This window comes from Centropristis striata, chromosome 9, assembly GCF_030273125.1.
Source record: "Centropristis striata isolate RG_2023a ecotype Rhode Island chromosome 9, C.striata_1.0, whole genome shotgun sequence".
Taxonomy (NCBI): domain Eukaryota; kingdom Metazoa; phylum Chordata; class Actinopteri; order Perciformes; family Serranidae; genus Centropristis; species Centropristis striata.
In genome coordinates, this window is record NC_081525.1 from 18,627,426 (window position 1) to 18,679,523 (window position 52,098).

General features: G+C 39.8%; 2 protein-coding genes across 3 annotated transcripts in view; both read left to right on the forward strand.

Annotated features, from left to right (window-relative positions):
- nek1 (NIMA-related kinase 1) overlaps positions 1–6,833 on the forward strand; it is a 26,105-nt gene extending 19,272 nt beyond the window's left edge. The window contains exons 32-36 of the mRNA XM_059341510.1: positions 1,031–1,188; positions 1,931–2,292; positions 2,595–2,728; positions 3,142–3,274; positions 6,637–6,833. Of these exons, the coding sequence (XP_059197493.1) occupies positions 1,031–1,188; positions 1,931–2,292; positions 2,595–2,728; positions 3,142–3,274; positions 6,637–6,650 (801 nt within the window). The 3' untranslated portion in view covers positions 6,651–6,833. The remainder of the gene's footprint in view (positions 1–1,030; positions 1,189–1,930; positions 2,293–2,594; positions 2,729–3,141; positions 3,275–6,636) is intronic.
- Positions 6,834–14,508: 7,675 nt separating this feature from the next.
- Positions 14,509–51,656, forward strand: sh3rf1 (SH3 domain containing ring finger 1). 2 transcript variants are annotated; one of them, XM_059341364.1, is made up of 12 exons: positions 14,509–14,810; positions 15,774–16,280; positions 34,458–34,733; positions 36,106–36,201; positions 37,438–37,743; positions 40,907–41,017; positions 43,557–43,684; positions 44,428–44,598; positions 46,110–46,390; positions 46,480–46,796; positions 47,277–47,617; positions 49,026–51,656. In XM_059341364.1, the coding sequence occupies exons 2-12, from the start codon at positions 15,900–15,902 to the stop codon at positions 49,192–49,194; spliced, it is 2,577 nt and encodes an 858-aa protein (XP_059197347.1). In that variant the 5' UTR covers positions 14,509–14,810; positions 15,774–15,899; the 3' UTR covers positions 49,195–51,656. The 2 variants fall into 2 exon arrangements, with proteins under 2 accessions (XP_059197347.1, XP_059197348.1); XM_059341365.1 differs by having other exon boundaries at positions 46,483–46,796.
- Positions 51,657–52,098: the final 442 nt, after the last annotated feature.

Below are 52,098 nucleotides of genomic sequence, written 5' to 3' on the forward strand. Positions count from 1 at the left end.
TTTATCCACCTAAAAAAGTCAATAACAGTTAATCATAGATTATATTTCAAATATGTTCACCTTTCTTTCAGACAGCTTTCCGACGGAGAACTGAAGCTGTTATCTATGCCTTGTTCAAAGAAAAAAAAATTCATTATACCTTGCAGAACATGGGAGTTGCTGGTGTGCCATTGCATCAATCAATTAGTTTGTTTGTGTTATTTTGTGACTCTGTTGAATCCACACTTAACTTTTAAAACACCAGAGTCACACAATAACACACACAAACTAACCAATTGATTGTTTTTGTTAAAAGAGAGGTTTTGAAGAAAGCATAGATAGATATAATAGCCTCACTTTCCTGCTGAAAAGGGCTGTCTGATATCAAGGTAAAGTGGTGAAAATATTCTAAATATAGCGTACAGCCACAGTGATATTGATATACTGATGCTGGTGCCCCTGTCCACAGCAGTACTTAGTTTAGCTTTAATGCCAGTGTGCAGGGAAGCGATGAATGAACCTCATACAACAAACAATCTGAACTATCTGTTTAAAAAACACACTTTTGTTTTTCTTTTCTTTTTTCCCTGGAAATTAGGTAAGGTCTCATGTTAAAGTATCAAATGATAGTAAAAGATCTATTTTTGATGTGATCAGGTGATTCGGTGAGCTACTGTTACAGGCGTTTCAGGAAAGTATTGTACTCGGTGTGATGTAGAGACTTGTATGGTATTTTTAGGTAGGAATTCGGTCTTCCTTATTAATGAGGGAGTCTGGAACAGAGCCAGAGCCATTAATCACATAGTCTGAACCTGCAGTGGGTCTGATAGGACAGAGAGAGCATCCATCAACCTATATCTTTCATAACCTTCATCAGGGACACTGGGATCTGCAGTGCCAACCCAACATTTTTTCGACTTAGTGTGGCATAGAATATGAATGTGGTAGGTTTTGTCAGTGTGCTTTTTTTAGGTTGTGGTTGGTGCTTACTATAAATGATGTAATGGTGTATTGTACTGAACATGTTGTTCTGTTTGTATTGTACTATCAGATGCTGCGGACATGCTCACTACCAGACCTCAGCCGTCTCTTCAGCTCTCAGCAGGACTCTGCAGTGACAAATGATGCTAATGTTGCCCGCGACAACAACCTGGAAATTGAGGACCTGGAGGAGGCAGCTAAAGATGACGATCAGTCAGAGACCGAAGAGTAAGACAGGCACAGATTAAATCTCAAAAGCAAAGACATGCTTGGGCCACATTGTATGATTCTGGTAAATCATTAGCTGCTGCAGTCTAAAGATGGCTGGAAATTGAATCGTGAGCCTTGCCCCGATTCTGTCAATCATCAAAAAAAAAATTGTTTGTCTCAGGTCGCAACAGAAACTTTAAACAGCATCTGTTGACCAGTTTCTAAAGCAAAGGATTTTCTTCTGACATTAATGTTTCTGTGATGAGCACCGAGCGGGCTTAATATGCAAAAAAAGGCATTCAAGTACATAAACAGCACACTATTATATACATTTGAACACAATGCAGATACGTATAGAAATCAAGGAGGAAAAACTTTAATTTAAAATATCTTTGTGTATAAAATAAATTGGCTAAACAGATCAACCAGAGAACAGATCAGTTCAAAGCTTGCATTGTTTACTGGCCTCTTTCTCCAAAGTTGAATAGACATTTAATTTTCCCATCAACAGACAATCAGCTATAGTAATGAAGGCTGAGATACAATGTAAATGCTGCTTTTAAACACTCCATGCACACACTGGAGAAATTCAGTCATCTGCTGTTTCAGATGCAGGAGCTCAATAACAGTGATTTTTCTGTCCTACAGACTCGATTTTAATGAATTACATTTGATCTGGACTAATCCTCAAGCCCACATTTTGAGAGAAAACATTAGGAAGTGGTGCATTTGTTTATTTTTAATGTTTGTTGTTCCCTAGTGCATATGAGGATGAAGACCTGAGGGACATCCGGGCCTCTATGGAAAGACTGCTGCAGGAAGAGGCCGACTTAATGAAGAGCCCTCCGGAGGTTGGTGCAGGAGACTTTAATAGGAACCCTCCAGAGGTTGATCAGGACAACAATCAGATGGCTGTAGATGAGGATGACGACGATGATGATGATGAAGAGGAGGAGGAGGATGAGGAGGAAGAAGGCGAGGAGGATGAGGAGGACGAGGAGGAAGAGGAATGCTCTAATGGGAGTCCTGGTGATGAGGAAGCAGGGGAGCTGCTGACTAATGGTGTGGGAGAGGGCAACCACAGTAATAATAACAGCCAGCTCAATGAGGAGTGGCATTCAGGTACGAGGAATGTCAGGAATTTGTAAAAAAGAAAAAGCTTGTTATACAATTTCAGTTGTAAGAACACATTTCTCCAGTTTTGCTGACTGATTTTCAGTCTTGCTCCACAGTATTGTGCTTGCAAACTACTTCAGCTTGTAAAAAAATAATTTTAAATTAATATTTAATATCTGTGATTCATGCCTTTTAATAAGTAAAAAGTGCTTCATTTGCAAAAATAACCTATTTATTACATGGCTAGAGTTATCAGGACCCAAAGTCTAACAGTTTTATTAGAACTAATAAATCTTGCCGTACCATAGATGGCAGTGGAGAGGAGCAGGACGGAGAGGCTGCACATCATGACAGCATCTTCAGCCGGATTGAAGAACTTCGCTTCAATCTGGAGCAGCAGATGGGCTTTGAGAAGTTATTTGAGGCCTGCAATAAGATCAAAGTATGTTGGGTTTTTTTTTATCTATGTACAGTCATGGAAAAATTATTAGACCACCCTTGTTTTCTTCATTTGTATTTGTTCATTTTAATTCCTGGTGCAACTAAAGGTACATTTGTTTGGACAAATATAATACCAACAAAAATACCTCATAAGAGTTTAATTTGAGCTGATATCTACACAAGAAAACCATGGAAAATGGCTAGATATCAGCTCTTAAATTAAAGTTGTTTGAGCTATTTTTGTTGTTATCATTATATTTGTCAAATCAAGTGTACCTTTAGTTGTACCAGGCATTAAAATGAACTAGAAATTGACGAAAACAATGGTCTAATATTTTTTTCCATGACTGTAACTGTTGACACTGTTGGAATATACATTTAATTGAACATTGGTTTTCTTTTTCTTCGTTTTAGGCTATAACTGAAGACGAAGATGACAATATTGTCCTTGGCCCCAGTTTGGTCTTAAGCATTTTGGGAACTGAGCACCAGCATCTGTATCCAAACATCCTTCATCTAGTGATGGCAGATGGCGCATACCAAGAAGGTTAGTGACGGTGGTTAATTCTGAGTTAACCATAGATATTTTTATCTTTTCATTATTTCCACTGAGTGTCTCTCAAAAGCATGCCTCGTTTCTTTTTCATTTGTGTGACACCATAACAACCAGTTGGATTTTTTTTGTCCTATTTTCCTCCTTTCTTTTATTCTATTACTCTCCATTTACACTACTACTGCAATGCCCATAGGAAGTATGTAGTCATATAGAGGGAGATTAAGTAGATTTTTCAATTATGGCCAAATGAGGTTGTGTGTTCGAATATTATTGGAAAATCAAATCTTGTAGCGCACTTTAAAACTCCAAAAGATAGGTAGGCTAAATAGACTTACAGATGAGATGAGTCAGGCGTGGAAATCCAGAGCGAATTGTGTTACTGACCAGGTGTAGGCCTATCACACAATGGGGCGGAGCTCCCCTAAAAGCCGTCCGATCGGAAACAGTGCAATACACGTCCTACGTAAATAATGATATTTTAAAAAATGAATTCAAAAATCTTCAAAATCGAGGATACACACCTTCGTGCCATGCACAAGCCACATACGAAATCTTAGGTCAGTCTGACTAACGGTCAGCGAGATATGCCCTAGACACACACACACGCACACACACCTTCTTGCTTTATAGATAATCTTTTGTAGGGAAGCTCATAAATGCCAGAAAAAGAAAGAAATAAGATGAAAACTTGAAATGTGATGGAAAAAAGTCATTATAATGAGAATCTCTTGAAATAATGACTTAACATTACAAAATAATGAGAAACTTCCTCAAAATAATTACTTGGTATATAAAACAATACAATTTTATAATTAAAAAAATATGACTTTGAAAAAAAATGATGAGTATTTAAAAATAATGACTTTTTCTTTTTCTTTATTTCTCAAAATAATGAGAAGGTTTCTCAAAAGATACTCATTATTTTGATGAAGTTTCCCATTTTCTGATAGTGAGTCATTACTTTGGGAACGTTTCTCATTATAATGACTTACAGGATCTTTTTTTTTTATTTTTTACCATCATTGGTGGAAACGGGCTTCCATGCTTTCCTTCTGAGTTTTTAGGTCACTTGTGTAAACAACAGACATACATGTGTCTCTTTGAATTGTAGTGGTCAGCAGCAGTGTTGAAATGTCCTCAGAGGTTTTTCTACAGCACAGAGCTGTGTCACAGTACATTCTGTGTTTAATCTGATCTCTCTCCTCTTCCCGCACATTGCTACTGAGTCATGAAGGGGCTAAGTAGATGTGAAACACATCTTTAACATTGTCAGTCTGCTTTTTCGTGCTCTGTGCCACGTCAGTTGTCAGACTGGGGCAGATACAGAAAGAGATGAGGTGGGGGGGTCTATTTCTTTTGAGTCTGACAGGTTTCCCTCAGGATGGGAGCAGTATTCAGATAAATTCTCTTGCTGAACATCTCTATTTGACACTGCTTTTGTTTTCTATTTTTACTGTTTTTCAGTAGAAGAAATGGAATATACATGGTGAATGTCAAATATCTCCCTTGAGAAAATCTGAGAAAGATCTGTGGAAAATGTATCTCATGGCTCCCATCCATACAGTTCTGTGATAATGCAGTATAATCTATTGGCTGTAGTCACAAACAAATCATCCATCACATCCAGGCACCAAGATTCAGAAGATTGTGATGTCGGTTTTAGGTCACTTCTGATGCCTGTTCCCATTAAATGTTATCACCAAAGTCATGAGAGTACAATCTCTGTGCAGAATTGTGCGCAAATTTGTGCAATTCATCTCCTTCTCTTCTGTCAGTGCTTATGAAAGGGATCGTTGAGATTTATTGAAGTGGGGTTATATGAGGTATGCAGTATGGATCATACCGCCACAGTACACAAAAGCCTAAAGTGTTGGCGTTAGAAAAGCTGGGAATGAGACTTCACAATCAACTGATGAATCACATGCTGCACCTTTAGGTGTGCACTATATTTAGAATATTTTCACCTCTGTTAGACAGCCCTTTCTGACAGGGAACTGAAGCAGTTATCTATGAGACCTTCAAAGCCACCAGAGTCCTTTGACAAAAATAGTCATTTTTACTCGCAGAACACAGGAGTTGCTGCTCTTCTGCCGTCAGTTTTTGTTGTGTAATTGTGTTACTTTGGTGTTTCAAAGGGTAAGTTTGGAGTCACTAAAGTCACACAAAACCGAAACAAACTAAACAATTGAGGCAGTGGTAGACCAGCAACTGTGTTCTGTGCAGTGGTGGAAAGTAACTAAGTGCATTTACTCAAGTACTGTACTTAAGTACAATTTTGAGGTACTTGTACTTTACTTGAGTATTTCCATTTTATGTAACTTTATACTTCACTACATTTAGAGGCAAATATTGGACTTTTTACTCCACTATATTTAGCTGCCAACTTTAGTACTTTTCAGGCCGAGATTTAACATAAAAATACATTTAAAGTGATTTCACTTGTTTGTTTTTTAATTAAACCTCATAACAGTATATTAAGTAGTTCAAAATGAGCCATATCATGATCAAATTAAGTGCTGCTTACATAAATGCATCATAACATTAATCCAATAATATATTTGGAATATACAGTCATGGAAAAATGATTAGACCACCCTTTTCTTCAATTTCTTGTTCATTTTAATGCCTGGTACAACTAAAGGTACATTTGTTTGGACAAATATAATGATAACAACAAAAATAGCTCATATGAGTTTAATTGAAGAGCTGATATCTAGCCATTTTCCATGGTTTTCTTGATAATAACCAAAATCATTATCAAGAAAACCATCGGAAATTGCTAACAAATATACCTTTAGTTGTACCAGGCATTAAAAGCACCAAAAAATTAGAGAAATCAAGGGTGGTTGAATAATTTTTTCCATGACTGTATATAAAAATCTGAGTGGGTCCAGTCTGCATAACCAGTACTTTTACTTTGATACTTTAAGTACATTTTGATGCTGATACTTTTTGAAGTTTTGAATTCAGGACTTTTACTTGTAGTGGATTCATTTCACAGTGTGGTGTTAGTACTTTTACTTAAGTAAAGGATTTAAATACTTCTTCCACTACTGGTTCTGTGAGGTAAAATTTGTGTTTTTTCAGGGAGTTTGGTGAATTTGAAGAGAGCATAGTTTGATATAATGGCTTCAGTTCACTTTTGGAAAGACCTGTTCTTTAAACATGGGACCCCAAGACCCCATCTACTAGATTATCTCTAGATAATTCACGGACTATGGATAAGCACCTAATTCAACCCCACTTCAAAAAAATCAGAACTATCCCTTCAAGAGACATGATCTAACAAATGACCTCTGCTTGTCTAATTAATGTGTCCCAACGTGATTCTCTTTCTCCTCTTTCTCTTGTAGGTAATGATGAATAATGTTTCATGCAGAGCTGCTGGCAGCTATGACAATCTGCTAGCTATCGGATGTCTTCCCGTGACGCACATCATTGGCAGAAGGATCTATGCATGAAGTATCACAGCTACGCATCTAACGGTGTTTCAGGCACACTTGCATGATGAATAACTAGTAAACTCGAGGCTGTATTTCATACTTTTGACTATCAGCACCTGGCACTGTTTTCTAACCAGTGTTTGTTCAAAAAAGTGCATTATCAACTCCCGTTCTTACTGTACTAACCAAAGTTAACTTCAAGGTTGTGTCAAATGTTGAAAGTCTTTGTCTGTAAATGAATGAAACGCATATTGTCACATTGATTAATAGCATAAACTCTGTTGTGTTTCAGTTTGTTGTTGGTTCAGTTAGGATCCAAAGTGGGATTTAATTTTCGTGGGCAAAGATCTGGTCCTCTCAGGTGCTCTTTCTAATTGTCACATACTAAACCATGGCTTCAAAACATAAACCAGGTCACCCTCAAAGCAAACTACCATAATACTCAGAACCAGTTGAACCTCCTTTTCTTACAACTCTTTTCACAAAACAAGAACAAGAAGCTAGAGATTATCTAAATATGTTTTCCACATTTCTTACTGTTTCACTTAACCCAAATTAAATCTAAAGATTTCTGTGAGACTGCTGTATGTTGCCAATGTTACTGTAGCAAGACTGTGGCATTAGAGTGCTTGGTGTGATGTAGTGGGCCAGCTCAGATTGATGTTCAGAGAGGTGTACTGATGATGTAAGCAATGGTACAGATAATAATAATAATGATAATTCACATTTGATTATAAATTAAATATTGTAAATCTTTATATGAAATAAACACTTCTTTAAAGAACCTGAAGACTTTTATTTTCTTTCTACCTTACTTCCATGTGGATTGTAAGGTATGGCTAAGTGTAGGCATCTCAGTTTCTTAGATTGAAAATGTGGAGGTCTGAAAGAAGATCATTCTGCTCTTCATGTATCATCACAAGTATGGATCCCATTCCAGTGACAATAAAAGACAAAAACAACATAAAAACTTTGAATGACTTACTGATAAAATAATGACATACTATTCCAAAATAATGAGAAACCTCCTCAAAATAATCACCATTATCTCAGAATAATGAGAAAGTTTCTCAGAATAATAAGAAATTGCCAACTAGGATTTAGTATCTCAGAATAATGAGAACGTTTTTCAAAAATAATGAGAACCTTTCTTAAAATGACTAATTTGTCTTGAAATAAGGACTTAGCATCTCAAAATAATGAGAAAGTTTCTCATGATAATGTGAGATTGCCAACTATGCCAAAATAATATTTTTTTTTCTCAAAATAACGACTTGACTGAGATTAGTGAGTCATTATTTTTGAGATGCTAAGTCTTTTTCATTATAAGTTTCTCATAACTTTCATATCTTTTTTTCTTTTTCATCACATTGGCGGAAAGGGGCTCCTATAGATTGTGTTGCCACTGGTTCGTACACAAGACTATTTTCATCTGCAGCCCTACAGACCACTCACCTTTCTGTCAGCTAGTAAGATTTATTTGTGTTTGCAATCCCTGTGGAATAATATAACAAGAGCCTCCAGTGTTCTAACACCATGTCTGATTTAGTGTGACAGGAGAAGAGGGTGTGTTTCCTCTGAGTTGGAGCATAACCAACTAATTGACTGTAGCATCCTCCCAATAAGGATAAACAAACCAATTTGATAACAGAGCTTTGCAGCATTTCATGGCTTGTAGTAATGTGAGGATTTGTAATTGTTTTCCTCTATTCTGCAAAAGTCCAGAACAAGAAAACATCTGTTAGGTTGCAATGACCCTTGCCTACAAGCTTTGATGAATGGCAACATTTCAAATGCTAGCTCTAGCATGAATCTGCCATTATTAAAATTAAACTGAAATTCTGTCATCAATGCAGAAATTATGGCATCGTTCAAATGCAAAGTCCATGTCACATTAGATTTACATGGTATGAGATAATAGATAAACATGTTATGCATTGGATTACACTATAAATGTGTGTTGTATGGATTCTGGCCTTCCATATTATCCATTCTAACTTTATTTATTCAAACGACAGAGAGGAATAGCTACTAAATGTGTTGCATATCTTACACAACAGAACATTTCATTTAATATTTATGCTGCATGGTGCCGTTCGTTCCTTTGTTGTTCCATTTCACATTTGGCATTTCTGTTTTACGTCTTGCAGTGTGGCTTTTATCTCAGTTAATTGCATATTACTTGTTAAGAGGCATACAGAGTACAAGAAGGTAGGCAACTGTCATACCATGATAACAGCATGAGGGCGTCTGACAAAAAGCTTTGAAGTATTTAATCAAGTAAACTACTGCAGTGTCCGTTCGGGGTATGGCAATCTAGAGTGTGTGCCCATTTGGAACAGGAAATTGCTTGGCTTCTGGTATTACTGCTTGCGGCATTGTCAGGGGGCCTGACTGTTTAGAGCATGTGGCCATTCAGAATCTGTGTCGTGTTGGAGAAGACCAATCGCTTAGGACCAAAGAAACTATAAAGCGTTTAAAGGTTCCTTGCTTGGCCAGTGGAGCGTTGCTAACATTGTTCTCAAAAACCGCATCTGATCAACCTAAAACGCAACGCTGCACTCCCTTAGGTCCTCAGTACACCCGCCAAGTGGGAAGTTGATTGAAATAATGACTTTTGAAATATACGAAGGAAGTCATAAATACACACAGACATAGCTGCATTCCAAATCGCATTCCCTTTTATTTTTACTTTTAGTTTGTATTTCAGCTTCTGTAACAAACTATGTGCTGTTGCATTAGATGTGTGAATCAGCAGAGGCCCCACGATATGATTTTGTCCTGTTAGTTGAGTCACGATTTGATATTATTGCGATTTTAAGCATTTTGCGATATGGTGAGTATTGTGATACAATATTTTGTAATTTAACTGTTTAACTGCATTTTATGTCCACAAAATTCAATTCAATCAAGAATTGTTAGAGAAAATTCTCAGTCTATTCATCTCACTTCAGTCTTTTTATTCCTCCACAATGAGAGTCAAACCCACAGACTGACCAACAAAGTATTCAGTCAGACAGAACTGAACTGATATCAAACATGTATGGACAACAACAATTTTCTCAAACTTTTCTAAAATTTAAGCTTCACTACTCTGAAGTTTTTTGATTGAAACATGAAAATAGCCTAACTTTGAAGCGGTAATTCGACAACGTCTCAACACGATATCCTGACACACATGGTGCCTACAGATTCCCTAGATCTTCTAGTTTAGATGAATATTCCTAAAAGTGAGTCTGCTACGGCCTCTGAAAAAAAAAAGCGACAATATTGAATGCTGGAATGCTAAATATCGATACTTGTCGGCCATGATTGAATATAATATTGCCACACAAAATATTGCGATACTATGCTGTATCGATTTCCCCCCCCACCTTTATGTTGCATGCAGTTTGCATAAAACTGGTGCATACTACTCTATTATAACATGACACCTTCAACTTTGACCTCTAGCCCATATATACTCTGTGCAGAGGATTGTGAGTTAGAATAGCTGTAAAATCATGCTGATTTGCATAATAAAAAGTATGTATAAGGACATCCTGGTACTTTTTCTGGCATACTAAATAGTATGGCAGTATGGGTATAGATTCCTTTCTTTATAGTTACAGTATGACGCTACCTATTGGCCAAATGGCACCAATTTAGTCATGGTCACATTTATTGTAATATAAGCCTTACACACACAGCATTTCAGCAAACTTAGAGGGACAGCTATAGCAAAGATCCAAAAAATAAACTTTTGGTCCAGAGATGCTCTCTACCAAATCTGGTGACAATTGCTCTGAAATTGTAGGAGGAGAAGAAAAAAAAGCTATTGGGACACAATTGAAAATGACGGAAAATGTACTACACACAAATGGACGTGACTTGTATGGATAGATGTGTTTGGACCCACAGAATCCAGGAAAAGGAGGGTTCAAAGGTTTCACACCAAAACATAAAGTTTGTTGCTATAGCGCTACTGTCTGGCCATATTGCGCCACATTTGACACTGTACTCCAATGGGTCCCCAGCAAACACCCATCAAGTGTGAAGTACATCAGTTTGGAGTCAGGTTAAAGCACCACTGTTGGTGTTATTCATGCATTTTTTCATTTGCACTTTTTCTACTTTTTTTTTTTTAAAGATTATTTTTTTGGCATTTTGTTGCTTTATTGATAGTGAGAGATAGAAAGGGGGTGATAGAGGGGAAGACATGCGGCAAAGGGAGCTCAGGCCGGATTCGAACCCGGCTCCGCCGCAGCACACGGCATACATGGTTAGCGCTCTACCGGTGTGAGCCACCGGGACGCCCAACACTTTTTCCACTTTGAAGCAAATTGGCTGATGGAGAAATTTGTTTAGGATTTGCTAAAATAGATTGCCTTGTGGTCCTTCGGTGGTTCACAAGCCGAAAGGCAAAAGAAAGACACAACAGTGAGCTTAAGTTTATCTGTATAGACAGAACGCAACAGATCTCTTCAGTTCTTTGTTCGTGATTTCTGTTAGATATGATGATTGCACTAAAATTAGACCAGGCTATGAGGGAAGCAGAAGGACAGATCACAATGTGAATTAGGAAACCATCTCAAACAACCTATTTTCTCTGTTTGACATTATACTTGGAAAGAAATTAATTAAATCTCTGGTTTGAATTTTCTATAAGGCCTGTATTGACTTGATCCCAGCTTCCAAAGGGGGGAAAAAATCACCCCACAGAGAAATTAATGTACTGAACCGTTATCAGGCAGCATTCATTGACATTCAGCGATGGTCCCTGATCTAATTTGAAAAGCAGGTTGCCTCCGGCTGAGTTAGTAAGTTTGAAGGCCTTATCAAAGTATTACAAATGGAGATCACTGGATGTGAGTGTCCTGATCCTAATAGCATATTAAGCCCTAGATATTCTGGTCTGGTTTCAGTTAAGACATCATTGTTTTAAAAAGTGAATCATGTAGTATTGTCAACCTGTGTGCAATGCTATAAATGGTAGCTCTGTGATCCTGCACTTTGCTTTTTAAAAATGGGCTTCTGCTTTGGCATTCGCTGCATTTCAACACTTTGTATCTCGAACATCTATTTACAGTAATGGACTATACGAGAGAGGCAATATTTCTGTCAAGGTTCATCCATTCCTGGAAATTGGGACATATGTCTTGTCATGTCCTCTCCTGCCTCCCTTGTTCCCATTTATAGGCAGTAACACAGCTGTCACCTCTATCATATGAGGGTGGGTGTGTTTCTGAGTGTGCGTCCACACTGTGATCTTGTTTTTGCCTTCAGGTGCAGTCATTATGAAAGATTATTGCCTCTCCAAGTCCACAAATCATTCCTGCTGCCTTTCTGAATCACATTAAGTAATGTCTGCTGAAGCCTTTTCACCAAACAACACTGAATGTGAGCAGAGTGTGAGTGTGGTAATACATAGGGGTCAAGCAGAAAAGGAGGGCAGGGGCCATTGTCTCAGTGGAGGTGGAGGGGCGGATTCGCTGCCTCTTCACAGTGAGGAAATATGACCTGAGGGCTCCTGCCAGCTCCCATGGGATCACATGTGACAGGAGAGAGCCACCTCCATATAAATCTCCTTCTTTATTGCTCTTTTCTCCCTCTCCTTCATCTCTCCCTCTTGCTCAATATGCAGCGTCCTCGAAATGAGATAAAAATAAATCACATGTTTATTGTCTGGCTTGCTCTCATCTCCCACTAGTAGTTTTGCGCTTTTGGCTTTGCTGTCAAGGTTATTAGGAGTCAAAGGTCTATTCTGCGTGTATTTTTTGTAATAAAAGCTGTGCCTTTGGAAAAGTGCTCACCCTCTCTCCTGTGGGCCTTTGTCTATTTTTATATCGGCCAATGATAGGTCCATCACTTTGCTTTTACCTCAAGAAAAGATAAAGGATAGTGGAATCCAAGGCAAGGTGCTTGTTTGTTGCAACTTACATTAGAATAGTCAATTTTTATGATCACATTAAACACAAATAAAAACATGTATTTATAGCTGCCAATCATTTTTATCAAGCATGATTGAAACTACTTTAGCATCATTTGTCACACATACAGGATGTGTGACACTGACATGAGTTTGTTGGCCCAAGACTAAAAAGTAGGCTTATGTTTTGCTTGTTTTCACTAAAAAATTTTTTCAAAAACTAGAAAATTCAACCACCAGATGTCCCTGTTCTCACTCCGCTACTCACGTAGCAAAAGTATGTTTCAGAAACAAGAGGGGAAAAAATATTATCTGAGAAAGTAATCGGACCAGTTTTTTTTATTTATTATTATTTCCACTATACAAGGCAGCGTCATAGGCCTACATCTCTTTACTGTATCAGGGGATTCGATAACGGCAACTAAACAGAAAATGCAACCTAAAAAACATCCATATTGTTGAGATAAATTAATGAGTGGTGGACTTTCAGCTAATAACACAGCATGTCCATAAGAGTGGCCAAACAATGAAATGAAAAACAAGTTATTTTCCACCCTGCCTGGGGAAAGATGCTATTTGACACATCATTACATGACGATTCAGTTCACGCCCGTTTGACAACGCTAGGCGCCGCCTTCCAGTGCGCCTCGGAAATTCCTCTTTTCCACTGTGGTCGCTTCAGTAGGATATGGCTTTAAGTGCTTTTGGGGCGGGATGATGGTATATAAATTTCAATAATTAAATAAAGTAATTGTTTGGAGAAGTGATTGATTTTTATTACGACGAAATGATGGAGAGTAATGTGCAGTCCCGCTTTGTAGCAACACAGAGATCACATCCGTGCCGGTTCGATAGTAAGTTTTATTAATTTGTCAAACTTTTTTTTTTTTGAACATATGTTTATTGCACATTTTGTTAATTTACAAACGCTGAACAACATAGAACAAGAAGGAACATACAAGAAAACAACAACAATAATGATAGCAATAATGATGATGAAAATAAAATGAATAAATAAATAAACTGGGGGATAAACATGGTGGTAGAAAGATAAATAAATGAAAAATAAGTAAATAAATAAATGCCTATATCTATATCTATATCTATATCTATATATCTATATATCTATATATCTATATCTATATATATCTATATCTATATATCTATATCTATATATATATATATATATACACACACACACACACACACACACACACACACAGAGATACATATTCATATCTGTAAAGCTCTAAATGTGTATACTAAACCAAGATAAATGAAAAGAGAAATAAATCTTCAGTTCAGCTCATCATTCCAGCCATCTACTTCAAGATCATTTTTCTCAAGGAAATTACAGAAACCCTTCCAGATTTTCCAAAACTTGTCAAGCTTGTTTTTCGTGGTGTAGCTTATGTTTTCTAAAGCCAAGTAGAAAGACATCCCTGTTAACCATTGCGAAGTAGTACAAGGTTTATCCCTTTTCCACGAGCAGGCTATACATCTTTTAGCTTCCAGAAAACAAATATTGAGTAAGGATTTTTTATTTTTGGAGCTCACAAAGTTGTCCGGGTAAATATTCAGTAAACATAATTTTGGTTTGAGGGGTCCTACTTCTTTTTCAATGATTCGACTGGCCAGGTTCAACACTTTTTCCCAAAAAGAGAGTATACAATTTGTCAAACTTTTAAAAAGTAATCATTACTATATCAATTGCTTACAGTGTGAACCGCCTTTGTATTTCAAAAGTGGTACAGCCCATGTCATTTATTCGCTCATTTTTGTGTACTTACTACTTACCCCCTATAATTGACCTCTTTCCCGACAGCACTTGAAGCCCACACACTCCCTCCCCCTCTCTGCTTGTTTCCAGCAACAGTCCAGCAGAACAGAAGTAGCGTACTAGCATGGCGCTCCTCGCTGCGGTTGGAGCTCCGTTGTCTCGCCTGTGTCCTTTTCATGTTAGCTTTTACTTGAGTGTCTAGCAGAGTTATATTTATACTACACGCTGTACACTTCTAAAGGAAACCTCTCGTGGACCAATAGTGCTTTTTGTCTGACCAACAGTCCAGATAAGTGGCTAGTATATTCCCGGTAGCTTGCTAACTAGAAACGTTAGCAGGAAAGCAAGAATTGTGAGATACGGGGCAACAAGAGGAGGAGTCCTGTTTTGGAAGAGGTAAGCATTTAGTTTGCGAATGATTTTGAAGTATAAGAGATCATTTGCTTTTGTCGGAGAAGTTACTTAAAACATTTCTAACTACTACTACTGTAAAAACAACAACAACAACTTCTTATTGGTAGTTAACTGTTTATGAAAATGCGGCATCATTAAAGTGTTAGCCCCCGCGCTAACGAGTGATGTTTGCCAGAAAACTTAGTTTAATTTGCACATCGGTAGTTTTCGTTTCTAGTGTAACCAAGAAAACACTACTGCGCTGAGTATCATTGTCATAAGAAAGTCTCATAAGTATCCGTACACGTTTTTCATGCTGTTAAGTGTTACGTAATATTGACATTTTTTTACTCTATCGCTGTACAAGCTTGTAAGACTTGTGTTTTTATCATTGAAATGTCTTGTTGTGCTGCCAGCATGTATAACACGGGTTGCGTCAGGCTTATTTGGTAATAGTAGTTTTTATTAATCACAAGACAAACTGAATTGATAGATTCCCCAGTCTTGGGGAATTTCTCTCCATGTTTTTGCTCTTGAGAGACAAATCACAGTCTTTCACTCTGATACCGTTGCTGCAGCTTTCTCTTTTTGTCTCGATGGTGGCGTATTAACCGTACACATGGTCCAATGATTCAAGATCACAGTTTCTAACTGTAATTATCAGCTGTGGAATAAATTAGATTAATTAGATCTGCAATCCCATTTTCATCACTCTAATGACAGACAGCAGGATAGTAGTTTGGTATTTTGCCAGTGTTGTCAGCTCATCACTCAGCTGCAATATTAAATGTGGCCTGAATGTGTCAGTTTGTCAGCATGACAACTGAAATGTAACATTTCTCATGCTCAACAAATGAAGCAACACTACACAGTGTCAGCCATATGTGGTGTCTGTTGTATGCTTACCATGACCTATTTCTTATGTGCTCAGTTGATTAATTTGCACATCTTCACTCTGTTTTATAGCTGATGCAGATGCCATGGCTACAGGCGAGGTATGGGAGTGACGTGACAGTTCTGGTCCTGCTTCCAAACACAAACCTTATCAGCAGCATGCTTTTTCTGCTGAAGTAGTGGCAGAGCACACAGAGAATGGACGAGTCAGTGTTGTTGGATTTGCTTGAGTGCCCTGTTTGTCTGGAGCGGCTAGATGCTTCAGCAAAGGTTCTTCCCTGTCAGCACACCTTCTGCCGCCGATGTCTCCAAGGAATCCTAGGCTCACGTGGAGAGTTGCGCTGCCCTGAGTGCCGGACGTTAGTGGAGTGTGCCGTGGATGAACTCCCCAGCAACATCCTTCTTGTGCGCCTGTTGGATGGCATCAAACAGAGGCCTCGAAGGGCTGGTCCTGGGGCGGGAGTCTGCACAAATGGAACGTCTGGAGCCGTGGCCAGAGCACACAGCAGTGGGACCAGGGACCAGGGCACCCCAGGAGCACAACCCCAGCGAGCTCAAGCAAAGAGCACCCTTGTACGGGTTAGTATACTCACTGTGACTGAACATGGATCAGTGAGCACGAATCTGTGTTTCCCATTGTTAGGGTCAAGCTGAAACAAAACAGAGAAAATCTGTGTGGATTAAAAGCAGCATGTTGCATTACTGGCTCTCTAATCTTTGCTGCGGATTAACTGTTATCATGGTGATCCAAAAGCCAGCCAGTTGACTAGCAGCCCAACATGACTAATGGCAGTGATTGAGAGCAGTTAACAGTTGAGCCAACAAATGATTCTGCTCTCTGTGCCGACTGCAACTGGGCTTTTCCCAAAAGAAGGGCTCTCAGTTCATTCTTAGTTGCTGACAATGCCATATGCCAAAGTCTTTTCTTGCACTTGAGGTCCCTGCTGTAGTGTCGCTTGTGAATGTACGTGCGAAAAGCAGGGTGGGACTACAGGGTGGTTGTTTAATCAGCAGTACTGAGAGGAGTTGTAAAGTGTAGTTAAAGGAGCAGAAGGAAATTGTGGAATGCTGGGCCCCTGTGTTTCAGCAGTTTTATTTAAACAAGTGGCATAGAAACAAATTTAAAAAAAAACTTATATTCCTTTTTTCAAGGAAACGGGTTGAGTTTAATGTGTCAGTGTTATCACCCTTATGGTTATCTGGCTGTTCTCGACCACATAAAATCTTAGTTGCTAGTTGATGGTGGTTGCTTGTACAATTTTTGATGTCTAATCAATTGGTTGATTGAATTGATAGAGCACCAATTTAAATCTTGTGTTCACCAAGGATGTGCACACATGTTTCTTGCAAATGAGTCATTCAGCATTAAAAAAACATTTAAAAATTTGACTAATCTCGGTCAACTAAGACCAAAGCAATTGACTAAGAGGTGGCTTCTTTGTCTTTATTACTTACACTCTGGGAAATTCAATACCCAGTATATTAAATATATACACATATAGTATTGCACATAACAAAAAAGAAACAAGTAAAAAGTATTTTATTTACTATTGATTATCAAAATTCTTAACATATCTTGACATTGTTTTTGAGATGGTGCTGCTTTAAAATGATTTCATGTTGAAAACCTAGCCCAAAAATGTAAGGTAGAGTAAAAATATGTGGAAAACCCGCGGGCCTCTCCGTGAGCACCTCTGCTCTCCACGTAGGTAGGATAAGGTAGATGAAAAGATCTCAAGGTCCTGTGTAGAATCATTGGAATGTCAAAGCGCTGATAATGTGTCTGCCTAGCCATGCAGGTACGAAGATCAGAGACCTTGCTGTAAATCGCTACTGGGGGACCCGCCTCATTTGCCATAGTATCACTTCAGAGGTTTCATGCTCATTTCAAAGCTGTTTGTGCATTGTGGAATTTCCCTCGTTTTTGCAAAGCCTGTTTGTTGAAGATAAAGATGTGGACACTTGAAACTACCTCATTATTTCACCTCTTCTGTTTTTAAGATTGACAGTTGATTATAATCCCACAGTGTAGGCAATCCTCCCCCATGCACACAGACTGTACGAAAGCATTTTGTCTGAGTGTGTATTGAAGTGAAATGTATTCAAAAGCCATTTCCTATTTCCCCTGCATTTCCATCTATTCTGAAGAAATGTTTTTGACTAATAGCATTTCTCAAGTCTATTCCACCATCCGAAGGCATTCTGCTGATGACAGAAAACAAGAAAAGACATGGCTGTGCAGGTGTAACGTTTTCAGAACATAAAAGGCAAAGATCAAAGCCCTTGCTGATTGCCCAGTCTGATCTTTGGCCAGTGCTCCATGGGGACTGAGCGCTTCACTGCCCCTGGGTGACACCCTCAGTCCCACTTCTTTATTGTTCTTCGTCTGTCCCCTCAATTTTTGGGGTAACTCAAAGCTTGAAGCAACTCCTCTGGTGCCGTGCCCCTGTTCAAGCAGAGCTCCACCACCAGTTCTTATATGGCGAGAGAATGGCTGGGAGGGTAGAGTGGTGGGGACCGCCTGACAGATGCACAACAGGGTTTTGTTTCGGGTCCCCTCTGATCTTACAGACTGACCGACATGCGAATAGTGGCCAAGAGAGATTGTGTGTGTGTATGGAGGGCTTCCAGTAACAGAAGCTGATGAGTGTTAAGTGAAGGCGTCAGGACCAAAAGGGACAAATGTTTAGTGAGCAACCTTGCAAAGTCAGCTTTCTGCCCCTCCTCTTACCATCTCTGGGGTTGCAGCAGTTGTTTGACACTCTGTCCGGCATTTCTTTGATGAGGGGGATTGAAAAGGGCCCTACTTGAATGTAGACCTGTGGTTGTCTGGCCCTTCAGTCAGGTTGATGAGTCACCTCCATGGTGCTACGTTACATGGATGTTTTGTCTTCGTCTTGCCCTTGTTGACTCATATAACACAGTATTTTGTTCACACATATTGAGAACAGATAGCTCAGTGGTATTTTTGCGTGAGAGTGAGTAAAGCCATTGGAGCTGTCTGGATGTCAGAGGTCAGGGTTCAGGAGTCACGGCTGTCAGGGGTCGGAGCCAATGAGGAAAAGGGAAGGGAAGAATTAGAGAGAGCTTTCTGTGGATATCTTCAGTTGTCATTATGGTCCTCTGGAGAGTTGTGCCAGTAATCCCTTAGACTCGATATAGTTCTTTTATGATCGTTTCTGTCTTTGTCATAAAAGCGTTCATGTTCATTTTTAATGAATATTGTGCATTAGCCACACTTTAGAGTTAAGGTTAGAGCTCATATATACAGGATGCAACAACACTTAAGACTTTAATTAACAATTATAACTTCACTTATTGGATAAGAGTGTGTTGGTCTTTGTGTGTTTAGTTGATAGGAAATGAGATGCTATTCTTTGCTCAGCTCTTGGGGATGTAATTAGGTCATTGTCTCATCTTTAGTAATGAGAGCTTTATACTAGGATTTTTTTTCTTCCCTTTTCTAGGCCTCTCCCTCCACCTGCCATTATTTGTCATTATCTTCAAATCCACTAAATTGATTCTAAACAGACAGGAAGCAAAACACCGCCTTTTAATTTAGTATTATTTGCTCCTGACTGAAGGAAGATGTCTAATGCTACCCACAAGACATTGCAACGTTTTTTGTTTCCCACTTATTTTTATAATAGAGTTGCGGTGTGTTTTGTCCCATCTCTTTGTAGTTGATTTATTTCTTTGGGGAACAAGAATGTTGTTTATAGGTTCCTTATGTAGAGGTATCTCATTAAAATTCCTGTGCACCTCCCTCGTCTGAGGTCGATGAGTCACGCTGGCCCTCTTTGATGACATCATATTGTTGTCGAAGCCTTTCCTCTTGGCCGACTGGCTGACCTCTGCCTGCGCGACAGAACCCCGTCATTACACCCTCACACTGCCCACATACTGGCAAACACATACTTACTGCTTTCCACTGGGAATTTTTCAAGAGGGCTTTGGTCTATTCATTCCTCCTCTCTCAACACGCTCACACTTTTCTCTTGCCTCCTCTGTATTTCCCACGGAGGTCTACAAGTAGCCGTGACCTTCTGGACAGTGTGTGTCAGGGATTTTGGAGCCACCTGTAATTTTCTCTTATGAGAGACAGACACAAGCTGTATTTTTTCCCCTATATTTCTGTCATGTACCTCCTCCTTCCTTGCTGTCTAAATCCAGGCTGGAGCCTGTTAAAGGTCTAATGAGATTAAAGTTTATTAGACAGTGAGTCGGCACTACTCCCCGTTCTCCTCTTACGGCTGACTGCTGACTCTCATTCTGAGGAGACAAAACACTTGTTATTTAGTGAGGCAACCTGTGTGTCTGCGTCTCTGGTTGCCACTATGTATTTTTATACACTTACCTAATACACTTTAAGTCATTTTTTTCCTTGTTGACAAATTCAGCTTTTCAGTGCCAGATTATAAATTGTTTTTCAATGAATGGTTTCTGACTGTGTTATTACCTCCACCAAGGAGGTTATGTTTTCAGCCCGGTTTGTTTACTCGTCTGTCAGCAAGATTACAGAAAAATTACTGACTTGATTTTCATGAAACTCGGTGGAAGAGTGAATGATGGGCCAAGGGAGAACCCATTTGGAGCAAGATTCATACACAATTTTTTTCCATCTTTCATTAACTTTTTGAGATAGGGTGTTCCGAACTTGGGAAATTCATGTACATGCTTCTTCTCAAGTAAGAACTACAACTCAACAAAAGTTGGCGAGAATCTTGGTATGCATTTGAAGTTAATGAAAGTATCCAGAAAGTGACAACTTCACACGTTCCTTATAACAATGTTTTGGAAAATGTACAATGAATGACCAAGTGGTCAGTTATGCTGTGGGAAATGACTATCCTCTGTGTATGGGTTAAGATAATTCCCAAGGAGAAGTTCAAAAGACCTCATCATGTGATTAAGGTGCAGCCATGGCCTCCTCATTGTAGGGTGACACTGCTCCTCTGACGAAGGGTGTGTGCTTGTCTTTGTCTTTTTGGGCTTTCAAGATTTTCCAGACACATAAAGGAATGAATTGACTTGTTTCTCCTTTAACCTCTTCCCCCCCACACTCTGTGTGTGTGTGTGTGTGTGTGTATGTGTGTGTGTGTGTGTGTGTGTGTGTGTGTGGAATGCTATGAGTAGTTGCAGGTCACTGTTTCTCCTCTAAACATTGGGCTTGTCTAGTCTCGTCCCTCTTCCCAGCTCATGTTCACCTTCTTCAGTAAACCTTCTTTAAATGTCAACACCTATTTATGTGTACTTTTTGACTTACTGACTTTTTTTTGCTGTTAGCTGTACTGCTATTCCTCGACTTACAGCTCAGTGTGGTGAATATGAAGAGATGGTAGAGGCCTGTGTCCGTCATATGCATAAGTCTGTAGTACTGCTGATAGTCATTCATGCAGTGACGAGCCTCTGCACCTGAAAGCCCTGAGGCAGACTCAGCTGTAGCAGTTGTATCTTATTGCAAGACATCTTTTCATTTACATCCAAAGTGCTAGCCACCTGGCCATATTTTTTCAGGCGGGTTTTGACTGTCCAGTGACTTTGTGAACTGATCATGACCGTCATGTAACTGTGTAGGCTTTGTTAACACTAAGGTGTGTTTGTTGTTATTTCTAGCGGATTTAACAATAAATTCTGGGTGGTCCACCAACCAAAAATGCCACATTTGCCACTGGCCCAAGCCCCCCCTCTGCTTCTTCCGTCCGTATCTCATCTCCTGCCAAGTCTGTCAGCATGACAATAGTGAGGGAAGCAGCCGTGACCTTCTCTACCACCGTGCTGTCACACCTGTGGGGGCCAAAGAAAACCTTTCTTAGCATTTGTTTTAAATCTGTAGTCCAGTGGCCAAGGTTGCTGGGGGAAAATGTTTTCTGGACTTGCTCTTACCAATAGTTTGTTTTAGAGACCACTTTGAGCATACTCGCAGTCATATAATAAAGCACTTTAAATACCAGTAGTTCCAGTAATTCTATGTTAACTAGCCTCCTGGCTTGGGTGTTAAGTATTGACCCCAAATTGCTTTACAACCATTTGCAGTGGAATATATTCTTTTTAACTGTTTTGTCAGCTGTTTGGCAACATGTGTCCCATTGTGTCCCTGCCTAACTCCCAAGGTGCCCCTAATACCTGCCTGGCCTTAACAGAGCAGTTTGACCTCTCACCCTGTGTTGTGATTGGTGGGCCAGGATTGGTCATCCATGGGCCGTTTGACTGCTGGCATGTTAAGTGTTCAGTTCCCATCCCTAAGGCAGAATCATGATTTGCTGGCAGTTTTCGTTTTCAGTTGTTTGACCTCTGACCCAAGAGCTATTACTGACGCTTGATACATCTTCAAGCAGTAATGGCTACCTCTGGTTTACCTTGCTGCTGCATGAGAGATGTGTGGTCCCAGACGTCCTTCTAAAAAAGAAAAGGATGAATCTGTCAAATATTTTTAAAGTTTTCCTCAGATATCTGGCCTTTCTTCTGTAATCTGTGGGTGTTTGCTGTTCTGCTATGTGCTGAAAAGCTTCCTGTTTTTCTTTGAGGCCCAGAGTTGCAGTTAATCTGCATTTGTCCCCTGAGTGGCATCTTTGTTCCAGCTGTGAGAACTGGGTATCCGGTATGAGTCCAAAGGGATGAAGTATTGTGTACTTTAATTCAAAGCAATTATGTATCTTTGGTATGTCTGCTGTAATAAGTATCAGTATTGCTGCCCAGCCACATTTCACGCGCTATGGGCTGCCATAACACATTTATTTACTGTCAGAACAGTAGTAATGATCAAAAAAGCCTTGGGAACTATAAATGGCTCCCTAAACCAAGTTTATAATTGAGGTTTGTCACAAGTGATTTAGATGTAAACTAAATTAAGCTTAACTGAATTGCAGGACTCTGTATATTTGCAGAGAGTACATTTATTAAGATCCATAGTCCTGAAATTTGTTTTGTAGTTCCTGCCTTACAACAGATGTGGAGCTGCAACTTAAGAAAATAAACATTTTGATTATTGATTATTCTGCCTATTAATTGATTAGTAACTTCATCCTTAACATTTTGCAATTAAGCCCTATGTTTCACCTTCAGATGTCCCTTTTTATTTGCAAACAGCTCATAATCCAAATAGATTCAGTTTACAGTGATAGAAAAACACAGATTCAAATAGTTGAAATAGCAGAATTTGGCCATCACTTAATCAATACATTTTTAAGATGTTTTTTTCCAATACAGCTTGTAAGAAAATCCATGATCTGTATTTTATTTTGGAAGTAAATTGCATAAATCCAGAAAGTCAGGCTACTGGAAGCCTGTGTTATGGAAGCCTCAGTTATGCCACATGTGTGGGGTCTTTCTTGCTGACAGTGTGTGATTAATTATTGAAGTCACTTGAATAGAGGAGAGCGCTGACAAAGACTTGGGGTTGAGGCTTTTCATCCATAATATGCTGTCTGCACACACATCAAATCACAAGCACTGACTAGAGAACTACATTCACTCTCGTACCCTTTCTGATGAGAGGCTAATGCACTTTGAGCCCAATTGTTTTACATAAGCACAAACCTAGCTGTGAGTTTGGCCTGACTAGGGCGAAGCCGGGGCAATGTTTGTTTTAATGAGTCACAGACTGATTTTAGATTCACGAGGGTCATTATACAGTGCACACCCACGAAAACACAGGTGCGTAGTCTGAACACAAACAGACCTGTGACAACACTATGTTGAAATGTCAGGGCAGGTTTGAGCCAAACAGTCTGTGTATTTTTTTTAAATTTATTTATTTTTTTACTCTCATTGTACAAAGGTGTGATCTTCATGCTGATCATGTCAAGGAGAGGCTCATTAGCTCCCATGTATATGGACATTCTGATTAGTTATAGAGGCACCAGCATCTGTCTCTCCTTTCACCCCAGTGCTTAATGATATTACTGTGGGCTGAGTAACCACAGAAACCTGGGAGTTTTGTAATGGGAGTCTGTACCAGCAGAATTGTCTGCTTGTCAAATGTCTCCAGGCTTATGAGCCCTGCCCCTTCCTCTAATGGCCAGTCAAAACCAAGATAGGCATGAACAGCATGGATTCCTTCCCAACACTTTCAATTATACTCAGAAAACATAATTTGGCCTGTTTTTGGCCCCAATTCATAAAAAGTTGAGATGTTGCCTGACTGCGACAAATGGCTATTTCTTATAGCATATATTCTATTGAAAACAGGACAAAGACAATATATTTTGTGTTCAAACTGAAACCTGTTTTTGCAGATATACACTCTGAATTCTGAATTTGATTCTGTTTTTATTAACACTGCGTCCAAACTTTTACAGAATCCAGGTAGTAGTAAAATTGAGCAACTGCTGTAAAGGCAAAGGAACAAACCAACCAGCTAACAAGATAGCGACTAGAGAGGACCCCAAACTGAAAAAGTTCCTCGGATTTTCTACTCGACACTCTCTCTTCAGAACGTGATGCCTCGCTTAGTATTCAGTGGAGATTAAGGAAAGCTCGGAGCGACATGTTACATCTGGGCTGAGTCGAGGGTGGAATGGACAAACACTCTCACACTTTCTTCAGGAAGTGAAAAATGGACAGTGCCGTGCTGCTCCTTGAGTCGGAGAACAGATGCAGTGTTTGTGTCTCGGCCCTTTGCCAGTACTGTGTCAATATCCTGGCTTTGTTTGTCCACTGTAGAGGCGTACAAACACCAGCCAATTCAAGCAAAATGCTCTTCATTTGCCCACTAGTCTGACATGCAACACTGGACAATTGTAAGATAACTGCGAGACAACACAGCACAGGCATTACCAGGTTTTATTTGAGATTCAGCAACCTACAGAGTCGGCAGTTATCCAGTTCCATGTCAAATTTCCCCTGGACTTGCAACTCCCTGCATAAATCGAAGTCAGCCTAAGCAGAGCAGAGCAGGTGGCTCACCCTGAATGACTAAGAGGAACAAAAGGCCACAGACACTGCACGCTTTCACCAGCACAGTGGAGAGTAATGTGAGGAAATGCTTAGTATTCAGCTCATATTGACTGGTACTCAATACACAGATACTGTGACATTTGTGAACTAATCCCTCTGTAGCTTGGATACAAGTGAACTTCCTATGTGTAACTCCTCTTTTAGTGCTAATCCAGGTTATTAACTACCTGACAAATCAGTGTACCTCTGATCTTAGGATCCTATTGCAGATTGAAATAATGCTTTTTACCCATAATCTATTGATAAGTGAGGAAATTACTCAGCTATTACCACGAGTAGAGAATATAAATATTTTTATTGCACTTAAGGGAGGCAGATCAACCTGTCTTCAGTCCAGCATGTTTAAGTAGTTCTACAATGTGGTCAGATATTGTGTAGTTAAAAGGGAGTTGTGAATAAAATTATCATCAGGTTGAATATTGTTGTCTAGGATGCTCATACATTTTGCATTTCCATGACTGATTTCTTGATCTGGTCTATAAAACGTCTTAAAAATTATTTTAGAAGTTCTCACTCACTGTCATCAGGACCACTGACCCAATGTCTATATGGCCATGTCAAAGAACCATATTATAGGTGCAGGATGGCAAGCCTTGCTTCCTCTCCCAGCCTTATTTTCTTTCCAGCTTTTGATCTCACACTGTTTCTCTTCCCCTCTCTTTGTAGTTCGCATCTAGCTTCCTTGCTCTCTCTGTCTGCTCTGAAATGTGAGTGGGTTCCTGTGAGAATAGTTGTTAAGCCCAGTCAGTGTATGAACTGGCACAGAGTTAAAGAGGTTGTTCTTTCAGATTTTAGTCAGACACGCAGACTGGGTGATCCCAGGGCCACCCAGAACAAGCCTTTACCCCTCATCTGAGGCCAGCCAGGTAAAGAAACCAGCCCATAGGCATAAGGTTACACAAAAAGATGTGTCGGTTCATGTGCAAGTGGTTTCATGCAGTTGCATTTTCACAGTAGAGCCTACACATACACCCAAACACACGAAAGCTTCATGCGAACCGCATGTGTGACAGCTCTACAGTGTGTGCATATGCTTTCCCATTAATCCATACGCCCTTCCTGCTAAAATGCTTTCTTTCTGATGACTAATCTATGGCTTACTAAGTGCACTCAGCTCAGAAATGTCTTGATTGTATGTCCATGTGGTGAATGTTTTTATAGACCCCACCACCTTAAGACAGAAATCTCAATGTAGCCCTGGTTTTGCACATGGCAGCCTTATGTATCCTGCCTGTACCCCAACTCCCAAGGAGAATGGCTTTGATCATTGTCTAGCATCCAGATTCACAAGCCCCCAAACTGCATCTCAGGGTCAGGGGCTGGCATTAAAAGTGTAGATTGCTGGGGTCAGTGAGTGGTTACCCCTGAGATGTGTTTTGTATCTGGCACACAGGGGAGTAGAAGACATTGTCTCTTAATATGTTGGCATTAGGCTAATTGCGAGATGCTTTCTCAGACGTAAGAGCATGGAAGAACATCAGGAGGAACAGTAGGAGAGGTTTGAGGGCTTTTAAAAACTTCCTGTTCTTCTCATATGTGATCCAAGCTTCCATCTGGGCTCCAGACTGCTCAGAGGGTTTTCGTGCTTGTAGACTAATGTGTGGGACCTCATTTGCCATGTAGTTGGGGAAACAAACAAGCGCAGTGAATTGGGTAAAGCCCTTGGAAAGCTTGAATGGTTTATTGCCTCTTTTCCTCCTTACAAAAAGCAGTCATGTAGATAAATGATTCCCACTACACTAGGGCTGAGTGTTGCTTGGATTGTATTGATTTAGATTTCTGCTTCTTGATTCCCTATAATGAATTTTGGTGCTGGCATAGTGAAGAGTGGTCCAGAAAAAATCATGGAAAGTTGTCAGAGGAAAAAAATGACCTTGGCTGAAAATTTGCACAATTGGAAATATCAAATGTTTTGCCACTGAAATCAATACCTGGCAAATTAAGGTGATTTATCACATTGGTTGACAAATCCAACATTGCAATAACACAAATAATTTCATTAATTGTACAAATATTTCCAACAATGCCTTTAATTAGGGGTGTCAATCGATTGAAATGAGCTTTCAAATCTAATTATCGAAATCAAAAGCATTTTGAGTGTGGTACATACCAAAAAATATGGCCGTTACATCACACTTGATACCATGTAGCCCCCTGTCTAAAAAAGTAACTGTCATTTACATTCACCAACAAGATGGTAAAAGTAAATGACAGCCGTCAGGGCAAAAAACAACAACCCCAATAATCTCTTGATCTTCACAAATCAAGACCTGATAGTTAAACAATGGAAAAGCATTCAGTGCTAAACAAAATAGTAGTCTAATTCAAAATTGAATTGAATTGTGTCCTTTTAAAATCATAAATCTAATTGAATCGTGGGTTTGGCAAGTCATGACACCCCTACCTAAAATACAACCAGGTGATTTCAGGGTAAGCTACCTCAGTTGAGCATTTGCTTTCATACTTTAGCATTAGCAGATTCTTGGACTTTATGGCTTTGTCGGGGGGAAATAAAAAAAGGGTATATTCTATACCATGCTGCAGTAAAGGTTTTGTAATGTAAGGAAGACCTTTTCCTTTGTATTTAATATTTATTCAATGCAAAATGCATGAAATGTCAAACTTTTTTTGAGGGGATAGTCCATTAACTTTACCACTGCCCTGGGCCCCATCATTGCACTCTCTCCCAGAACAGGACACTGGCTGGATTCTCAATAACTCCCTTTCAGAAGATTCACGGCACTGTCAAGAGACCCATAAATAGCCAAAAAAGTGCTCCTGTGTGGAGTTTCCATAGAAACCAGAGAATGGAAGTTTTCCTTTTGTCTCAGACTGAGAGGGAGACAACGGCTTGAGAAAAGGAAGCTCCATCAGGAGGTTCAGCTGTGACAAGAGCTGCTCATCCAATGGTCCCTGTGTGAACTATTTGAACGTCAGTGAGTGAAAGTTTTGCCAACCTTTATGCTTTTTGGACATAGTGGATAAGTTTAGCTCTAATGTGACACTTTCAGAATCAGAGAATAAAGAAGAAATCTGATGTTCAGCTCTCAATCACCCACCATTGTTTTGCCCGACAATACCACCTAAATACACCAATTTTCAGAGCAGAAATCAAGAACCATTTGTTTTAATGTGCAGCAAATTATGCCACAAATATGTGGCTGGGGCTCAGGTGGTTGAGTGGTTGTCCACTGATTGCAAAGTCTGGGGTTCCATCCCTGGGCAAGACACTGGACACCAAATAGCTTGAGTTTATTTAGAGAATAGAGCATACAATAGTGTTCAAAATAATAGCAGTCCAATGTGACTAACCAGATTAATCCAGGTTTTTAGTATATTTTTTATTGCTACATGGCAATCAAGGTCCCAGTAGGTGCAGTAGATTCTCAGAAAACCAACAAGACCCAGCATTCGTGATATGCACGCTCTTAAGGCTGTGCAATTGGGCAATTAATCTGGTTAGTCACATTGGACTGCTATTATTTTGAACACTATTGTACATGTACATAAACTGGCCACCAGTGTATGAATGTGTGTTTGTGAATGGGTAAATACTGGCTTGTTGTGTAAAAGCACTTTGAGTGGTCGCTACGAATAGAATGGCTCAATAGTCAGTATAGCAGTCCATTTACAGAAATACAGAAATTTGTAGTATTTGTAATTATAACAAGCCTAATGTCAATACATTGAAGCAACAGATTTATCCTAAATCATTTATGGAATAGACCTTGAAAAAGACAAAGAGTTATCTGACTATATTTGAAAAAAAATGCCAATAGATAAATTGTTTGAAAGAAAGTACATCAAAAATAAATTTCCCCAATACTCTATGGACCTGCACGTAAAATTTTTGGCGGCTCTGCTCTGATTTTGTCTACAGAGTCACTCTTCCAATTGTGTGCTTGGGTAGTTTTGTTGATGACATCTAAACAGTCTCTTTCTGGCTCCTGACTTTCATACGTTTGATACCACTGCCTCTTGTCTGTCTTACTTTGCCTGTTCCTGCATGCTGCACCAAGAAAACCTCAGGTTTTTAGCCCGTAGGGGAGGCAGAGAAAGAAGCCTGCTCTGCAGCAGTCATTAAAAAGGCCATTAGGAATCAATTTAAACTAATGCAGTGCTAATGGAATCAAGATGGCCCATGCCTTCAGAATTCCTCACTCCCATAATGTGTCAATGCTTGTGCCACAGTGTTGGTGGCAAGATCTTCAGTTAACAGCGACTTTGTAATGAACACCAAATGTCCAATGACCACCTGGTCAGTGTGGCAGATGCAGCTTGTGCTCCCTCTGGTAGAATATCTGACATGTCTTGGCCTGGAAATGTTTGTAGAGGGGCAAACCAGACAGACAATCCCCCCCACCTCGTACACACTGTTTTGGCAGTAGTACCCCCTGCTCATTCTCCACCCCCTGCAGAGTTCCTGAAGGTGTCCATATGGGAGTGGGGCCTTGTCTGGCACTTACACATAGGGGGTAAAGGTTTCTGTCTACTGTAGTTACACACAACCCTTGAACTGCTGACAGAGCAGAAGGCACACATAACCTTGACGTATTCACAATAGCAGGATTATAATTATTTGTGATTTTTGTTGTGCTGGTTGATTATCTGAAACATGTTTGAAGTAAAACAATTTACCATTATTGTTGCCTCTGTGACATACCTATAGAACGTCTGGCTTTAAAACGTCTCTTGCTAACATTACGGCGTAAAGGCAAGCTGTTGGTGTAATTATCCCCATTTGACCTAGAGTCTTGCCTCTGTAGCACTGCATACATGCATGCATTGTGTTTTTATGCCTGTCTGCTCACTGGTTGTTGACATTTGGCTGTGCTGTAGAGCAGAACACTTGGGTAATTCAGTTATAATCCAGTGCTGTGGAAGAGAACAGTATAACAGCCAAATCCCTTTAGCACACAGGTCTAATTGCATTATCTGCAGTACAAGAGTAATTGCACTCACCAGCTGATGCTCGGCACATTAGGCCTAATCTCTCACTTTTCCTCTCGCTTTCTCTGTCTTTGTTTATCTGTCCATCTCTCACTCATACACACAGGTAAGGTAACAACATTAGCACTCTCTACTGCAAAAAAAGTAATGATGAAAGTGGAGTGTGTAAAGGTTTGAGTATTGATTTACAACAAAGCATCGTATTGAACACAACCAAGTCATCTAGCCTCGAAAGGAAAATTAGTGCTAACACTTTCCGACTTCTATTTTCAGGGAATCCAAATGTTTTTCTTGGACTTTTCTGCCTGTATGTAAGAGGAGGTACTGTTCTCACACATGCTTGTTGTGGATTAAGACCTGGCTCCATCTCACCTGTCTGCCTGGTTGCACACTGGTGGACAACAGTTTCAGTCTGTTTGCTGTCATATTGAAACCCTGCAATGGAAAGTAAAACAGTAAAGGTGCAGGTCTTCTTTAATACCCAGGTTGTTGTTGTTTTAGTTAGGAGCAAATTTAATTTGGGCTTTTCTTCTGAAAGTTTTCCTCTTTACAACCATTAACAACTCAAAAATGTGGTGTAAGGAGGTTGTGAAAGCAGCTGCCTGGTGTAGCCTGCTTAATTAACTGTTGTGTCTTATTCTCTGTTTAGCCAGCTGATACAAGGTAATGCCACCTCTGCCAAGGAGGTTATGTTTTCAGTTCGGTTTGTTGGTTTGTTTGTCAGCAGGATTAAGGAAAACTACTGGCTCGATTTTCATCAACCTTGGTGAAAAGGTGGAGCATGGGCTGAGAAAAAAACTCAAAATTTTTGAGTGGATACAAATCATGGGTGAATAAGTGTCTTTGAGTGCCCCTCTAATTTTAATTGGTATTATGCTTAACTCATAAGCATATTTTTCATGGCAAGCAGTCTTTGAAACAAAATATTTGTCTCAGCAAATTAGCATCTTACTTAGTTAGTTTGAGACAGTTGGGTTGCTGAATGGTATTGTAATTGAGTGTTATTGTTGGAAATGGATGAGAAGAAGTGCAGTATAGGACACACTTTAAAAATATTTTTTTCTTCATATAATTGTAAAAATTACAACTCCGACCCCGAAAAAAGTTGGGAGGGTGTGTAATACATAAATAAAAAAGGAATGCATCAAATTCAGAATTCAGTGTGTGTATTTACAAACACCTAAAATTAGACGTTGAACATAAAATATAGTGAAAAAGGATTTGCAAATTATCGCCTTCTGTTTTAGACAAAGTCTGAACGTTTTTGGAATTATAATCAGGCTGTTTTGGGGGCCTCAAAATAAAGAACCACAAGTTTCTTGTGGCACAGACTGCCTTTTTGTTACCTATGGTCTAATTGGGGTGTTGCTGCTGCTGTGGGCAATCATCTACTTTAAATATTTAAAGAGGCTAGAAGTCAGAGGCTTTATAAGTCTGATACAGCAACCAACAGTGCTGCTGTATAATTACTTCCATAAACTTTCACCACAGATGTTGAAAACAATCGGAGAGGTGGAGTGAGGAAAACATAAACTAGTTTGCCCTCCTAAGACCAGAAAAACTCTATGATGTTGATGTTTTTTATTGTGGGGTGTTTTTTGGTGTTGGAAAGACATAAGATTTTTTTATAGCTTTTTGTTGTTGAAAATTTGAAGGTCTCATCTGTGCATTCCTGTGAAAAGCACAGTCCCCCCCTGTTCTCCAGAGGGGATATTTGGTCAGGATTGGCGGTGTGCCTTTATGCAGGTACACTGCAGACTACAGCACTGTCTCCATGGATGCCAACCGGATATTAACCCCCACAGTCATCACCCATCCCCAGATATGCTCAGTCTTGCACACCCACACCACCTCTCTCTCTCCCTCACTATGTTAAGCAGAGTGAAACATGGAAATGTACCTCTGCTGACAACTCCTCTCTTATGAGGCCAAGATAGGGTTTTCAAAAACCAGCTGAGAAGAAGGCTGTAAGAGTGTTGGACCAAAACATATTAGCCTGTCAGGAGTTTGTTCTGTGTTGTCCAGTACAGATCCCAAGAAAAACTTACACTGCAGATTCAGTAGAAAATAAGTGGGATATAATGCCACTCTCAGTTGTTTTTATTTTGTAGTTTTTTGTATTTGCAAGACTTTATTTTCTCACATATTTTATGAGTGCAATCACTTTTACCATGTGCAAAAGTAATTACATAACAGCGCTGACTTTGGACACTGTGCTACTACTAAAGCTTTATTAAGTCTTTGCCTCAGTGTAAACAAGTGCTTACAAACTTCACAGTCTCTAAGGGACAAGCATTTCATATTTACCATGTAATTAGATCCTATTGGCTTTGTGTAGCTTGAACCTGTTCTGTGTGTCATTTACAACGAAAATGGCAGAGCTTCCACTTTCCATTTGCATTTTCATCACGAAACTCCCTGCCAGGCCTGGGTGGGCTCAAAAGCCCTGTTTCCCCCTGAAAGGAGGCCCAGTTCCAGTGCAGTGTGCAGGGGGCTGCAGTACCCCTCCTCCCACTTCTCCCTCCCCACAGACTGGACCAGCAGAGCCAGAGACCGATTGGCTCTGTGCTGTAGGCTGTGTGATTCTCTGCAGCAGGGTAATGTCACCCTGGCTCACCATCACGGCTCATTCTGTACTTTTATTCTCCTCTGAGCCTTTAAACGGTTCATTAGCCTTTAACAAGACTGCAGAGCCTGCTCCAAACTTTAACCCCTCTATGTCTGGCTCACTTTCTCACCGCAGCAGTATCTGCATGAGTTGCAGCCATTTTTACTATCTCAGTCTATATTCCTCATTGCCTCATTCTAGATTTGTGATCCGGTCAGTTAACAGTATTTGTGATTTTGATCACTCCAAAAGATGTCCATCAGCTGTGGGGTAAATGGTGGGGGGTTGGTTTGGACTGGAGCCTTCCTCATGGACACCCACCCTGAATGGAGAACATTGATGCTTCTCTATCCTGCTACTCCCCCCTACTCGCTGTCCCTCTTTCCCCGGATTGTCATTCACTGAATGGGCCTTTCAGGACTCCAGGCTAGCAGGCTGAGATACAAAACCTTCCTCTGCAAGATAAAGGGACAGAGCCTAGGGCCTTCTGAAGGCGTTAGTCAGCTAGTCACAACCAGCCAGGCTCATCACACTTAAACTGTGAACACACAACATAGACCTTTTTACTATCAAGGAACAAACAGGACAGTTAACTGTCCCTGTAAAAACACACACTTTCACATTTGTGTCTCCTTTTTGTTTTGTAGTGTCCATAAACACCATTTCATTTCCCATTACGCCTGGTTTCTATTTGGTTCAGGGGCAATACTGACTTTGAATACGTTCTGTTGTTTTTCAAATCTGATGGCTTTTATGGGCTGTTGTCAGGCTTGTTACAGTGCTTCTTTAGGCCTCAGCTTGGATATTTCTATTGCACTGCTCTCTAGTACATTCCCTTAAATATGTGCTTTTCATTGGGTATTCATTTTGTATGAATCCTACAACTAAGCCTGAAATAACTTCACAAAGGGGAAGCTACATCTTTTTCCAAAGTTGTGCTACCTTTTGCAATTTAAAGTTTATTTTTTATTTATTTTTTATTCATTCTAGCATGATTATTATTTTTTATTTTTTTCCCAGAGCAGTCTTTCCACCACTGCGATTTATTCTATTTTTGAAAAGCTTAGAACAACTCATTCATCTCTGTTTCACAAGCCAGTTTAGTGTGCTTAACAGTTAGAGGTGTAATGCTGCACAAAAGTTTGATGTCAAAAGTTCAGTTTGAGTTCGGTACAGCGGAAAAAAACACCATAATATAAGAATATGCTTCTATTCATTTATTTTGAACAGGCAGTAGTGTCAAAAGACACAAAGTGTCAAAGACAGACGCAATACTCTTGCTGAGGACTGAGGTAGACTTTTGCCCACAGGCAACTTTGGTTAAGTATTTTCATCATGAAAAAAAGAATACTTCAAACACTTCTGCAATGTTTGCCCTAGTCTGATTGCTTTGGAGTGACAGGAGAGTTGCGGGTTGATATGACGCCATTTGATCTTGTGACATCTCTACTTTTTACTCTCTTGCTTGAAATGATTGGGGTTTATATGTGCGTCAATCTACATATTGGGGAAAAAAATACAACATAGTTAGTAAGAATAATAAAATCAATTGCTTTTTAAGTTTACTAGATGGAGTTTTTTATGACAGGTTTTTATGAGAGTGTTGGTCACTCTGACGGCTTGACAGTCCATATTGCTGCAATAAAAAGGATTGATGTGAGATATGCAGACTTTATCTTAGTAGATAAAACAAATGTTGACAAAGTATTCCTTTGGGGACAGAACTGCAGTTGAAAAAGTAACAAATCACAATATTTTGTAATATACAGTCATGGAAATTTTTTTCGTAATTTTAATGCCTGGTACAACTAAAGGTATATTTGTTTGGACAAATATAATAACAACAAAAATAGCTCATAAGAGTTTGATTTAAGAGCTGATATCTAGCAATTTTCCATGTTTTTCTTAATAATAGCCAAAATCATTATCAAGAAAACCATGGCAAATAGCTAGATATCAGCTCTTAAATTAAACTCTTATGAGCTATTTCTGTTATCATATTTATACCTACAAACAAGGTACAAGTAACCTTTAGTTGTACCAGGCATTAAAATGAGCAAGAAATTGAAGGAAACAAGTGTGGTAGAATAATTTTTTCCATGACTGTATGTAATTGCAATGATAGCAAAATAAAGAATTACTATGTTGTACAAAAGTGGAATAGTGTGACCTTTTAGCCTTTATTCTTGTCAACTCTCTTACTCAGCCTTCTCCATCTTACTCTCAATCTCTGTTTATAGGGTGTACCCCAGCTCCCCTGTGCCAAGGCTCTCTACAACTACGATGGCAAGGAACCAGGAGACCTCAAGTTCAGCAAGGGTGACATTATCATCCTGCGCCGGCAAGTGGACGAGAACTGGTACCACGGGGAGATGGGCGGAGTCCATGGCTTCTTCCCCACCAACTTTGTCCAGGTCATCAAGCCTTTGCCACAACCACCACCTCAGTGCAAAGCTCTGTACGACTTTGAGCTCAAAGACAAGGAGGCAGACAAGGACTGTCTGCCCTTCTCTAAGGTGAGACACAGAAGCACTGCAACACCTACCATTCTGCCACAAGGTCACTGTAGTAAAACAAAAATACCTCTCATTACAGTGACACTCTGTCTTCTAAGCATTCATTTTCTCAAGTTATGTGTGCGTTAGAATGTAAGGGCTCTGGTAACCGAAATGGTTTAGATTTTGAGGCAGACTTCTTGATGAACAACTGTAATTAGGCTGGATAGAATGAATGCCACAGAGAGCAGGGCACGGCTTAACTACAGTAATTGAGTGGTTATATCTGTCCAGCTGTTTGGGTCATACTTTGATGTTTTTGTATTCTGTCATCAGTTGTTTATGCCACATGAGCAAAAACAGAAACATGCTTACTAAGTAGGACTCTTTCTATTATGAATTTTTGATCCATGGAGGGGTTTTTTTGTAAAAAAATTCCTTGAGCCAAGAAAAGCTTATGGGTGCATAAGTCTGTGCATATTCAGTGGGCTGCATAACACAGAAATAAACCTGGATGCCAGAAAAATTGCGCCAGGCAACAAATTCTCAATAAACGTCATCTTTGGTCTGGTATTCAGTTCTTATAATACATCTATGCTGTATCTTCCATCATTGCAGTTGGCAATCTGTGGCGGAATTTTCTGCAGTGAAAAAAATCACCAATAAAAGCTTCTAAACCAAAACCTACACAATTGAATGTGTTCCAGGAGAAAGAAACGTGAAATCAAATTGAAAGAAAGGAACAACATCAGCAACTAAAATTACAGGTTTCCTTTACTTTAGCATGTAGCTAAATGTATGAAAAAGCAGTACACTAATGTAAACACTGCAGTAGTTCTGGAGATGACAATAGAAATATGTCACAAACTGATGTTAGTTTCAGCCATAGAGTACCAAAAGCGGCTCAAAAAGGTCAGAAACATGATGTTTTTGCTCACATATATACTTTTACATATATTTACCTCATTATTTTACACTTTGACATGTTTATTATTATTATTATTATTATTAATAATAATAATAATAATAATAATGATAATTATGTTTAAGTATCTGAATCTGTAGGGCCAGGCTTAACTACAGTAATTGAGTGGTTATATCTGTCCAGCTGTTTGGGTCATAATTTGATGTTTTTGTATTCTGTCATCAGTTGCTTATATGCCACATGAGCAAAAAACAGAAACATGCTTACTAAGTAGTTTTCCAAACAAAATGGCATACCTTAGACTCTAGTGTTTTTTACTCTTGGGCATGTCCCTTTTAATAAAACATCATCCCTACCTCATTATTTCTGTTCGGTGTTTGTTCCTCCAGGATGAGAAACACTCTTAGCTAGCAGCATCCTTAATTAGCTTCTTCTTCACGCAGCACCCCACTGTGTCTTGAATTTCAGGATGATATCCTCACCGTGATCCGCAGAGTGGATGAAAACTGGGCAGAGGGAATGCTGGGAGATAAAATTGGAATTTTCCCCATCTCATATGTTGAGGTAAGATAATTAACTCGATCCTTTAGTGTCAAAATGTCACCAGTCGTTAGTTGAATAGGTCCCACATGAAGATCAGCAAAGTTTTGCAAAATGGCAATGATACTTCTTCTCCTTTTGAAATACTCATGTTTCATAGAACCACTGAACATGTCTTTGAAGATTTAGACCGTCACCGTCTCTCCCTCTCTGAGCTCCACAGGTCCCACTCAAAAGCTTTAGGAATAATCCAGACAGAATTAAGTAAATCTTTGTCCTTTTAAAGATGATTTCATTCCCAAGCTGTCAATTGCAGCATGCGTTCTATTGTTGTGAATATTATAAACAAGCTAAAAAAAATCTGTCAAATGTCAAACCCTGTTTTGCACAATGAAAGAATCTCAGAATAATATATCAGCCTTATACCTTATACAGATACATATAAGGTACAAGATTGATGCATTGCAGAAATGTGTTGAGGTTAGTCTGTAGAAGAGGATATTTTTTCAAAGCTGTGACAGTTTTCTTTATTTTTTTCTGTTTCCTCTCCTTTTTTATATTCATATCTTTATACACGGAGTAAGGGTTTTGGAGAATTTAAAAGCAGACAATGACTAAATCTATACATTGTTTTGTTTTTACACAGCAGGAGTCACTGTAGCAGAATAGTATATATTTTGTTCTCCTCTGACAAGTAGGCAGGTTCAGAGTTTCATAAACTAATGCAGTCTAGGTCATAGCATTTTAATTTTTTAGGAGCTATTTTGTTTTCTTAAAAGTAATGAGCTTAAGGTTCTCTACCTGGTGTTTTGTTCTTATTCCTTCTTGTCTGACATGTCAGTGATGAACCTGCCCAGGCTCACTCCTGGATAGGAGTGAAATGCTTCGCTTTTATGTCCTAAGTAGAGGGAGCTGCTTGGGGCAACGTGTGACAGCAAGTGAGAGCACCCTCTGATTAACTGAAACCTTTTTAGTGTTTCTCCTTTGATTTTTACCGTACAGTTGTACATTACGGTGCCTGAAAGTGCCACAAAGCCTGCAGTTTGAGAGCTTCCTCAGACCTGATAGATCATTCTGCGGCTCACCGTCTCTACTGACTAGATAAAGATGGAAGTCTTCCATGACAAGTTTATTATAGAGAGTGACAGTTTTCATGATCACTTTAATCCTCCGAGCTCCATCAGGCCTTTCCCCTCTATCTGTTATTTCCACCTTACTACTCTCTCATCACTGCCCCCTGCTTCTCTTCCTCTCTCACAGTTCAACTCGGCAGCTCGTCAGCTTATAGAGTTGGACAAGCCGTCAGACTCCGGTGGAGATTCTGGTGAGGGGGCCTCATCGGGGCCCCAGAGCAACGGTGCCCAGCGTGCAGGGGAGAAGAAGAACAGCAAGAAGCGACATTCCTTCACCTCTCTCACCATGTCCCACAAACCAATGCTAGCTCCTCCCCCCCAGCGCCACTCCATGGAGATCAGCGGGCCCGTCCTCATCAGCTCCAGCAACCCCACAGCAGCTGCTCGCATCGGAGAGATCAGTGGGGGGCTTTCCTGCAGCGCACCTTCACAGGTAAGATAGTCCTCAGAAAGGGAGGGGGTGAAGGAGGGTGATTGCTGCATTGCAGGTCCCTTTTTAGAAGTTTTACCCAATGTGTTGAATAAAAAGATAAGAGTCCAGGATGACAGATTAGCTCCATATAAGAAAAGATAAGATGGAACGTATTTAAGAAACTGTTGTTGCAGCAGTTGCAGATGGAAAGAGTCTAAACAGAGAATATAACATTACAAATGTTAAGCCTTTTTTTGGGATGCCCTCTTTGTTGACAACACACTGTGAACCATAAATAAGTTCAATTAAGGACTCTTTCTATTATGAATTTTTGATCCATGGAGGTTTTATTTTTGTACAACTTTCCTTGAGCCGAAATAAGCAATTTATGTGTGCATATATCTGTGCACATTCAGCGGGCTGCCAGAAAAATTGCGCCAGGCAAAAAATTCTCTGACTGAAAAGGCGCCATCTTAGGGTCTGGTATTCAGTTCTTATAATACATCTATGCTGTATCTTCCGTCATTGCAGTCGGCAATCTGTGGTGGAATTTTCTGCAATGAAAAAAATCACCAATAAAAGCTTCTTGGCCCAAAACCTACACAATTGAACGTGTTCCAGGAGAAATAAATGTGAAATCAAATTGATAAAAAAGAACAACATCTGCAAATAGGATTACAGGTTTCCTTTACTTTAGCATGTAGCTAAATGTATGAAAAACCAGTACACAAGTGTAAACACTGCAGTAGTTCTGGAGCAGATGACCATAGAAATATGTCACAAACTGGTGTTAGATTCAGCCCTAGAGTAGAAAAAGCGGTTCAAAAAAGGTCAGAAACATGAGGTTTGTAACATCAATCTCAACAACAATCTGTAACATCAATTATATGACAGAAAATGAGGAAAAGCATAAACCATTTAAAAATGATCAATTACACTCACTCTGTTGCTTATTGACCATTTTGTGCACACTTTTTGGCATTCTTGAATCCAATGTACTGGATGATGAGATGACTCTCCTAACCAGCTGAATTGTGAACATCCTGTTTAGCGGTACTTAATTGCAAAACTGCAATAAAAAAAGGCACAATCATGCAACTGGAAACCTGACTCCAGCCTCAGCTCTTTTTGTTTTCACAAGATGTTTGTTGCTGTTCAAAGACTCCACTCTCCTTCTGTCAGCAATTAGGCTGACTTCCCTTTTCCCCATCATACCAAACAGGCCATTGCTCCATTCAAGCGTTTGAAATCATGGATGCGTGACTCCACTCGTCCGCAAAAACGACTCCAGCTCAGCCCTCAAGGTTTCCACACCAATCCCGACATGACAGGAACTCGCAGCTGCTTTATGGCTGCCAGCCGCTGGAGATTGGCTTTAACTTGGTGTTAGACTGTCAAAACAACAGACAAGCAGATTTACAAGTGTCCTGCTGATTTATATTCGTCTGAGGCTCTCTGTGACTTCAACTAAAGTGTGCGGCTAATAATAATACTAAGTTCACTGTATATGAAATTCATCAAACAGATGTTACTCATTATACTGTGATTTAGGACTATTAAAACGGTAAAGATTTTATTGTTTAACACTGGTTAAAAGTTCTATAAGTGTTACCACAAGTTTAATCAGGTGAAGGTGAGCTATCTCAGGGTTTTGTGTACTGGCTGTTTCTTTGTTCTCTAAATAATATGAAGACAGTTTTTAAGAGCCAGTGGTTTTGACAGTGTTCGGAGACGGATTTCCTATTGTAAACACCGGCATCCACATTGTTGTCCCACTTCAAGCTTCTGGCAGCTTGGAGCTAACTAACTCTTTCCACTATTGTTTGTTTTTTCTCTAAAATGTGCTTTCTGTGTTGTCTGGATACTGCAGACTTTCTGAAATGCTGTGTTTCCAAAACTCCCCATTAAGCTTCATCGTTAATCTTTCATCTGCAGTGTTTATGTGTTTATGCGCTTCTTTGTGAGAGCGAGGCGAGGAGAGTGCTTGTCTACAGTAAAGTGGATCTTGAGGATCTTGTATCTTTTTTCAAACTAGAAACCTTTCATGTTGATATGATTTATGTATCATCAAAGACTTCTGTTCATGTGGAAGGTGTAATCGTGTTTATAATGACTCCAGACATTTCCACTTATCATCATCAGGATACTTAAGGAATAGAATAAATTATATTTGCGCCTGTGAACTGTACTCCTCTCTGACAGCAGGGCAATACATTTGATTTACACATCACTGTGTTTAATAAAAATACAATAGAGACTCTCCAGGTGCTATATGCACAGCCTCTTTACTCATCTCTTTCCCCCGTCACCTCTACTCATCTTCTTTTCTTCTAAAGCCCAGAAAAAACAACGAGGCAAGACCCAGTTGCAGTGAGAACTGAGTAGCCCATCTTGAAAATGAGTGCTTCTCTTCTCTACCAATATACTAAACAAGAAGAGGAAGAATGGAACAGGCGGCTGTTGACAGCATTATTCCTCAATTCTAAAGGAAATTTAAATTAGAAAATACCTGGCCTGTACTTTTGTGTGATTTATTTGTTTCCGGCAGCCATTTCACTGACGGCGTCACCTCTGAGTTACATTTAGCTTTCCTTTGGCACACCCAGTGTACAATAGATAAGGAAGCAGTGAGGACTGAATCAGAGGTTGGTCTCCTTTCTGAAAGGTTCACCTTTAAGAGGCGGCTCTGTCTGGGGCAGTCATGCATGCAGAGAGACCACAGGCTACAGGGAGATATTGTGTCCAACAGTATGGCCTTGTTACTAGGACACCACCATGACTCACGTGGATGACTGGTTGGAGAAGCCACCTCTCGTAACATGTCCAATGAAGTGTCCTGCTGGGTGGTCACCTGGTTTCTATCGGCCAATCAGATCACCAGGCCACCATTGTGGTTATGGCACCAGGATACAATCCCAGATGTGTGCATCACTGCTCTGTGGGAGTTATTTACATACAATGTGACAGGAGAGTGGGATGGTGTCGTGCTCTAAATTACAGTTCACCATCTTCCTATATGATGATATATGATTCCCATGTGTGCTTTGCTTCCTTCCTGTAATCCGATGAATGACACTGATTACAAGCATGTGGTGTTGCTTCAGCGCATTTTATTCTTCATGTGTGAGCAGCGCTTGTCCTATACATTGGATTCATTACACTATATTTCCCTTCTTGTTGACAGGTACACATTTGCACAACTGGACTAATCGTGACCCCACCCCCAAGTAGTCCTGTTACTACAGCAACGGTCTTCACATTTCCCTCGGAGACGAGCTACACATCCATCACTGTGGTAGGTGGAATCCTCTACAAGTCTCATTAATCTTACAAATTGCAGGCCAGAGAAACAAATAAAGCTAAATGGTTTCACAACGGTGTTAATTATTCAAAGATTAGTATGTGTCTATGGAATACTTAACAATTTAAATAAATATATGGCATGCTAGTATGGCTCGAGTCAAGTTTTTTCTACAAAGGGTGAAAACAGTTTTCACATTTTTTGGGGGGATTAGACAGTTGACTCAACTGAACTTTATTTACATAGCACCTTTCATACAAACATGCAGCCCAAGGTGCTGCATATAGCAAAAATGTGAACAGTTCAGTAAAAAAATAAAAATAAATACAATTTTGAAAAGTTAAAAATTACAAAAGCGTAATAAAATGGTGAAAATAAATGGAAAAATAAATGATTAAAATATGAAGAATAGGACATAACTCAACAATAAAAGTCAGTTTGAAGAGATTAACTATTAACTTCCTTTTGAAATACAGTGAGAGCTGTAGAGAGTTAAGGCGCATAAAAACAGAAGGTACTCTCACTGGTACTGTTATGGGACACATTTTAAAGAAAAGCGATGGAGGACCTTAGTGATCTGGCTGAAACATTAAATGAAAATGATGTCTGACGTATGGAGGAGCAAGATCAGGTAAAGCTTTATAAGCACACAAAATAACTTATAAATCAATTCTAATAGAGGCAGGTAGCCAGGGTGTGAATGTGATTAATCTTTCCTTCATATTCTGTAGTAGTAGCTGTAGTTTTCTTATTGACTTTTTAGGTGGAACAGTAAAAAGAGAATTATAGTAGTCCAAATGTCTAGCATCAATCTGATAAGTTTGACTTTGGTGATATTCCTAACATAAAAAGTTTTAATAACCTTAAATCACTTCAAAGTTTGTGATGTTTGTTTTGATCTGTTTGCTAAAGCAACCGAGCATTCAGTGCAGTTTTTCTCCTGCAGCTATTAAAAAAACCCTCATTTGTATGTGTGCGTGTCATTCTGAGATATTGTTTGTATTCATTTAATACACTTGTTATTTTAATCAAATACGCCACACTTGCATTATAATATGAAGCATGGAGGAAAAATTAGGGTTGAACATGTTTGCATAAAATGGAACAAAAAGTATACAATATAAGTACTGTAAACACTGGCTGGAAATCAATTTGCATAGTAATGTTACCTTCAAAACTTTTGCTTTCCCCTTAGAGTATAAGTTTGTTTAGATGAGAAGATCTGCCTCGTGGCACTTCCAATCAGCTGCTAACAAGCAACATAGTTACTTCAGGCAGTTATTCTGGATTCCATGTAGAATAAGACAGTAACTTTATTATTTAACAATTTGTCAACAAACTAAAGATAGCAACATGGAGGAAACTTAAAAGTAGAAATTAACTTGTTAATATGTTTCAGCAGAGGGGAAAAATCAGTCCAACTAAAAATGTCAAGAAATCCCTTCAGCCCACACAAAACAGCACGTACACTTCCTGTCTGTCTATGTGTATGCTCTGGCATGTGGAGTTTCTGAATGAGCAGGAATGTGTACACAAAAGGTTGAGCTCTCCGCCTCACTTGGGAACCCTACATGATGTTTTTGTACAGATGATTTCTCTAGCCCGCAGGCAACCTAATTATCTCAGCTCAAGCGTCAGCAGCGACACAAAATGCACATCGACACTTACACATAGGCCTATACACATACCACGGGGCTGTCTGAGCGCCTCTCTCCTCCACCATTGTGTCATGGAAGCTATTACTCTGCTGCTCAGTGCTGGCAACGTTGAGCTTTGGGAAGACTCATCTTGCTCCAAGGTGCAGAAGTTGTCCACCATCTTTCTGGCGCACTGTGCACTCATTTAGCTTTTCACAATTTCTAAACATGTTGTACTTTCATGCTTTATGTTTATGTAGAGGGTTGGCGACTTGTTATTAATCCTGTAATCTAGTAGCACACAAAAGATACAAACATTTTTTTAGGGCTTTAATGAATGCATGCTGTCATCATTAGCCTCCAGTCAAAAGCTCTTTTGACATTACAGACGCTGAACAAGGCAAAACAAGTGAGTCAAGACGAATCCACTCATGCTTGGGTTGAGGGTTGCTCTGAAGTGTGTCGACAGACATGTTTTTCATTTCATATGGTCCCAATTAAATACTGCAATGGCTTTAACATCTAGCTGTTTGGTCTCCTAGCAACAAACAAACAAGCAGAATAGGAGATTCTCAGCTGAACGGGGAAGTCGGGGACAAGGCTATAGTGTCTGCCAAACCAGACTCTCCCCGAGTGTCTGCAAACCGGAGGGAATAACCCACATGACAGATGATCTCTCATTCTTTTTCCCCCTTTTGTTAGTCATAAACAAACTGGTTTCTCTACTTACGCAACATGTACACTCTGTTTTTTTGAGGCTCTTGTACTTGTTTTTGTCTCTCTGCGTCATACTGAGAGGAAATAAAATGATGAATTGCTGTGGAATTAAATCTCGATACTATCTAACTACAAATATGATTTTCTGTCTCCCCCCCCCCCTTTTTTTTTTTTTACAGGATGCTCTCCCACCGCCGCCACCTCCCCCCCCACAGTCCTCTGTTGATGGAGCAGCATACTCATTGGCTGCTGGACAGAGACCCTCCCCCAGCATAAGCGACCAAAGTGGGAGACAAAGACCCACAGTGTGAGTTATAAAAACAGTCCCACACAAAAATATGCAGTCTTCTTAAATGTGCAGTGAAATGTCAGAAGCGGTTTGTGCATCAGTGGCCCAGGGCCTTAATGGAAATGCTCAGTTCAGAAGGGGAAAGGCTTTCGCCTGTCTGTGACCCCCACCCCCTCCCCAGCTGTCAGTGTGAGGCTGCAAAGTGTGAGCATGTGCGCAGGTGACGGGGTCAAAACCTGTGGGTGAAAGTCTCCTGGGTCTCATTGGAGAATCCGCTCTGTCACCCCCTGACTCTTAAACCCCTCACCTTTACCCTCATTACTCCTCCAAGACACCATACACCTGATATGAATTAGATCCACCCATGCCTGCTATTGTGCCGTCATCTGTGTCTGCCTGTGCATGCATGTCAGACTCTGAGGCATTTTGTTTTCCCTTCCCCCGACAACATTGAAATCAGACTGAAAACATCCCAGCTGAGACTCCCATCTTCTTGGCTGCCTGACCCGCAAATTGTTTTATCCTCCAGTGCTGATTTTCTCTGGGTCAGAGGGCACGGTCTCTGCTGGAGGGTCTCAGAGGAGATGATGACGGATGCACAGCTAGAACACTGCACTTATCCAGTGCAAATGGCATGCTTTACAAAATGTTTAGCTGCTTTTATTTCCATAATGGAGTAAATCATCCATGTTGGCTTCTTTTTGTGTGTGTATTCATGTTTTTAAATTCATCATGTTTGTTCACTGTTTTTCTGGACGCAGCTATGTGGCCATGTTCCCCTATACTCCCCGTAAGGAGGATGAGCTGGAGCTTAGGAAGGGAGAGATGTTCCTGGTGCTGGAACGCTGTCAGGACGGCTGGTTCAAGGGCACCTCAATGCACACTGGCAAGATCGGAGTCTTCCCTGGGAACTACATGAGCCCAGTCAGCAGGTCAGTTATTTATTACACGCTGTACACTCAGTCGCGCACACATGCCCAGTTTCACATCCATTTGTCTGTTGTGCATTGCCATAGGTTAATAATTCCACCTGTGGTGATTTTTAAGATAACTTATTACCTATCAAGCTCTGTTCCCAGAGCATGAACTACAGCATTTACCTCTAAACTTTTCTACTTTTAAATACTACTATTAAATTAAAACATTTTAATTTATGAAGACTCACTTATAGTCTTTTGCTTTTCTTACCTGTTCCCTTGCTCGAAGTTAATGCCTTTTTGACAGTTTTTTTGTTAGATACCTAAATTAAGTGAATTTTTAAAAAATAAAATAAAATAAACAGATACAAAACGAAAATCTTTGGTTAACACAAGAGATTTTAATGCTTGTTTTATGGCATAAAATACAGTGAATACCCACCTTGTGAATTTTAAAGCTTTAAAGCTTTTGAATTTAGAAAAAAAGGTGGTTGCTTACAAGTGGCTAAATGAGACTGCAAGGTTGTTCTAGACCAGACCTGTCCCCATCCGGCCAGTGTGAGGTTACCTGGAAATTAGAAATCAATACAACAGCAATGCATGCACACCTACACAGAAATACGTTCTACAAAAAACACTGAGTTACTGTACCTTGTGTTGACCAGAATGTAGACTTTTTAACAAGACATTCAAGCCCAAGACAGCCTAGACCTTTCACACTGAATAAGAAATAAATGAGATAAATACATTGCTGTTTTATTGCAAAACAATACATGCTCTGTATTGTTTTTTTGGTTTGAATGTATGTTGTGTTTAAAATAAATTGAAAAGCGAGATAACGATTGGAATGTTTCTGCTATATTTGACTTGCTCCACATTAACAGTCTTATCATAACATGTATTCTTACCAATAGCAGCTCAAAACCATATATTTTACTGAATTTATAAAGCCATGAAATTAATATTGAGGAGAATTGAGCCTTCTCATATCTCATGTGGCCCACCCGTTCTACACATTGATATCTTCGTCTGCTGCTTCATCCCTTTAGCACTGTTGTTGTTTTTGTAGTTGTTCGATATTTAAGTTTTAATTGTGAAGCATTTTATATCGATTGTTTTTTTTAAAAAAATGTTATAAAGTCAAACTTTACTTTGCTTTTTTACTTTATTTTATAAGCTATTTGACCAAAGAAACAGTTTAACTTTCCCTTAGCATAGCTTTGGGTGGTTAAGCAGGTTCCTCACACTATTGTGTATCTATGTCGTTCATTTTCTGGATTTTTAACTCTCAGTGTCTACTTCGTACAAGTGTGTTATGTGTAATATATTTTTTTATAATCACTCACTGTTGTGCAACAGTTTCAAAATAAGCTAATAATTAGAAACTATTGTAATCACACATCCGAAGAATTGCCATTGCCACACATGTGATCATTGATATGAAAACCTAAAAAAACATCCTGTCAGTCTAATGTTCCCCTCTTACCTGCTAAGTCTTACCTGTTTTTCTGCTCTCTCTCCTTCAGGACAGCTTCAGGGAGCACCCAGCCCAAAGTGGCCATGAGTCTGTGCACTCAGGCAGGCAGAGGGGTCACCATCGTCAGCCCCTCTTCTGCAGCCCTTGGGGCCATTGTTCCGGGTCCTGATTTCAACAAACCCCTCACCGTGTGCTCCAGTGCTGTACCTGCCAGCTCCCAACCTGCAGCTGTGGTAACAGCAGCTCAAACAGCTACTGGTCAACAGCCAAAAGTCCCTCTGCACAGCTCCCAGATGACTGTGAATCAGGCTCGCAATGCCGTCAGGACAGGTAGGTTTACTGGGAGAAAAAAAATGGATTCTGGATGTGGCTTGTCGTATGAAAGGCATTTAAAATATTGATTTGTATCCCAATTTCAGCAGCGTGTCACAGTCAGGACCGGCCTACAGCAGCTGTGACCCCGATCCAGTCTGCAACACCTGTGACCTATCTCCCACACCTCACAGTGTGCCCGCAGCCTTCCTCCAATCCTGCCCAATGCTGTACCCGGGCGGGGGTGGCAATGGGATGTGCCGCCGCATCTCTGACCCCTCCCAATGTTAGCGCTGCATCCCTGGAGGGGGACGCTTTAAGACCTGTAGCTGTCCTCACTGTCCCTAGCTCTGGGAACAGCTCTGCCCTCAATCCCATATCTAACAGCACAGCTCTCGCTTGCCGACTGGACAAGGACGTCAAGGTTGGATATGTCTAAATATTTCATGTGCTCAATTAACATTATCTGTATATACTTATCATTGCTGTTGCTATTTGCAGTAGATGTTTGCATATTTCATCATGGTAAAGAATTTGTCTTCAGTTTTAGAATATTTGACTAACTTGCCAGATGATTGAAAAGCCATTTGTGGCTTGTGAGTGTCTGAGATTCCTGATGACATTAGGATGCTAATCATACCGATAGTAATTAACATGGATAGTAATTATTATGCACAGCTTGTTTCTGTCGTTTGTTGTGTCTTTTGCTGCAGACAGTGTTTTTTTTTCTCATTTCCAACCTATAGTTTAAAACCGGTCTGTGCTTAAAATAGGAATTTGTCAGTGGTAAAGAAACAGCCACTTCCAGGCAGTACCTGTCTGCGGTTTGTGGAAATGACTTGTGCCTCCGGAGTTGTTGCAGCTCTCTAACAAACACATTATGCTGTTGCGGTTGTTGCTGCAGAGAGAAAAGAAAAGTCTCCTGAAGCTCTTGTCCAATAAGAAGAAGTCTCGTCCTTCGCCGCCCTCCTCTCCTACCCTTGAGGCGGAACAAGCTGCTGCTGGAGAGGTGCTGCACGGCGCTGTGGGCCCCGACACCTCCCCTCCCTCTGGCTCTGTCGGCTGCCTCGAGCCCGAACCTGCTGCTGCTGTCGCCTCCTCCTTTTCATCCTCCTCGGTCCCAGAGTCCTCCCATCGGAAGAGCAGTCCTCTTGATGGATGTGCACCTATCGCTCCTCCTCCTCGCCAGCCGTGTTCCTCTCTCTTATCTCAACAGCACGACGCACGGCCCATCATCTGTGAGAGGTACATTGACATGGTAGTCCTGCTCTGTCTAGTGCTGTACCGAATGTCTTTTTTTTCTTTTCTTCCTTCTGTTGAGGTTTTCTAATGAAGCTTCAGGTGTTTTTGGTATAACTTTATGACATCATTACCCCCCGCCCCAAAACAGAAAAAAGTGATTAATGGGATTGAATTGGTTAGCTTTTCTTTTTAATTATAGCAACTTGAATTTGAATGATCTTTTTACAGTCATTGGTATGAAAGCAGAGTGCCATGATAGTATGCCAAGTGAGTGCAGATATGTAACAACTTAGTGATTACTATAATTGCTTATGGGGTGTGCCTCCTTTTAGGTTTTTTTTAAGGCTAAACGCCAACAAATACTGACTGATGCATAATATTTATTTAGATAAAAACATATTTTTTTAAATAATATTTTTATTTCATTTTCCAACATAGACACAAACAACAAAACACTGTGGCCACAAAAAAACAAATATCCAACTACTTATTATGCAATACAGACAATACAATGAAAATGCTCTGTCTCATTACAATTGACAGCGATGTAGCAAATGCATATCGGAAAAGAAATAATTAAAAAAGAAATAAAAAATAAAAAATAATAATTAATAATCAATTTCCATTTTGAGGGAAAATGCTGTTTTTTTTAAAGAAAATTTAAGAAATACAAATTTAAGAAATATAAGTAATTAATGTCCTGTCTTATAACCCAAAAACATCAGTTAGCCAGTTTTCCTCATTGCCATCTATCATCCCTTTTTTATACAATGGAGTCTTTTACCAGCATATTTAAAGAAGGGTGCCCAAATCTATAAAAATCATCCATCTTACATTTAAATCTGTGTGTTAGATATTCCATTGGTAGTACCGGTAAGTCAAATATAACTTTGTGCCAGCCCCCAGTTGTTGGTGGTGCATTATCAATCCATCTAAGCAATTTATTCTTTTGAGCAGCAAATGTGAGAATACTGAGCAACCTTCTTTGATAAGTCCCTTTTTTAATATGAGGACTGGATAAACCGAGAAGCAGGATGTTGTTAATTTTGAAAATTGGCTGACAAAATTGGACTTTACAACATTTGAAGTTAATGGAAATGTTTGGAACACCACCACCACTGGTTTCAAGTGCTTCAAATATTATAATGGTAATAATATTATTGTGGCCTAATAAACAAATAGAAATAACAGGTTTATACAGAATGAATAGGCAAAAAAAAAACATTGAATGTTGACATAGAATTCAGTAGTCAATGTTATGAATATAGCTTTTAAGCTTTGAACTCTTGGGTACAGCCCTAGCTCTGTCCATAGAAAGTGTAGCACTGTATTCCAGGTATCATGACTTATCACTTGTCATTGTTGCCGTGTGTATCAGTCACTCACTGTGTCTTTGGCTGTTTCTCCCCAGGTACAGAGTGGTGGTATCATATCCTCCCCAGAGCGAGGCTGAGCTGGAACTTAAGGAGGGCGACATTGTGTTTGTTCACAGAAAGAGGGAAGACGGCTGGTTCAAAGGCACACTGCAGAGGAACGGCAGGACCGGACTGTTCCCCGGCAGCTTTGTAGACAGCATCTAAAGCACACACACACACACATACACACATACACGACAGTGAACCACGATCACCACCATCGTGACCCAGCTGAGCACTGCTAGCCTGCGTCAACGCGGTGGAACAAACGGATCAGCGCTCACAAGGTTGCTGGGACAGAACCATCATACTGACACTTTAACTCCTTAGAGCCCACTGCGGCTCTGGCCACTGACAAAGAGCAGCAGTGGCACATGAGAGAGAGCTGCAGAGAAGAACAGAACACATTGTCATTGAAAGCACAGTGGACAAAGTTAGAGGAGAGCACACTACTCGTGAACTTTTCCTTTTTTTTTGTTGGTTATTTATATCTTTGTAACAATTCAGCTGTTAAATGTGTGCCTTGTACTGTTCCTCACTTTATTGTACATAAGGACACAAAGATGATTAGTCCTAAAACAACCAATATAGGCTGTTGATATAGATATGTTACACATTTTAACTTATTTCATAGATTGGCCTTTTTGTAGTGCAACACGTCAAGGGGTTAAACTGGCACATGCCTCATGCCATATTTTACAACATCAGTTTTATGTTTCTCCCTCTGACTGCTGATTTAGCAGACTGAGGTGGGTAAAGCAAATGCACCATTGGGCAGTGTCATCATCGCTTGAGCTGTATAGAAGGAAAAAGGATACTTTCCCAGCTCTAAAGGCATTACCTGAACCTGAGAAAATCTGCCGTATTGCACATTCGAGCTACAATTCACAGCCATGTGAACATTGCACAACGCAAAATACTTCTGTAGACTTTTCACAGGCCTCCAGTTTCTCCCCCCGGTGTAGCCGAGGCTGAAGCGCTGAGGACTGTTACCTGCAGCATGTGATTAGCAAAGACAAAGTGGTGTTAGATAGTGTTGCAGGACTGTTTGGTGATGCCTTTTTGATATGCGGAAAAACACACTCCAAGATAGACTTTGATTTTGCTCATACTTTCTTTGTATTTACTGACCAGAGTAGCTTCTCTCCTAACCTCTCGGACATGAGCCAAACCCAGACGTAGCTCTACATCACAAGAGCAACATAACATTTCAGTAACGGTGCACAACAGATTCTTTTTTCAGTGTATATTTATGTTTGTTACAAATTCCACAGAGGCTGACACCTGCTGCTCTTAAAGAGTTAAATAACCTGGACATGCAGTAAGGCACACAGGACACACTTCAGCAGGTTTTTGTACACTATTTCTCATTCCTAATGTGACTTGTGGCAATAAAAACACAGCTAGCTAAAGCACAGAATGTTTGCCTAAAGTAACATATCATTGTATCACTCCATAGGAAGAGAAGTGTAGTATAATTCTGTTGAAAGATCAATCACTTTGACCCCCTTGATTTATTTCCTTTTTTTTGTGGTTGGGTTTTGTTGTACATTACGTCTATACAAAGTTTTTAATGTTAAATATTGTATTGACTTGAATACTGTAAGATTTCTATGTGATTGGAGGGGATTTGGTCGTTGTTTAGTGCTGGTTAAACACAAAACAAAGAGAACGGGCAGTTTTAGAATTAATACTTTCTAGTTTCTTTAATCAGATCAAATATCTCAACATGTAACATCCTGACGTAATACATTTGGTAAATTAATAAAAATCTTCAAAGTAAAGCTATTATTAGGTAACATAATAGACTGACGCCTCCTGCCTCGGTGGACCCTCCAACATTTCATGTAATGCGACTTATTCGTCTGATCTTCAAGTCTTATGAGGTATTTAAACACTTTAAAGTTGAGGCAATCACTGAATCGTGCCAAATGTGGCTATGAGAAAAGATTTACTGACTGAATTGGACCCGTAGTTCTAAGTGTGTTTATTTTTTTTGTCTTTTGTTAATTGAGGGGACCACTGTGTAACTGACTGCTGGAATATGTTGTTTGAAATTAGGAGAGTGTGTGGAAAAGGATGGTACAAATCACTGTTAGGGCCTTTATTTTTTATTTTTTTTGTCTTTCAGAATTGGTACTTATGTAGAATTAATCTGATGTTGCATTGTTGTCTTGGCTATCACCACACCAACCTCAGGCTCTGTGCTAAAAACGTTCCTCTGAGTGTCTTTTCATTTCACTGGTAAGCCTTTAATAAACACAACAGACTTACTCCAACACGGATGTACACATTTATGCACTACCATAATAACATATCTAATCGTACTGACTCATTGATGCATAGGCTGCACAGTTCTCAAAACATGAAGCATTTCTTACAACAGTTAATAAACTATATATTCATTTATTGGAACACATTCAACTTAACAGATTTTCCTCATGCCAAGGTGACTTACTTGATTTTTTTTTTTGTCTCTAGCTAGTCTGTTGTATGTCTGAAAATGGTGAAACTGAAATCAACCTATTTGGCACAAATCTATTATGTGAAAAACATTCTGAAGTATTTGAGGGAATAGCACATTTTGTAAAAATCTCTATAACAATAAAAGCTAATGGTTTCCATAATTTCTTCTGGCTTTGTTTCATTACAGTAATGTTGGTTTGTGTTAAGTTGGCCACCTGCAGCCAGGGCAGGTTTTATCAAAGACGTAGACGGCTGCTGACAAGACTCAGTCCTCGTGTCTTCGACTTGTCCCTTTGTCCCTAACACAAAGCTCGGACGGCCTGAGATTTCACTGTGAGTATACACACACGGGCATGATAAATTACCAGCAAAAAGACAGTTGCTCCTAATTAAATCTAATTGGGGTAAGTCACGGTACATGTGGTCGTTAATGTCTCCAGAAATAAAGAGTTTCTGGCTTCAGAAGAGCTTCTCCTGTGACTTACAGCAGAGCAGAGTGTTGCAAAGAGAGGTGAGCCTTCCCAGTGTGTTCAGCTGGGAAACACTGACAGGAACTGACAAGCACCCAGAGAGGTCATTGTGCTGCACACAGTTCCCTGCAGA

What these genes read in the sequence shown, in the direction of transcription:
- sh3rf1 (XM_059341364.1), top strand. Translation starts at nt 15,900, where the DNA reads ATGGACGAGTCAGTGTTGTTGGATTTGCTTGAGTGCCCTGTTTGTCTG. An exon ending in CAAAGAGCACCCTTGTACGG is followed by an intron (nt 16,281 to 34,457) that starts GTTAGTATACTC and finishes CTCTGTTTATAG; the next exon opens with GGTGTACCCCAGCTCCCCTG. An exon ending in CGGCCCATCATCTGTGAGAG is followed by an intron (nt 47,618 to 49,025) that starts GTACATTGACAT and finishes GTTTCTCCCCAG; the next exon opens with GTACAGAGTGGTGGTATCAT.